We start from the raw sequence: 72,089 nt of genomic DNA, 5'->3' as shown, positions 1-72,089 counted from the left end.
GGAGCTTAATCCAATTCAAGTTTTTGATAAAGGTGGTTTAGTATTATTCACGTTTTACTATTCACGTGCACTATTCACGTTTTTACTATTCACGGTTTTACTATTCACGTGCACAACTCACGTTTTTTACTATTCACGTACACTATTCCCGTTTTTACTATTCACGTGCACTATTCACGTTTTTACTATTCACATGCACAACTCACGTTTTTACTATTCACGTCATTTCACTATTCATGTTTTACCAATCATGCAGTTTTTGCTACTCACATGTATAAAGTTCAAATTCTTTCCAAAAATCATAAAGTGTCGTTCACATGCATGAAAATTCGCGTTTTCTAGCTAAAGGACTCATAAGCAGTTTAAATGTTAGCATGCAAATAACGTTCAAACGGGGTTGCTAAAACCTAGAAGTCTTGACAAATAAAAACAAAGAGGTACTTACCCGATTGATGTTGGTCCGACTTAGATGGGAAGTGGGGTTCTGGAAAGGAACGACGCTAGCCAAATCCTCAAAGACCACCTCCATGCCCTTCGTGCCATCGTATTTGCTCGACGCCATCGCGAAAATGCTCAAACATTAGTGAGAGAGAGAGAAGAGGAGAGAGAAGGTGTGGGGTTAAAATGAACCCCACCACCCTTTTATAAGGATGAAAAGTGGCAATCTTGTAATAAGGGAAAAAGGTACGATGTGACGTAAAGGTAAAAAGTAAATAATTAATTACCAAATGCACAAACCTCAGATTCGCAGTCCGTTTCAGCCTGCATTTTTGTCGAGCAGTGACCATTGTCCAGGGAGACAACTCCAGACGATAGCCAAAGTTTACAGAACAGTGGCACCAGTCAAAATACAGACAAAAGTCACCAGGAAAATACAGTAACTCTAGTGGGAACACAGGGTCGCTAGAAAGAGCACTCGAGTGCGCGGACTGTAGGGTCGCTAGAAAGAGCAATATTACTTGCGGTCGATTTAGAGACTAGGGTCGCTAGAAAGAGCCATATTACCTGCGGTCGATTTAGAGACTAGGGTCGCTAGAAAGAGCCATATTACCTGCGGTCGATTTAGAGACTAGGGTCGCTAGAAAGAGCTATATTACCTGCAGCCGATTTAGAGACTAGGGTCGCTAGAAAGAGCCATATTACCTGCGGTCGATTTAGAGACTAGGGTCGCTAGAAAGAGCAATATTACCTGCGGTCGATTTAGAGACTAGGGTCGCTAGAAAGTGCCATATTACATGCGGTCGATGTAGAGACTAGGGTCGCTAGAAAGAGCTATTTTACCTGCGGTCGATTTAGAGACTAGGGTCGCTAGAAAGAGCCATATTACCTGCAGTCGATTTAGAGACTAGGGTCGCTAGAAAGAGCAATATTACATGCGGTCGATTTAGAGTGCTAGGAAGAGCTAAAGAGAGATGGGTCGAGGAAGAGATTGAAGACCAGGAAGGAGCTTGCGACATGGAGATCAGGTATTTTCCCTCCCACTCTATATGTGTCTTTTACTTTAATATGTTTTCCATTGCATGTGTCGCATTCGCGAAAAAGTTTTTTTCGAAAAAGCACATACGTCACTATCAAAATAGGAAAGTAGGGGCAACTGTAGACACCGAGTCGGAGGACCTGTAACGAAAACCCATAACCGACGGTTAAAGCGGTTGATTCCAATAATAAAAAATAAAAAATAAAAAAAACCACGAAAGAATCCTGAGGGATTGCGGGTCAACAAATAGGCGGCTCGCGGGCGCCCAACGAACATGAGACGTCGTCCAACGCATGCCGAAGGCGTTGGACGCGCGCTTAAGGATCGTTGGGCGAGCGCTCAACGGCGTGGGGAGAGCGCCGAGCAGCGTTGGGCGAGTGCCCAACAGCGTCGGGCGCACGCCCAACAGCCCTGGGCGCACGCCCAACGGCGGTTGGGCGCGCGCCCGACCTGCGCTGGGCGTCCGCCCAGCGCCTGTTGGGCGCGCGCCCAACCTGTGTTGGGCGTCCGCCCAACGCTAGTTGAGCGTCGTCCAACCAAAAGTTGGGCGTCCGCCCAACACCCGTTGGGCGCACGCCCAACTTTGGGATCCGTGCCTATAAAAGGCACGGATCCCCATGCATTTGAGGGAGAGGAATTTTGGAGAGCTTCTCACTCTAGAACATTTTTTAGAGAGAGAAAGTAAATTTTTGGGAGAAAACATTTTTTTTCCTAAAAATTGAAAAATCTCCAAAAAGTTAAATATTTTACAAAAACACAAAAATATCGAGAAATCATAATTCGTGGAATCAACCGACTTCAGCTGTCAATACCGATCTTGAGGTATTATCCGAGGACTAGACTCGTTTAATTTATTTATTTCGTTTATTTATTTTATTTATAGTTTTTTGCTTTATTTATTTATTTATTTATCACGATTATTTATTTTTCCGCATTTATTTAATTCCCGTCTCGTATTAAATAAACGTTTTTTTTGAATAAAAATAAACCTCGTTTTAACGTCCCAACACGAACTGTGATCCGATTTGAGGGTAGTTCGGGACTAAAACGTTGTAAATATAGAATTTAAAAAGTTTTTTTAAATTAACGTTTTAAAATAAAACATCGTTTTGGGGGGCTCTGCTATAGACTATGACCCGATTTGGGTAGTTCGGGGACCAAAATGATAGAATAGAGTAGATCTAAAGCTTTTTAATAAATCTGAAAACTGTTGGGTTGTTTCTGTAATTTGTCGTTTTCTGTCACTAAAAGCGGTTTACCGACGGATTTTCCGTCGGTAAAGCTGCTGGAACTTAAAAAATCCCTTTTTCCAATCTTTTTTTCATCTTTTTGACATTTATTCTTGTATAGGTATATGTCTAAATATGTAATATGTTTATTAAAATTATTTTCAAAGTATATAACTAGTAATAACTTACTATTAAATACATATTTTGTATATTCAGGTATCATTTTCATTAATTTGGTTTTGTAAAGGCTATATGTGTATATATATGTTTTCCTTTTATTGTTTTGGGTGGGTTACTCTCTATATATTTATTATGTATAAAAACTATTTTGGTTTAAATGTAGTTTTCTTATTTATGAACTTTATCCATTACTTTTACATATTTTTAAATTGGAATAAAAGTGTATCATATCTAGTATTATATTTATTACCATTTTTACTTATTAATAACTATAGTATATGTATTATTATTATTTTTCTCATCTTATTTTTAATCCATATCTATTTTTACCATTATTTTACTACAATGTACATATATGTAAGTACGTATATTTACCTTTCTTTTGACGTCTATATGTATATATTTCAATTAGGTCCTATTGGGTGAGTTTTGAGGATTTAAATTGATCATCATTGTGATTGTGTTCAAGTGTGGATTAATTGAGTGAAAATGGGGAAAATAAACCACAAAAAAGAGATTTCAACTTGATTATTTAAACTAAAGGTTTTTAGAGATTCCAAATGTAAATAAAAGATTTTTGGTTCTTTATCATTTTCAAACGACTTCCAAAATATCACGTTTTGAAATCTTAATCCGTTCCAACGACGGATTAAGCAAACCTTGTAATTAAAATCGTTTTCCTTGTAAATAATAGAATTTTGAATTGTTTTCCTAACTAAACGGTTTTGTACAAAATAAATGGACTTGTATGTTTAATCACGTTTTTGAGTTAAAACTTCTTATGCCACGTTTTCAAACGCTCGAGTCGTTCCAACGATGATTCGGGTGTAAATCAACGGGGTTTTGAAACGTGCCTAAATCATTCCAACGACGATTAAGGCACGAACCATGTAAATGAAGCTTCTTTTGGGGATTGAGATTATTGTAGATTTAATACACAATATAAAGCATAACTCACGTTGTAAATAAACCAATTCTTTCTTCTATCTCCCTCTTTCCTCCATATACTCTAAATTCATGTAAATGGGTGATTCTTTACTAAAGTGGCTTTCAATAATATATGCTCAAAACGGCTTTCAAAACGAGAAAGAAAATGTTTCAAATGAATTTTAAACTTAAAGAAATATGCGATTAGTCTGTTAGTGCCTAACATGCTAAGTAGGAGGCCGGTGGTTCAGAACCGGGCGATGTCGGGGTGCCTAGTAGCATTTCTCCGGAAAGGAGCTAGCCTTCTCGGCTCGTACCCAAATTTCCCGAACCCTCACCGGTCTCCCGCAAGGGATCTGTGTTCATTTCCCATTCGTGGGTGGCGACTCTTCCATACTCCGAGCTCCGGCCCTGCCGAGCAGCATGATTCCGCGATTGGTTGCTTTTGGTGCCAATCACAGCATCTGTCGTCAACGGTGTCCACCCCCCGGGTCTTCCGGGCGAGGCCGCGGCACCTACAGCTGGTCATAAGTTTACTTGGAAGCGTAATAGTACTTTTGTTCGTTTAGACAAAGTTTATGCTAACGTTTCAACACAAACTAGGTTTCCTAAAGTGTCTGTGTTAAATCTCCCCTTCTGGCACTCGGATCACTGTCCTATCTTAGTCAGGCTGGTGAGAGGCCATCGGCCTAGAGGGGATAGACCGTTTAGGTATCAGGTGGCTTGGGAATCTCATCCTAAGTTTAAAAACTTTGTTCAAGAGAATTGGAAGCCTCACTCTAATGTCTTACAAGCTGCTGAGGGATTTAGAAAGAATTTTCTGGGGTGGAGTAAAAACGTTTTTGGTCATATCATTAGGAGAAAGAAAAAATTATTGAGTAGAATTGAGGGCATTCATCGTAGTTTGGAGGTTAGATTTGATCATATCTTAGATGGTCTTCTCAGAACCCTTCAGAAGGAGTTGGAAGCTGTGCTTAGACAGGAAGAGTTACTTTGGTTTCAAAAATCTAGGAAAGCCTGGATTAAAGATGGGGATCGGAATACCAGGTATTTTCATCTCTCTACTGTTATTAGAAGACAAAACCATAGGATTGATGTTATTAAAGACTCAAATGGAGAGTGGGTTTATGAGGATGAGGATATTCGTCACTTAGCCCTTAATTTCTATAAAGAGTTATTTAAAGAGGACCCGGTGGATCTGGTTAAGTCTCAGACTGTTTCTACTTTTCCCATTTTGGGAGATGACAAAATTCTGGAAGCTTTCCATCCCATTACCCAGAAAGAAATTGATCAAGCTATTTTTACCATTGGGGCTACTAAAGCTCCTGGAGTTGATGGTCTGCCTGCTGGTTTTTATCATAAGCACTGCGAGGTTGTTAAGGAATGCATTTATTGTTTTATTAAAGGAGTTTTTAATGGCTCTCAGGATATTAGGCTGGTGAACAGAACTCTTCTAGTTCTGATTCCTAAAGTTGAGAAGCCGTCTTCTTTCTTACAAATGAGGCCTATTAGTCTTTGTAATGTACTTTATAAAACTATTACTAAAATTGTGGCCAATAGACTTCGTTGTATTCTTCCTGATATCATTAGCCAGAATCAAGGAAGCTTTGTTCCTGGCAGACAAATGATGGATAATGTTGTCATAGCCCAGGAGATGGTCCATTCCATGAAAATCAAAAAGGGGAAGAAGGGTATTTTGGCTCTGAAGTTTGATCTAGAAAAAGATTATGATCGCATAAACTGGAGTTTCCTTCTTGATAGTCTGAAGAGAGCAGGGATTCCTGAGAACTGGAGGAGTTTAATTGAGGTTTGCATCTCTTCTCCTGTTTTTCAAGTTTTGATCAATGGGGATATATCGGAGGAATTTTCTCCTTCCCGGGGTATCCGTCAAGGGGACCCTATGAGCCCTTTCTTATTTGTTATTGCAATGGAAAGACTGACTCACCTTATCCAAGAAGTTGTTGGTAATCGGAATTTCCACCCGGTATCCATCAATAAATTATGTCCCCAGGTTACCCACTTGTTCTTTGCAGATGATGTTTTGATCTTTGTGGAAGGTAATGAGGAGCAGATAAATGTGATTATGGATATTCTTAACTACTTCTGCTCTGCCTCTGGTCAGAAGCTTAATATCCAAAAGTCCAGGATGATGTGTTCTAAGAATATAAACCAGAGAGCCTGCAAAAGGTTAAGTGATTTATCTGGTATTCCTCTGACTAATTCTCTGGGTAAGTATCTAGGGATTCCTCTCCATAGTGATAGAGTTTCTAAAGCTTCTTTTTAGGATACGTTGGATAAAACCAATAAGAGTGTGCCATTTGGAAAGCTAAGACTCTTTCCCTTGCGGGCCGCCTTACTTTGATTCAGTCTGTCAATTGTGCGGTTCCTAATCATATTATGCAGGCTTGTCGTCTGCTTGAGCCTGTTCTCGAAGATCTTGATAAAATTAATCGTCGGTTCCTATGGGGGGAAGCTGAAGAGGGGAGGAAGATTCACCTTGTTCCTTGGAATGAGGTTTGTCAACCTAAGAATATGGGAGGGCTGGGGATTAGGAAAGCTAGAGATAATAATAAAGTGTTATTAATGAAACTTTTGTGGAGAATGTGGCAACTTCCGTCAGCTCTTTGGGTTCAATTATTATACGGGAAATATAGAAAGGATAAGATTTTTGGGGGCCCTAAGGAGAGAGTGGGTAATTGCTCTTTTCTTTGGAAAGGCCTTAGTGCTGTGTTTTCTGAATTTTGCTCTATGATTGGGTGGAATGTGGGAAATGGTAAATCTATTAGCTTCTGGAATGATATCTGGATTGGTAAAAAGCCTTTATTAGAGGTTTGTGAGTCATTACCGCCTTTAGAAATTCAGAACTGGAGGATTGCAGATGTGGTGGATTCTAAGGGTGATTGGATTTGGGCGAAGTTTGATTCTTACCTCAGTCTGGAATCGCTCCTGAGAATTAGAGGAGTTCAGATTAGTAGCGAGGAGGAAGACAGGGATAGTTACTGTTGGTCTTTGACTAACAACGAGGCTTTTTCTTGTAAATCGGGGTTTAAGGCTTTCAATCAAGGGTTGGAAACTTCGCACCCAGAGTTGTGGAAGACGATTTGGGCCTTAAAAGTGTCTTACCGTATTAGGAGCTTCCTGTGGCTAGGTGGTAAAAATAGGTTGCTTACTAACTCTGATAGGAAAAGGAGGCATTTGGTGGAGTCTGGAGCATGTGGTAGATGCAGAGGTCATGAAGAAACTTTGTGCCACGCTCTCAGAGACTGTGAGAAGAGTAAAGAGGTGTGGAATAAAGTTCTCCCTATAAAGTTGTTGTCTACTTTTTTATCCCACCCTGATCTTGATTGGTTTGTGGATGGGGTTAGTGGGAAACTTTTGGATGATCTAAAGCATGGTGTTCTCTTATTTGTGGTTGTCTGCCATCAGATTTGGAAATGGAGGAATGAGGAGATTTTTGAAGGAGAAACAGTTGTTATTCCTAATGTTTTTTATTTCTTTTCCAAAAAGATTTGCACCTTTGTTGATAGCTTCAAAGAGGATTCCTTAGCTAGGGATATTCACAGGAAAGATGTCCATCTCTTAGGCTGGTGTAGGCCTAGTGAAGGTGTGATTAAGTTAAACATTGATGGCTCCTGTCTAAAGGACGGAAGAATTGTTGCGGGAGGGGTTCTAAGAGATGATGGTGGTGGTTGGGTTTCTGGTTTCTCTCAAAATTTGGGCATGGGGTCTTCTTTCTCTGCGGAACTTTGGGGGATTTTTTCTGGCCTTAGGCTAGCTAAAAATCTGGGGGTGAAGAATCTTCTTGTGGAATCTGATAACCTCGAAGCTGTCAGAATGATCTCGGAAAATAATGCTATTTGCCTGAATAGCTAAAATTTAATTAAAGGGATTAGAAGGATTTGTTCGTCCTTTGATTTTTTTAGCTTCGGCCATATTTATAGGGAGCAAAATCGGGTGGCGGGCCGCCTCGCGGCTGAAGGTCATTCAAGGATGTTGGGTCTCTCAACTTTCTCTTCTCCTCCGGCTTTCATTTCGTCTCTAATCTTGGATGACATGGTGGGAGTCAGCTTTTCAAGACTGATCCCGGGTTAGGCGGCTTTAGACACCGAGTCGGAGGACCTGTGACGAAAACCCATAACAAGATGGTTGAAGCGGTTGGTTCCAATAATTTAAAGCAAAAATAATAATAATAATCACGAGAGGATCTGTAGGGGTTGCGGTCGTCGAATGGACGGCTCGCGGGTGCTCAGCGGCGTTGGGCGAGCGCCTAGCGGCAGCCGGCGCGCGCCCGACGGCAGTTGGACGCGTGCCCGGCAGTGCGGGGCGCACGCCCAGCGGCAGCGGGGTGCGCGCGCCCAACCTACGTTGGGCGTGCGCCCAACATCCGTCGGGCGGACACCCAACGACGTTGGGCGAACGCCCAACCAACGTTGGGCGAACGCCCAACATCTGTTGGGCGCGCGCCCAACAGAAGTTGGGCGTCCGCCCAACCATTTTGGGCGTAAGCCCAAAATTTTTGGGCGTAGCCCGACGCCCTTCGGGCTACGCCCAAAATTTTTTGGGATCCGTGCCTATAAAAGGCACGGATCCCCATGCATTTGGGAGAGGGGGGATTTTTGGGAGCTTCTCACTCTAAAACATTTTTAGAGAGAGAAAGTTATTTTTTTGGGAAAAAACATTTTTTTCCTAAAAAATCTGAATTTACTAAAAGTGAAAATTTTACTAAAAACACCGAAAAACACAAAAATCGTAACTCGTGGAATCAACCGACTTGAGCTGTCAAATACCGATCTTGAGGTATTATCCGAGGACTAGACTCGTTTTATTTATTTATTCATTTTATTTATTTATTCTAAAGTTTTATTTATTTAGTTAATTATTTATTTATCACATTTTATTTATTATTCCGCATTTATTTAATTTTTCGTCTCGTGTTAAACAAACGTTTGGTTTTGTTTTTAAAATAAAAAAAAACATCGTTTTAATATCCCAATACGAACCGTGATCCGACTCAAAGGTAGTTCGGGATTAAAAAACGTTGTAATTATAAGCTTTTGAAAATATTTCTAATTAACGTTTTAAAAATAAAACATCGTTTTAGGAGTCTCCGTTATAGACTATGATCCTATTTGGGTAGTTCGGAGGTCCAAAATGATAGAATAGATCTAATTTAAAGTGTTTGAACAAATCTGGAATGTTAGGTACTGTTTCTGTAATTTTCCATTTTCTGTCACAAAATGCAGTTTACCGACGGAATTTCCGTCGGTAAAGCTGCTGAAATGTAAAAAATGTTGTTTTGGTCCTTCTTTCTCAACTTTTAGACTTTTGGTCCTTGATATATATATGTATAATTATGTAATATATGTATTCAAATTATTTTTAATTTTTTGTATATATTTATTTAACATGTTTAGATATTATTTTTCATTAATTTGATTTGATAAGATTATATGTATATTTATAGATTTTCCATTTAATTCATTTAAACTATACATATTTGTTATTTTGGGGTTATTAGGGGTTATTTTCTATATATACTTATCACAAACCATTTTGGGGGGGTTAAATACTATTTTCTTATTTATGAATCTTATTCATTTTTTACACGTTTTTAATTAGAATAAAAACATATTATACCTAGTAGTATTTTCATCACTATTTTTACTTATTAATGTGTATTATTTTCTCTATTTTGTTTTAGTGGGCATTATTACTCATTTTTTGTACATACGTATATCTATGTATATTTACTCTATTTTCATACTTATATATATACTCTTTCAAATGTATTTGAGTTGGGTGAATTTGAGATTTAATTCATTAATTGTTGTAATTATGTTCAAGTGAAGGTTAATTGAGTGAAAAGGGGAAAATAAAAGACAAAAAGAGATTTCAAGTTGTTTGTTTAAATTAAAAGTTTTTCTAGATATTCCTAAAGTGTAAATAACTTTTTTTGTCATTTTTAAACCGTTTCCAAAACATCATGTGTTGAAACCTTAATCCGTTCCAACGACGGATTAAGCGAACATTGTAAATTGTTTCGTTGTAAATAATGAAGTTTTGAATTGCTTTCCTAACTAAATGGTTTTGTACAAAATAAATTGACTTGTATGCTTAATCACGTTTTTAGATTAAAACTGTTTGCTCAACGTTTTCAAACGCTCAAGTCGTTCCAACGGCGATTCGAGTGATCATCATTAACAGGGCTTTGAAACGTACCTAAATCGTTCCAACAGCGATTAAGGTACGAACCATGTAAATAAACTCGTTTTTGGGAGTGAGATTAGCGTAGATGTAATATACGACATAAAGCCTAAATCACGCTGTGAATAAATCAATTCTTTTTTCTCCCCCTCTCTTTCCTATATACTTTAAATTTATGCAAAATGGGTGATTCTTTACTAAAATGGCTTTTAATGACATGCTCAAAACGGTTTTCAAAACGAGAAAGAAAAGGTTTCAAATGAATTTTAAACTTAAAGAAATATGCGATTAGTCCGTTATCGCCTAACACGCTGAGTAGGAGGCCGGTGGTTCATAACCGGGCGATGTCGGGATGCCTAGTAGCCTTTCTCCGGAAAGGAGCTAGCCTTCTCGGCTCGTACCTAAGTTTTCCGAACCCTCACCGGTCTCCCGCAAGGGATCGGTGTTCATTTTCCCATTCGTGGGTGGCGACTCTTCCATACTCCAGGCTCCAGTCCTGCCGAGCAGCTTGATTCCACGATTGGTTGCTTTCGGCGCCAATCACCGCTTACGTCGCCATGAGGTGTCCACCCCCCGGTCCGCCCGGGCGAGGCCGTTCGGCACCTTGTCTAACAAGTGGCGACTCTGCTGGGGAAGCGAGAAATTTGATTCCCGAAGGCGTGTATTAAGCCCTTAATGGGGACGGATCGTATTATTTCTTCTCGTATGCATTCATACACATTATTGCAAACCTTTTGGGTAATTTCCGTGAAACCTCTAGCGAGAGTCCATTCGTCGCTTGAAAGAGGCTAGTGTAAGTTCCCCCTTACAGTAAGGCGCCAAAGGGTCCCCATCCATTCGTTAGGGGCGAATTTGTGCGGTCCTGTGAGGTCCCGCGGTCAGCCGTGTCAGCATATAGTAGCCTTAGAAGTTGCCATAGGATTACCCGTTACTATTTTTGATGTGATAAATGAATCAGTTCTTGTTTTCAAATTGCCATGATACGTGTCTAATCCTAAAATATGTAAAGAAAATGAAACGACACGTTAATATATACTCTTAAACCGATATACAAACCACCCCAAAACATCGAAACGATTCGAACTAAAGACGACTTAGTCATCTCACATGAATGAACTTGTGCGACCCGCCTGGTCCCTTTCCGTGTCCCGAAGAAGGCACATGTTCAGGAAGTGCGTTATGACGTAAGCACGTATTAGTGTGAATCGGTTTGGTATTAAGGATAGTTATATCTCGATTCAAAAGACTATATTAACAATATCTGTTATTCACATTCTTTAAATAGGTTAGGATAAAACGAGATTATGACAAAACGAAAACAAAGAACATTTCTGTTTCGAACGACCCCGTTGTAACATAAAGAGTTTCATGAACGTGGCCCGTCCCTTTCGAATAAAAAACGAGCTCTTACGTTACGCCTTGTGTTGTTCTTAAGAGAAATGGATGTATCCGCAAAAGTGACTAAAAAATAAAAGGAAATAAAAGATAAAAATGACCAAAATCATTCTGTATCTACGATATATATCCATCCCGAGGGTAGTTAAAGAAAATGAACCAATGCCGTTAAATACGTGCCTCGAGCCGGTATGTACGCCGTTTAAAATCATAAAGCCGAATTAAGCTAAACTGCATAATTGTGCCATATGGACGAGACTGTGGGTTTGACTAATGGCTCGATCATTTCGACCGTTACCAAAACTACAAGAAGTATGGCCCGATCTGCGTGTTTTCTTGACTCGTGTCTAAATGAAAAAAAGAACGGTAATATCCCTGCTTCGAATAAGCATGCGATTCAACGAAACGTTGATCTTCTATAACCACGCTAGGGTGATGTATCCCGTAGATTGGAGGAAATAAAAAATTGTTGTTAGCCGAAAGATTACCGTGCGCTCAAATAAGACTCGCCGTCTTCTCACGTCGCCAAAACGAGCAAACGGATTCTTAACGTTAAAAACAAACGCGTTACGCAATGAGTCTGTTCCCTAAAAGTGATTTCATCACTAAATAAACATGTGGTTACGTCTCTCGATAGATCCAAAAAGATCCCGTTGTAATCCAAAAATCGAGACACGAACCCACACGAATAAAAAGGAACGAGTCATTGTCAATAACGAACGATTGAACCAGAAGAATAACTCGTACCGCGTCCGTTAGATAAGGTGCCGCGGCCTAATCTCCCGGGCGGACCGAGGGGTTGACACCTCATGGCGACGTAAGCGGTGATTGGCGCCGAAAGCAACCAATCGTGGAATCAAGCTGCTCGGCAGGACCGGAGCTCGGAGTATGGAAGAGTCGCCACCCACGAATGGGAAAATGAACACCGATCCCTTGCGGGAGACCGGTGAGGGTTCGGGAAACTTAGGTACGAGCCGAGAAGGCTAGCTCCTTTCCGGAGAAAGGCTACTAGGCACCCCGACATCGCCCGGTTATGAACCACCGGCCTCCTACTCAGCATGTTAGGCGATAACGGACTAATCGTATATTTCTTTAAGTTTAAAATTCATTTGAAACCTTTTCTTTCTCGCTTTGAAAACCGTTTTGAGCATATATTATTGAAAGCCACTTTAGTAAAGAATCACCCATTTACATGAATTAAAAAAATACATAGGAGAGAGGGGGGAGAAGGAAGAATTGATTTATTCATAGTGTGATTTATGCTTCATACTATACACTAATTCTAAACTAATCCCATTCCCCAAAAACAAGTTCATTTACGTGGTTCGTACCTTAATCGCCGTTTGAACGATTTAAGCGTTTGAAAACATTTGAGCAAACATTTTTAATCTAAATACGTGATTAAGCATACAAGTCAATTTATTTTGTACAAAACCATTTAACTAGGAAAACCTATTCAAAACTCTATTATTTATAACAAAACGATTTTAATTACAAGGTTCGCTTAATCCGTCGTTGGAACGGATTAAGGTTTTAAAACATGACATTTGAGAAAGTTATTTAAAAGTGGCAAAGAACCAAAATCTTTTATTTACATTTGAAACCTCTAAAAATTCCCTAATTTAAATAATCAAATTGAAAACTCTTTTTATGGTTTGCTTTTCCCTTTTTCACTTAATTACAACAATAAACAATTCAAACCCAAAATTCACCAAATAAAACCAATTTAAGACACATACATCTAAATGTCAAAAGAATAAGAAAAACAAAAGGGTATATACATATATATATATATATTTTGTCTAAAAATAATGATAAAAAAATGAGTAAGAGAGTAATAAGTAATAAATATATAAGTATAAGAAATGATAGTGAAAATATTAAATAGAGTACCTTTTTTATCCTAATTATAACTATGTGAAAGTAATGAAAACCATAAAAACTAGAAAATAAGTTTGATATAATAAGTATATGAAAATACCCTTCCCTAAATAATAGCTAAACCATAATTTGATAACTCAAGAATATATATACATATATACCAAAACCAAATCAATGAAAACCATAATCCAAAATACAAAATAAGTAAATATGCCGAAGCCCGCCCACATAGGTAGTTATTAAGTAAATACCTCAAAAATAATTTCTACCAACATGTTACATAATTATACATATATATATAAAGGATTAAACTACCAAAAAGTTGAGAAAATGGTTTAAAAGGATGATTTTCAGTTTCCAGCAGATTACCGACGGAAAATCCGTCGCCAATCTGCTTTTAGTGACAGAAAAGGTAGAATTACAGCAGCAGTCCAAAACTTTCCAGATTTATTAAAACACCTTAAATTAGATCTATTCTATCGTTTTGGATCTCCGAGCTACCCAAATTGGATCATAGCCTATAACGGAGAGTCCTAAAACGATGTTTTTATTTTAAAACGTTATTTTGAAATACTTTTAAAACTTATAATTACACCATTTTTAATTCCCGAACTACCTTTAAATCGGATCATGGTTCGTGTTGGGATATTAAAACGAGGTTTTTATTTCAAAACAAAACCGAACGTTTATTTAACATGTGACGAAAATTAAATAAATACGGAATAATAAAACGTGATAAATATATAACTAAATAAAAAAACTATACATAAAAATAAATAAATAAGGAAAAGTAAATTAAATTAAATAAAATAAAACGAGTCTAGTCCTCGGATAATACCTTAAGATCGGTATCTGACAGTTGAAGTCGGTTGATTCCACGAGTTGTGATTTTCCAGTATTTTTTGTGTTTTTGATAAAATATTCAACTTTAGAAAAATTGGATTTTTTAGGAAAAAAAAATATTTTCCCCAAAAAATTGACTTTCTCTCTCTAAAAATGTCTAGAGTGAGAAAGCTCCCAAAAATTCTCCACCCCCTCCAAATGCATGGGGATCCGTGCCTTTTATAGGCACGGATCCCGGAATCTTTGGGCGACGCCCGGCTAAAGTTGGCCGTCGCCCAAAGTAGGTTGGGCGAACGCCCAACAAAAATTGGGCGTTCGCCCAACCACGTTGGGCGCTCGCCCAGAGGCTGCCGGGCGTGCCCGCCCAGCGGCCGTCGGGCGTGCGCCCCGCGCTGTCGGGCACGCGCGCCCAGCGGACGTCAAGCATGCGCCCCGCGCTGCCGGGCGCGCGTCCAACTGTCATCGGACACGCGTCGGCTGCCGCTAGGCGTTCGCACCACGTCGCTGAGCACTCGCGAGCCGTCCACTTGACGACCGCGACTCCCATTAACTTCTTCCCTTTTTATTATATATTTTTGTTTTAAAACTTCCGGAACCAACCGCTTCGACCGTCTTGTTACAGGTTTTCGTCACAGGTCCTCCGACTCGGTGTCTACAGTTGCCCCTACTTTCCTATTTTGACAGTGATGTGTGTGTTTTGAAAACTTTTTTTGCTAACGCAACACATGCAATGTAAATATATTAAAGTAAAAGACACGTATAGAGTAGGAGGAAGAATACCTGATCTCCATGCCGCATGCCCCGGCCTTGTCTTCGATCTTCGCCTTGGTTGTCACGTCCTTGCCTCTAAATCGACTGCAGACGAATGCTCCTTCCGGCGACCCTAGTCTCTAGATCGACCGTAGGTATATAGCTCTATCTAAATCGACCGCAGGTAAAGTTTCTCTTTCTAGCTACCCTAGTTTCCAAATCAACCGCAGGTAAAATTGCTCTCTTTAGCGACCCTAGTCTAAATCGACCGCAGGTAACATTGCTCTCTCTAGCGACCCTAGTCTAAATCGACCCCAGGTAAAGTTGCTCTTTCTAGCTACCCTAGTCTCCAAATCAACCGCATGTAAAATTACTCTTTCCAGCTACCCTAGTTTCTAAATCAACCGCAGGTAAAATTGCTCTTTCCAGCTACCCTAGTCTCTAAATCAACCGCAGGTAAAATTGCTCTTTCCAGCGACCCTAGTCTAAATTGACCGCAGGTAAAGTTGCTCTTTCTAGCTACCCTAGTTTCCAAATCAACCACAGGTAAAATTGCTCTTTCCAGCTACCCTAGTCTCTAAATCAACCGCAGGTAAAATTGCTCTTTCCAGCTACCCTAGTCTCTGAATCAACCGCAGGTAAAGTTGCTCTTTCTAGCTACCCTAGTCTCCAAATCAACCGCAGGTAAGATTGCTCTTGCCAGCTACCCTAGTTTCTAAATCAACCGCAGGTAAAATTCTTTTGTTCGCATATCTCGAAATCAATCGTTCGACCCTAATCTCTATATCGATCGCAGGCATTTTCTTGTATTGTAGATCTCCAAATCGAACATTCGACCCTAATCTATACATTGATCGCAGGCGTCCTTTCGTTTGTATATCTCCAAATCAACTGTTCGACCCTAATCTATACATCGATTGCGGGCGTCCTCTCGTGTTGTAGATCTCCAAATCGAACATTCGACCCTAATCTATACATCGATCGCAGGCGTCCTTTCATTTGCACATCTCCAAATCAACCGTTCGACCCTAATCTTTACATCGATTGCAGGCGTCCTTTGTTGATGATAGCTGGGCTTTATCACTCGTCCGAGAGTTTTTGACCGCAGTCGCTTTGATATTTGGGCTTTATCACTCGTCCGAGAGTTTTTGACCACAGTCGCTTTGATATTTGGGCTTTATCACTCGTCCGAGAGTTTGTCACCGCAGTCGCTTCTTTTTACCAGGATCGTCTGTGTTTGACCGGAGTCGATGAGGCCGTAGACCGGAGTCCATAGCAGGGCCTGTGCCTATCGATGATGCCGTAGACCGCAGTCCGTAGCGGGGCCTGTGCCCATTGATGATGCCGTAGACAGCAGTCCGTAGTGGGGCCTGTGCCCATTGATGATGCCGTAGACCGCAGTCCGTAGAGGGGCCTGTGCCCATTGATGATGCCGTAGACCGCAGTCCGTAGCGGGGCCTGTGCCCATTGATGATGCTATAGACCGTAGTCCGTAGCGGGGCCTGTGCCCATTGATAATGCCGTAGACCACAGTCCATAGCGGGGCCTGTGCCCATTGATCGAATTTTAATTTACCTATCGGAGCCTGCCTAAACTCGCACGGATTTCTTGGAGCTATCCGAGTATTTCTGCATGCGGCTTGACTTGAGTCACGCCCATCACCTGGTGAATATTTTTATGGTATGACCTAGTGTAGTGATATGTATGCACATGATTATGAATGAATATTTTTCTCTCTTTTCCTCTTCTTTTTTTTTACATTGCTTCCCTCCTATTTTCTTTACAGGGAGACCTCCATTCTATTGACCGAAGATTACAGGAGAACGTGGCGGTTGGGCAAGGGGAGTGGCTACTGGATGCTGACGCTCAGATCAGATGTCGTTGTCGGGATAGGGAGGATGAGTGCTCCAACTGGGAGGAGCGAGGCCGAGCAGCCGAGGAGAGGAGCCGTGTGGATATAGAAGCCCGGCGAGCTGCTGAGGGGAGTTTGCGGATTGCGGTGGAGAGCCACCGAGTTGCCGAGGAGCGGGAACCTTACTTCGGAGGCTTTGATTTGTTTGAGGGATTTTGGGACTTTGGGATTCCTTCTCATTGATAGTCCCGTCATTATTTCGGTTTACAACTTTATTAGTACTACCGTGATGTATGGCGGGTATATGTGAAAAAGATATTTGGGTAGGCTTTTTATTTGGTGGTGGGGAAAAGAAATGTATAACTCATGACTTACAATACCATGCATTCAGTCGATCATAATAATTCCAATCATTCTCTTCAAATATATTCATGCCTTTATTTATTTACAAACAACAGAAATACTTAGCCGCTTATACATTATTCTCATAATTGCTCAAAATATAACTACTGTTACCAGGATCCGCCTTTTTCGGTTTTCAGATCCCAGCGATTTTTCATCTCTCCTTTTACTATCCCGGAATTTTCAAATGAGTGCCCCTTCGGGTTTCCACCCATTGGGATGTCCCTTATTGTTGCATAGGTCGCCCTTTGCGGGTTTTCAACCTATCGGGAATTTTCATTTCTTTTTTTTTCTTTTTTTTTTACGAAAAGTATTTCTTAAGCCTATCCAGATTGGTAGGTTCGGAGAACTCCATGCCGTCCATAGTAGTAAGCTTAACCGCCCCTTTGCTTAGGATTTTCTTCACGAGGAATGGCCCTTCCCAGTTTGGCCTGAACTTGCCCCTAGGGTCGGTGTGCGTCACTCGGATCTGTTTCAGCACCATATCTCCTTCTTTGATAGGACTGACCTTAGCCCTTTCGTTGAAAGCCCGGGCCATCCTCCTTTGATATAGCTACACGTGGTAAAGGGCCTCCATCCTTTTCTCGTCGACCAATGCCAACTGTTCATACCGTTTCTTCACCCATTCCGCTTCAGGAATCTCTACTTCTACTACGATTCTCAGTGATCGCTTCTCAACCTCAATAGGCAGAACCGCTTCTGCCCCATATACTAAGGAGAACGGCGTTGCCCCAGTTGACGTTCTAACCATCGTGCGATAAGCCCATAAAGCGAGCGGAAGCTGTTCGTGCCAGTTCCGGTGCGATTCTACTGTCTTTACGAGAATCCTCTTAAGGTTCTTATTGGCCGCTTCTACTGCCTCGTTAGCTTGTGGGCGATATGGAGACGATCTATGATGCTCAATACCGTACTCTTGGAAGAGACTTTTCACTTCCCCTTGAAACTGGATCCCATTATCCGTGATCATGTGGTGAGGCACCCCAAACCTGGTGATTAGATGCTTTTCAATAAACTTTCTCATCTGCTTCGATCCCAGCTTACTAAACGATCCTGCCTCTACCCACTTGGTGAAGTAATCAATGGCAACTGCGATGAACTTGTGTCCATTTGATGCATTAGGCCTCACCTCACCGATGATATCAATGCCCCAAGCTGCAAACGGCCAAGCGGGTGCCAACACGTGCAGTTCCATAGCTGGCAGGTGATTATAATCGCCGTGGATTTGACAATCGTGGCATTTCTTCACACATTCATTGCAATCTCTTTCCATGGTGAGCCAATAGAAACCTTGCCTTACGATTTTCTTTGCTAGCACTGCTCCTCCCTTGTGGGCTCCACAAATTCCCGAGTGCACTGACTCCATTGCTTCACGGCCTTCTCCCTCGTCTAAACATCTCAATTGTAAACCATCGGCGTGCCTTTTGTAAAGCAAATCGTTGTGGATGACGAACTGCTGGGCTAACCTTCTGATCACGGCTTGATCCTTAAGTTCTGATTCTGCCGGATAAGTTCCGCTTTTCATGAAGTTCACGATGTCGAAATACCAAGGCTTTTCATCCACTCCTAACAACATTACATCTTTATAGCATGGTTTGTGGGACCTCCTCAACACCAGAGGCTTTGAGGCAAGGTTCCGAGGATTATCCCATATCGACACCAAAGTGGCTAAAGCATCCGCCGCTTAGTTCTGCGCTCAAGGAATATGATAAAAGCGGCACTCGCTGAACCTCTGTACCAACCCCTCTAGCTGGTCTAGGTAGGGGCGCAACCTTTCTTCCCTTACTTCCCAATTTCCCTGTGCTTGTTCGATAATCAGCTTTGAGTCGCCCCAGATTTCAACATACGATGCTCCGAGTGCTGCTAACGATTCTAAGCCGTAGATGCATGCTTCATACTCGACCATATTATTAGTGAGAGGGAATGACAACTTTTTTGCCATAGGGATCCTTTCCCCTTTCGGTGAGATGAGTAACACTCCTACCCCGGCTCCATTCGAGTTAACTGCTCCATCAGGGAACATTTTCCACGGTATAACTTCTATCGCATTCAGATGTTCTTCGGGGAAGTCATAATCTATCTCCTCTTCTTTTGCACTCAGGGGTTGACTGGCCAGAAATTCGGCTACGGCCCTCCCCTTAATAACCTTCTTCGTCACATATTCGATGTCGAATTCTGACAAGAGCAACAACCATTGGGCCAGCTTCCCTGTTAAGGATGGAGTTCGGTACCGATACTTTACGGGATCCATCCGAGAAATAATGATCACTTTGTAAGACTGAAAATAATGTCGCAGCTTCTTCGTTAGCCATACTACTGCCACGCACTTCTTTTCGATCATGTTATACTTAAGCTCGTATTCTGGGAACTTCTTACTCAGATAATACACCGCATGCTCCACACCGGTGTCCCCTTCCTGGGCCAACATTGCTCCAATGGATCGCTCCTCGATTGCTACATATAGGAGAAGTGGTTTTCCGAGTTTAGGCGGTCTTAAAACCGGTGTATTAGACAAATAGTTCCGGACCGTCTCTAATGCTTGCTGGCACTTATCATTCCAAACCGTTGGTTGATGCAGCTTAAAGATCGGCTCGCAGATCGCAGTGAGTCGTGCTATGAACCGGCTGATATACTGAACCTGCCCCAGAAATCCTCTCACTTCTTTCTCATTTTTGGGTGCTAGCATTTCCTGTATGGCCTTTACCTTGTCGGGATCCACCTCAATCCCCTTGTTACTGATCACATAGCCTAAGATCTTCCCCGATGAAACGCCAAAGAAGCACTTCTTCGGGTTCAACCTTAGCTTGAATTCTGCAATTCGGGCCAAAAACTTCTCAAGTGCCGTGAAATGCCCCTCTCTCGTCTCCGACTTAACCATCATGTCGTCCACATAAACTTCTACCTCTTTGTGTATCATATCATGGAACAGTGCCATAGCCATCCGTTGATAAGTTGCCCCGGCATTTTTCAAACCAAACGGCATTACTCTATAGCAGTAGGTTCCCCACTCAGTTGTGAACGAGGTCTTTGCCTTGTGCTTTTCTGCCATTTGAACTTGCATGTAGCCCATGAAGCCGTCAACATTCGTGTATAAGACGCTCGATGCTGCACTATCGATTAATACGTCGATGTGAGGCAATACGAATTCATCTTTGGGGCAAGCCTTGTTGAGATCTCTATAATCGACGCCCATTCTCACTTTACCGTCCTTCTTCGCGATTGGCACTACATTCGCGACCCAAGGGGGATAGTCGATTACTTCGATGAACCCTGTTTCTAACTGTTTCTTCACTTCCTCTCTGATCTTATCTGCCCATTCCGGCCTCATGCGTCGGAGTTTCTGTTTCACGGGCTTAGCCTCGGGGTATGTTAGAATACGGTGAGTTACGATTGATTGATCGATTCCTAGCATGTCTTCGTATGTCCAAGCAAACACTATTTCGTATTTTTTAATTATTCTCTCAAATTCTTTCCTCTCTTCAATAGTTAATTCTTGAGCAATTTGTATAGGTTTAGGATTTTCATCCGTGCCAAGATTTAAAGTTGACATTTCTATTGTATTGATTTCAAATGTAGGCATATTATATGAATGAGAATGCATGGAATGATCAGAATCAACATCAAGCAAGTAAGCAAAATCAGAATTCATTTCATTGATAGTATTGGTGAGTACATCATCAGATTCAAACAAAGTGGTAATCTAGTTGTCGTCATCGAGGTTCTTTGGGTTCTTATGGGCCTTGGAGGTGCTTGGTTCATCCACGGCTCCCACGATTGCCTCAGTAGTAATGGCTTGCTCCTCAGCATTCAAATCTAACATCATGATCTCCTCGACGAAGCAGCTTGCCTCTCCTTTGCCTCAGTCGGTAACATCATTGAAGATCTCGAAGCCTGGCAGAATCTTTCCCTCAGCGACTCGGCCCGACCTCATCATTATAGCAATTTCCAGCTCATCATCGGAATTTTCCCAGATATTGATCGGAACTCTCAGATTGATACCCTCCTCGTCGGAGGAACTTCCCCAAATATCCACGACCATCAGATCCATTACGTGAGGGACGTTCGGATTTGCGTAGGAAGGGTCCGACGATCCATACCGAGCCCAACCTATCAGTTCTTCATAGTCCCTGAGGAACACTCCATTCATTCTTCTAGCGACGAGTGGAATAGCACCCCTTCAGATACACATGAGTTGCTCCTGATCGCTCAAGGTGACCCGACATGAGGCATACTTGAACCTCCATCTCCTAGCATAATCCACGAATGCTTCCTCGGGAAATTGCTTGATCCTTTCTAAATCTTCCAACGACCCAGTCCACGGGATGTACATCTCATATCTCTGCACGAAAGCCTCCATGAGGGACCCCCAGTCCCCTTTTGCCTTTGCCGAGAGCATTCGGTGCCACATCAAAGCTTCTCCTATGAGTGTCTTTGGAAAATGCTGAACCAACTCACTTCGATAGAGTCCTGCGTCAAACATGTAGGCACGGAAACAGTTTATGTGGTCGATGGGGTTCTCACCTCCTTTGTACTTAGCCATGGTTAACACCGCCTCAGGTGTCTCCTCATCGGGTAACATCGGCACTTCCTCTGGGTATCCCCCTGCGGTGTACTTCTTAATGAATCTCTTAGTCATTTCAGCCCAATTCACTTTAACGTTCATCGGAAGAGACATATACCACACTAGTGACTCTCCCGCCAATGAGTTGCAAAACAAACTCGTGATTTCGTCCTCTTTGAAGCCCAAAGGACCCATAGCGGATAGGTAAAAATGCAAGTGCTCCATGGGGTCCTTGCCTTCATTATACTTGCTGACAGTCGGAAACGGACGTTTGATAGGCCTAATTTGCATCGCGCTATGTTCCCCTGCCTGTGTTTTATCTCTTCGGTACTTCATCAAAAACAAGCTTGACATCAGTGACCAATCATGCTTAGTCGAGTCAGGTAGCGATTGAAACTACTTCAAAGGTTCGCCCACCAGCGAAAGATAGAACCATGGAGCGACCTTTTCCACTTTGTATGACTCCCCAAACATAGCACATACGTATCCATACAAATGAGCTTCGGGGTCTTCTACCCCACTAAACGATTTCAACACAGGCATGATCCTCCGAGATGATACTTCCTCGGTTTCCTCAGTTTTAGTTCTATCGTCCATCACTTCTTCTGTTGGCTCTTCCTCCAAAACAGACACGTATAAACCATTTCCCACATTTCTTTTCTCATTGGAGTCCAACAGCTCCTCCTTAAACTCGCAGAATGACTCCACCACAAAGCTCTCTTCCAACCCAGATCCAATTGCGCTCACCCTAAGGGGAGGGTTTGCTGACGATGGGTCGACTATTTTCTTTTTATCAATCAGATCCTGGATCTCATGCTTTAGCCTCTCACAATTTTCAATGGTGTGCCCGTAGTTACTATGGAACTCGCAATACCCCCTGGTTATCATCCGTGGTGTGGGTCCTGTCTTGTTCTTGGGAGTAAGGGCTTTCAGCAACTCCTTTTTTTGCAATCGTTCGAAAACTTTTGCATAGGTCAGATCAAATTGAGCGAACTGCCTTTTCCCGATAGCGTTAAGTTCAAGCACTTTCACTGCGGTAGGTTCTATATTAGTACTTGGCCCTCCGGCACTATACCCCGACTTCGTCTAGTTAGTACAAGCTCTTTTTGGCTCTCTATCCCCCTCAACTATCAAAGCGTAGCCATACATCTGATTAAAATTGGTGAAAGGCATGCACCGTAACTCATTCTTAACATACGGCAAAGTTTTGCTGATTACCACCCGGATCTGATCCTGCTCCGGCGGCTTTTGTTTCATAACTGCTGCCTTAGCTCTCCACCTACTCACAAAGTCGGACAAAGACTCCCCAGCCTGCTGCTTGGTGCTCTCTAGCTCCCTCAAAGTAACCTCAAACATAGTGTTGAAGCTATATTGGGTGATGAATACCTTCGCTAGTTCTTTCCAATCTCTCTTCGTTCCTAGTGGCAATGCATGAAACCACACGAGGGCACCCCCTCCAGATAAGCACTGAACAGCCCTAAGATCTGTTCCTCAGTCAGAATTGTGTGCTTCATTGCTGCCACATATTGGTTCACATGGGCGGTAGGATCCCTAGTTCCATCAAACTTCTTCATGTCATGAAGCTGGAACTTCAAAGGCAAAGCAGTTGCTGACGAATAGTTCTTCAGATTATAAAAGTCTTGACCTCCAGAGCTTACCCCACGTAGATCATGCACTTCCTGAGTGATGTGCTGCTTCCATTCATCTTCCCTTTGCTTTCTCTTCCCCAAACTGCTTGTTACGCAATCCTGATAGTTATCTCCAAAATGGGGACCCGTGCTCACAATGTTCTCAGCTGGTTTACTGCTACTCTTGTCACTCTTAATTGCAAGCCCATCCAGTTGGACTAAAATTGCGGTTAACTGATCGTTGATGTTGTTTACCACTCTTTCTAACCCTGATATTCTCTCATCTGGCGTAGACATACTGACCAAAGACTGAGCTGATTTGGACAACGATGGTTCGGATGCCACAACTGCTGATTCGGAACTGACGATCTGTAACCGATCAAACTGCCTGACTAGCCGGCTACTCTTGCGGTACAAAGATTTCTTAATGGTGACGTCTGCGTAAGCAACACTTGTTTCAGTATGTATGCATGATTTATATGCATGAGTCGTGGTGTGTGCGTTTATTATTTTCGGATATATAAGATAAGACGAGCAAACGTTAGTCTAAATACACGTATCACAACATCTCTCTTCCACCCTTATTCCTCCACACACTCGATGGTCCAAGCCTCTTTCTTAGGATTTTGGTTTGGGGCTCATATTGCGGTCCAGGGGACGCGTGATGCCGTCGATTATTGCGGAAAAGTAAATCATCCATCAGACAATACAGTTCGTTTTAACGTATCAGCGTTCAGTGACTAAGATATTGACCAAATGGATTGCCCTTTCGAATAACTCGTCTTTCGTTATTTCGCGAGACGCATTAGTTCGGGTTTGACACCCTTTGAGCGCATTTCGGATTTTAGACGTGGTACGAGTTATTCTTTAGGTTCAATCGTTCGTTATTGACAATGACTCGTTCCCTTTTATTCGCGTGGGTTTGTGTCTCGATTTTTGGATTACGACGGGATCTTTTGGATCTATCGAGAGACGTAACCACATGTTTATTTAGTGATGAAATCACTTTTGGATTTTGTTTTAGGGAACGGACTCATCGCGTAACGTGTTTGTTTTTAGCGTTAAGAATCCGTTTGCTCGTTTTGGCTACGTGAGAAGACGGCGAGTCTTATTTGAGCGCACGGTAATCTTTCGGCTAGCAACAACTCTTTATTTCTTCCAATTCACGGGATACACCATCCTAGCGTGGTTATAGAAAATCAACGTTTTGTTGAATCACATGCTTATTCGAAGCAGGGATATTACCGTTCTTTTTCATTTAGGCACGAGTTAAGCAAACACGCAGATCGGGCCATACTTCTTGTAGTTTTGGTAACGGTCGAAATGATCGAGCCATTAGTCAAACCCACAGTCTCGTCCATATGGTGCAATCATGCGGTTTAGCTTAATTCGGCTTTATGATTTTAAACGGCGTACATATCGGCTCGAGGCATGTATTTAACGGCATTGGTTCATTTTCTTTAACTACCCTCAGGATGGATATACATCGTAGATACAGAATGACTTTGGTCGTTTGTTTATTTTTGCTTTTCTTTTATTTTCTTAGTCACTTTTGCGGACACGTCCATTTCTCTTAAGAACAACACAAGGCATAACGTAAGAGCTCGTCTTTTATTCGGAAGGGACAGGCCACGTTTGCGAAACTCTTTACGTTACAATGGGGTCATTCGAAACATAAATGTTCTTTGTTTTCGTTTTGTCATAATCTCGTTTTATCCCAACCTATTTAAAGAATGTGAATAACAGCTACTGTTAATATAGTTTTTTGAATCGAGATATAACTATCCTTAATACCAAACCGATTCATACTAATACGTGCTTACGTCATAACGCATTTCCTGAACATGTGCCTTCTTCGGGACACGGAAAGGGACCAGGCGGGTCGCACAAGTTCATTCATACGAGATGACTAAGTCGTCTTTAGTTCAAATCGTTTCGATGTTTTGGGGTAGTTTGTATATCGGTTTAAGAGTATATATTAACGTATCGTTTCATTTTCTTTACACATTTTAGGATTAGACACGTATCATGGCAATTTGAAAACACGAACTGATTCATTCATCACATCAAAAATGGTAACGGGTAATCCTATGGCAACTTCTAAGGCTACTATATGCTGACACGGCTGATCGCGGGACCTCACAGGACCGCACAAATTCGCCCCTAACGAATGGATGGGGACCCTTTGGCGCCTTACTGTAAGGGGGAACTTACACTAGCCTCTTTCGAGCGACGAATGGACTCTCGCTAGAGATTTCGCGGAAATTACCCAAAAGGTTTGCAATAATGCTTATGAATGCATACGAAAAGAAATAATATGATCCGTCCCCGTTAAGGGCTTAATACACGCCTTCCAGAATCAAATTTCTCGCTTCCCCAGCAGAGTCGCCACTTGTTAGATAAGGTGCCGCGACCTAATCTCCCGGGCGGACCGGGGGGTGGAAACCTCATGGCGACGTAAGCGGTGATTGGCGTCGAAAGCAACCAATCGTGGAATCAAGCTGCTCGGCAGGACCGGAGCTCGGAGTATGGAAGAGTCACCACCCACGAATGGGAAAATGAACACCGATCCCTTGCGGGAGACCGGTGAGGGTTCGGGAAACTTAGGTACGAGCCGAGAAGGCTAGCTCCTTTCCGGAGAAAGGCTACTAGGCACCCCGACATCGCCCGGTTATGAACCACCGGCCTCCTACTCAGCATGTTAGGCGATAACGGACTAATCGCATATTTCTTTAAGTTTAAAATTCATTTGAAACCTTTTCTTTCTCGCTTTGAAAACCGTTTTGAGCATATATTATTGAAAGCCACTTTAGTAAAGAATCACCCATTTACATGAATTAAAAAAATACATAGGAGAGAGAGGAGGAGAAGGAAGAATTGATTTATTCATAGTGTGATTTATGCTTCATACTATACACTAATTCTAAACTAATCCCATTCCCCAAAAACAAGTTCATTTACGTGGTTTGTACCTTAATCGCCGTTGGAACGATTTAGGTACGTTTCAAAACCCCGTTAATTAACATGATATCGACTCGAATCGCCGTTGGAACGATTTAAGCGTTTGAAAACATTTGAGCAAACATTTTTAATCTAAATACGTGATTAAGCATACAAGTCAATTTATTTTGTACAAAACCATTTAACTAGGAAAACCTATTCAAAACTCTATTATTTATAACAAAACGATTTTAATTACAAGGTTCGCTTAATCCGTCGTTGGAACGGATTAAGGTTTTAAAACATGACATTTCAGAAAGTTATTTAAAAGTGGCAAAGAACCAAAATCTTTTATTTACATTTGGAACCTCTAAAAATTCCCTAATTTAAATAATCAAATTGAAAGCTCTTTTTGTGGTTTGCTTTTCCCTTTTTCACTTAATTACAACAATAAACAATTCAAACCCAAAATTCACCAAATAAAACCAATTTAAGACACATACACCTAAATGTCAAAAGAATAAGAAAAACAAAAGGGTATATACATATATATATATTGTCTAAAAATAATGATAAAAAATGAGTAAGAGAGTAATAAGTAATAAATATATAGGTATAAGAAATGATAGTGAAAATATTAAATAGAGTACCTTTTTTTATCCTAATTATAACTATGTGAAAGTAATGAAAACCATAAAAACTAGAAAATAAGTTTGATATAATAAGTATATGAAAATACCCTTCCCTAAATAATAGCTAAACCATAATTTGATAACTCAAGAATATATATACATATATACCAAAACCAAATCAATGAAAATCATAATCCAAAATACAAAATAAGTAAATATATAGGTAGTTATTAAGTAAATACCTCAAAAATAATTTCTACCAACATGTTACATAATTATACATATATATATAAAGGATTAAACTACCAAAAAGTTGAGAAAATGGTTTAAAAGGATGATTTTCGGTTTCCAGCAGATTACCGACGGAAAATCCGTCGCCAATCTGCTTTTAGTGACAGAAAAGGTAGAATTACAGCAGCAATCCAAAACTTTCCAGATTTATTCAAACACCTTAAATTAGATCTATTCTATCGTTTTGGATCTCCGAGCTACCCAAATTGGATCATAGCCTATAACGGAGAGTCCTAAAACGACGTTTTTATTTTAAAACGTTATTTTGAAATACTTTTAAAACTTATAATTACAACGTTTTTAATTCCCGAACTACCTTTAAATCGGATCATGGTTCGTGTTGGGATATTAAAACGAGGTTTTTATTTCAAAACAAACCCGAACGTTTATTTAACATGTGACGAAAATTAAATAAATACGGAATAATAAAACGTGATAAATATATAACTAAATAAAAAAAACTATACATAAAAATAAATAAATAAGGAAAAGTAAATTAAATTAAATTAAATAAAACGAGTCTAGTCCTCGGATAATACCTTAAGATCGGTATCTGACAGTTGAAGTCGGTTGATTCCACGAGTTGTGATTTTCCGGTATTTTTTGTGTTTTTGATAAAATATTCAACTTTAGAAAATTTGGATTTTTTAGGAAAAAAAAATATTTTCCCCAAAAAATTGACTTTCTCTCTCTAAAAATTTCTAGAGTGAGAAAGCTCCTAAAAATTCTCCACCCCCTCCAAATGCATGGGGATCCGTGCCTTTTATAGGCACGGATCCCGGAATCTTTGGGCGACGCCCGGCTAAAGTTGGGCGTCGCCCAAAGTAGGTTGGACGAACGCCCAACTTATGTTGGGCGAACGCCCAACTTCAGTTGGGCAACATCCAACATGCGTTGGGCGTCCGCCCAACAAAAGTTGGGCGTTCACCCAACCAGGTTGGGCGTTCGCCCACCGCAGTTGGGCGTTCGCCCAACCAGGTTGGGCGTTCGCCCACCGCAGTTGGGCGTTCGCCCAACGCCCGTTGGGCGTTCGCCCAACGTCGTTGGGCGCTCGCCCAGAGGCTGCCAGGCGTGTCCGCCCAGCGGCCGTCGGGCGCGCGCCCAGCGGACGTCAAGCGTGCGCCCCGCGCTGCCGGGCGCGCGTCCAACTGTCGTCGAACACGCGTCGGCTGCCGCTAGGCGTTCGCACCACATCGCTGAGCACTCGCGAGCCGTCCACTTGACGACCGCGACTCCCATTAACTTCTTCCCTTTTATTATATATTTTTATTTTAAAACTTCCGGAACCAACCGCTTCGACCGTCTTGTTACAGGTTTTCGTCACAGGTCCTCCGACTCGGTGTCTACAGCGTCTAAATCCGAGATACGCTCAAAAGGGAATCAAAACCCGAACTAATGCATCTCGTGAAATGACAAATGTCGAGTTATTCGAAAGGACAATCCATTTGGTCGATATCTTGGTCACTGAACGTTGATACGTCAAAACGAACTATATTGTCTGATGGATGATTTACTTTTTTCCGCAATAATCGACGGCATCACGCGTCCCCTGGACCGCAATGTGAGCCCTAAACCAAAATCCTAAGAAAGAGACTTGGACCATCGAGTGTGTGGAGGAATAAGGGTGGAAGAGAGATGTTGTGATACGTGTAATTAGACTGACGTTTGTTCTTCTTATCTTATATATCCGTAAATAAATAAACGCACACACCACGAATCATGCATATAAAATCATGCATACATACTAATGGATTCCATTCACGCAGACTTCATCATTAAGCGGTTGTGGTTTCGCGAGAGTAACCGGCTAGTCAGGCAGTTTGATCAGCTACAGATTGACAGTTCCGAATCGGCAGTTGTGGCTTCTGAATCTTCTTCATCCGAGTATACTCAGTCTTCTGCCAGTATGTCGGCGACCGACGAAAAAGTGGCCGAATTAGAAAATTCTGTGAACAACATTAATGATCAGTTGGCCGCAATTTTGGCCCAGCTAGCTGAGCTGGCGTTGAAGGATAACAAGAGTGGTAGTAAGCGCGCTGAGAATGAGGTGAACACTGGTCCCCGCTTCGGGAACGAGGATGACTATCAGGATTACATCCAGAAACAGCTTGAGAAGGAGAAAGCTAAGGAAGAGGAATGGAAGCAACACATTACTCAGGAGGTGCAGGATCTGCGTGGGGGAAGTTCCGGGAGTCAGGACTTTTATAATTTGAAGAACTGCTTGTCGGCAACGGCTTTGCCTTTGAAATTCCGGCTCCCGGACATGAAGAAGTTCGATGGAACTAGGGATCCACTGCTCACATGAATCAGTATGTTGCAGTAATGAAGCACACGATCCTGACTGAGGATCAAGTCCTGGGACTATTTAATACCTATCTGGAGGGAGCTGCCCTCGTATGGTTTCACGCGTTGCCGTTGGTGACGAAGAGAGATTGGAAGGAGTTGGCAAAATCATTTATCGCTCAGTATAGTTTCAACATTATGCTTGAGGTTACTCTAAAGGAGCTGGAAAGCACTAAGCAACAAACTGGTGAGTCTTTTTCCGATTTCGTGAGGAGGTGGAGAGCCAAGGCGGCGGTTATGAAGCAAAAGCCACTTGAGCAGGATCAGATCCGAATGGTAATCGGCAACACATTGCCGTATATTAAGAATGAGCTGCGGTATATGCCTTTTACCAATTTCAATCAGATGTATAGCTGCGCCTTGACAGTAGAGGGGGATGGTGAGCCGAAGAAAGCTTATACCAAGTGGACGAAGTCTGGATATAGTGCCGGAGGGCCAAGCGCGAGTATCGAATCTGCTGCGGTGAAAGTGCTTGAACTTAATGCTATCGAGAAGAGGCAGTTTTTCAAGTTTGATCAGACCTACGCAAAAGTTTTCGAACGATTGCAGAAGAAGGGATTGTTGAAAGCCCTCACTCCTTATAACAAAGCACCGCCTACTCCGCAGATACAAGCTAGGGGATACTGCGAGTTCCACAGTAATCATGGGCACACTATTGAGAACTGCGAGAGACTGAAACACGAGATTCAGGATTTGATTGAGGAAAAGAAGATAGCTGATCCTTCGTCAGCGAACCCTTCCACTAGGCGTAATCCATTGCCTAACCATAGGGTGAGCATGATCAGGTCTGGGCTCGAAAAGAGTTTGGTGGTGGAATCCTTCGGGGCAAGCGAATAGGAGTTGTTGGACTCCGATGAGCAGAGTAATGTGGGAAATGGTTTATATGTATCCTTTCTGGGCAAGGATCGGGAGGATGAACCGATGGATGAAGGACTAGACGGTGGAGCACCGTATGATGAAGATAATGCCGAAGAGACCGGGGAAGGGTCGTCTCGAACTATTGTGCCAGAGTTGAGTTTGTTCAGTGGAGTGGAGAATCCCGATGTGCACTTGCGCGAGTACATGCATGATATGTTTGTTGAATCCTTTGGGGTGGACGAGGTGGCTCAATGGTTCCACCATTTGTTAATAGGCGAGCCTTTGAAGTGGTTCCACTCATTGCCCGAATCCTTCAAGCATGATTAGGAACAGTTGTCCAATTTATTCCTAGAGAAGTACAAGAAAGCTAAGGATAGGACCGTAGAGTGTTTTGCGCTGCAAATTAGGCATATTAAGCATCCGTTGCAAGCTGTCAGTAAATACAACAGCAACAAGGATCCAATGGAACACCTTCACTTCTACTTGTCGGCCATGGGGCCTTTGGGTTTTAACGAAGAAGAGATCACCAGTCTGTTTTGCAATTCACTGATGGGGGAGCAGCTAATGTGGTATATGTCTCTCCCGATGCGTATCAAGTGCAATTGGGCCGCAATGACCAAGAGGTTCATTAAGGAATATACGGTGTGGATGCTTGCGGAGCAAACACCCGACTCGCCCTCTTACGAGATGCCTGAAGCAGTGTTAGCAATGCCCAAGTATGGTGGATACCGGGATCCTGCTGAACATGCAAAGTTATTCCGCAACCATATGTATGACGCTGGGTTCCCGCAATGTGAGTTACATGAACACTTCCTGGAAACTCTCATGGGAGAAGCCTTGTTGAGGCACCAAGGCCTATCAGAGGAAGAAATGGGTCATTGGATACCCCTTCGGGATACGTTTGTGTCGAGGTATGAGATGTATGTTCCATAGACGGGATCCCTGGAAGATCTGGATAGGATCAGACAATTCCCAGAGGAACCGTTTGTGGATTATGCTAGGAGGTGGAGGTATCGCTACGAGCAGTGTCATGAAACGATTAGTGATAAGGTGCAGCTCATGTGCATACAGAGAGGCGCTATTCCGATGGCGGCAAGAAGGATGAACAGAGTGTCCCTCAGGGATTATGAGGAGTTGATAGGCTGGGCCATGTATGGATCGGCGGATCCCTTTTATTTGAACTCAAACATCCCTCACGTAATGGATCTGATGGTTGTGGACATTTGGGAAAGTTCCTCGGAGGAGGAGGATGCCGATCGGAGAATTCCTATCAATGTTTGGGATGAATCTGATGACGAGCCGGAGATTGCCGTTATGATAAGATCAGGTCGAGTGGCCGAGGGGAAGGCACCAATGGTGGAAACTGAGGCGGGAGAAGGATCGGCTCCCAAGCTCGATGATCAAGTCCTCGAGCAGTTGAAGAAAACACAAGCTAAGTCTACTGTGTGGGAGGTCTTGTGCCATTCTAAGTACCACCGCGAGAATTTGATGAAAGAGTTGCAGAATTTGGTCATCTCTACCGATACTGAGCCGACAGCACTAGTAGGGGCAATCATGGCCCGAAAGAGAACTGAAATCACCTTCACCGATGAGGATCTCCCAGAAGAGGGGAAGGCTCAAAACAAGCCTTTATACATCCGAGCTGAAATTAATGGGAAGAAAACCAGCTGTGTAATGGTTGATGATGGACCGGCCATTAATGTTTGCCAGCTGAAACTTTTGTCCAAGTTGGGAGTGGAAAGAGGAGACTTGGCTGCCTCGAAAACCGTGATCAGAGCCTACGATGATAGCCACAGGCACATTGAAGGAGTCTTTAAGGCCAAGCTGAAAGTGGGGCCGCACGAGGAAGAAACAGAGTTCACTGTGCTGGATATACCGGTGACTTTTACTGTGTTGTTGGGACGCCCATGGTTCCATAAGCTAGGAGGGGTGCCCTCCACGCTCCACCAAATGATCAAATTTCCCTTCGGGGAGGAGATAGTGACGATCAGAGCTGAGAAATTGAGTTCAGTGGCGGCGTTGGGAATTGAGCCTCAGCTTTTCTCCGGATTCCAAGTTTCAGGGATATACGAGTCTAGCATGACCGCCGATGTGGTGAAGATGATGAAAGGGGGTTTCATCCCCGGTATGGGCTTGGGAGCACACCATCAAGGGTTGCCAGAATCTCTGGACTTCAAGAGTCAGAAAACCCGGAGGGGTTTGGGATATGAGCTGGGAGGTCCGTCCAACACAGGTGGTGAAGGAAAGGTGGGCCTAAAGAAGTATTTTGTGAATGAGGGACACGGGAAGGTTTATTCTGGGACTCCCGAGTCATGGACTAGCACCGAGGGGAAGATTCTACCGGGCTTCGAGATTTTCAACGATGTCACCAGCTGGGGCAAAGGAGAAGCAAGCTGCTTCGTCGAGGAGATCATGATGTTAGATCTGAATGCCAAGGAGCAGGTCATCACTATTGAGGCAACTATAGGAGCGACGGATGAGCCCAACACCTCCAAGGATTATGAGAAACCCGAGAACCCCGATGATGAAAATTGTATTACTGCTTTATTTGAATCCGATAATGTACTCGCCAACACTATCAATGAAATGAATTCTGATTTTGCTTACTTGCTTGATGTTGATTCTGATCATTCCATGCATTCTCATTCATATAACATGCCTACATTTGAAATCAATACAATAGAAATGTCAACTTTCAATCTTGGCACGGATGAAAATCCTAAACTTATACAAATTGCTCAAGAATTAACTACTGAAGAGAGGAAAGAATTTGAGAGAATAATTAAAAAATACGAAATAATGTTTGCTTGGACATACGAAGACATGCCAGGAATCGATCAATCAATCGTAACTCACCGTATTCCAACATACCCCGATGCTAAGCCCGTGAAACAGAAACTCCGACGCATGAGGCCGGAATGGACAAATAAGATCAGAGAGGAAGTGAAGAAATAGTTAGAAGCAGGGTTCATCGAAGTAATCGACTATCCCCCTTGGGTTGCAAATGTAGTACCGATCGCGGAGAAGGATGGTAAAGTGAGAATGTGCGTCGATTATAGAGATCTCAATAAGGCTTGCCCCAAAGATGAATTTGCATTGCCTCACATCGACGTATTAATCGACAGTGCAGCATCGAGCGTCTTGCACATAAATATTGACGGCTTCATGGGCTACATGCAAGTTCAAATGGCAGAAAAGCACAAGGCAAAGACCTCGTTCACAACTGAGTGGGGAACATGCTGCTATAGGGTAATGTCGTTTGGTTTGAAAAATGTCGGGGCAACTTATCAACAGATGGCTACGGCACTGTTCCATGATATGATACACAAAGAGGTGGAAGTCTATGTGGACGACATGATGGTCAAGTCAGAGACGAGAGAGGGGCATTTCGCTGCACTTGAGAAGTTTTTGGCCCGAATTGCAGAATTCAAGCTAAGGTTGAACCCGAAGAAGTACTTCTTTGGCATTTCATCGGGGAAGATCTTAGGCTATGTGATCAGTAACAAGGGGATTGAGGTGGATCCCGACAAAGTAAAGGCCATACAAGAAATGCTGGCGCCAAAGAATGAGAAAGAAGTGAGAGGATTTCTGGGGCAGGTTCAGTATATCAGTCGGTTCATAGCACGACTCACTGCGATCTGCGAGCCGATCTTTAAGCTGCTACGCAAAGATCAACCCACGGTTTGGAATGATAAGTGCCAGCAAGCATTGGAGAGTGTCCGGAACTATTTGTCTAATCCGCCGGTTTTAAGACCACCTAAACTTGGAAAACTGCTTCTCCTCTATGTAGCAATCGAGGAGCGATCTATTGGGGCAATGCTGGCCCAAGAAGGGGACATCGGTGTGGAGCACGCGGTGTATTATTTGAGTAAAAAGTTCATGGAATACGAGCTTAAGTATAACATGATCGAAAAGACGTGCGTGGAAGTAGTATGGCTAACAAGGAAACTACGGCACTATTTTCAATCTTACAAAGTGATCATTATTTCCCGGATGGATCCCGTAAAGTATCTGTACCAAACTCCGTCTCTAATAGGGAAGATAGCCCGATGGTTGTTACTCTTGTCCGAATTTGACATCGAATATGTAACGAAAAAGGTTATTAAGGGGAGAGCCGTAGCAGAATTTCTGGCCAATCAGCCTCTAAATGCGGAAGAGGAAGAGATAAACTATGATTTCCCCGATGAGCACTTGAACGCAATCGAAGTTATACCGTGGAAAATGTTCTTCGATGGAGCGGTTAACTCAAATGGAGTTGGGGTAGGAGTGCTACTTATCTCACCAGAAGGAGAAAGGGTCCCAATGGCAAAGAAGTTATCCTTCCATCTCACTAATAATATGGCCGAGTATGAAGCGTGCATCTACGGGTTAGAGTCGTTAGCAGCACTGGGAGCATCATATGTTGAAATTTGGGGCGACTCAAAACTGATTATCGAACAAGCACATGGTAACTGGGAAGTAAGGGAAGAAAGGTTGCGTCCATACCTAGACCAGTTGGAGGGACTGGCGCAGAGATTCAGCGAGTGTCGTTTTTATCACATTCCTCGAGCACAGAACCAGGTAGCGGATGCTTTGGCCACTTTAGTGTCAGTATGGGATAACCCTCAGAATCTTGCCTCGAAGCCTTTGATGCTGAGGAGGTCCCACAAACCGTGCTATGAAGACGTAATGCTGTTGGGAGCAGATGAAAAGCCTTGGTATTTCGATATCGTAAACTTTATGAAAAGTGGAACATACCCGGCAGAATCAGAACTTAGGGACCAGGCTGTGATCAGAAGGTTAGCTCAGCAATTTGTCATCCACAATGACTTGCTTTACAAAAGACATGTCGATGGTTTACAATTGAGGTGCTTGGATGAGGGAGAAGCCCGTGAGGCAATGGAGTCAGTACACTCGGGAATTTGTGGAGCCCATATGGGAGGAGCAGTGTTGGCAAAGAAAATCGTAAGGCAAGGCTTCTATTGGCTCACCATGGAAAGAGATTGTAACGAATATGCGAAGAAATTCCATGATTGTCAAATCCACGGAGATTATAATCACTTACCAGCTATGAAACTGCACGTGTTAGCACCCATTTGGCCGTTTGCGGCTTGGGGCATTGATATCATCGGGGAGGTGAGGCCTAATGCGTCGAACGGACACAAATTCATTGCAGTCGCCATTGATTACTTCACCAAGTGGGTAGAGGCAGAATCGTTTAGCAAGTTGGGGTCTAAGCAGATGAGGAAGTTTATTGAAAAGCACTTGATCACCAGGTTCGGAGTGCCTCATCACATGATCACGGATAATGGGGTCCAGTTTCAGGGAGAGGTGAGAAGTCTCTTCCAAGAGTACGGTATTGAGCATCATAGGTCTTCTCCGTATCACCCGCAAGCTAATGGTGCAGTAGAGGCAGCTAATAATAACCTTAAGAGGATCCTCGTGAAGATAGTGGAGTCACATCGAAATTGGCACGAGCAGCTTCCGCTCACTTTATGGGCTTATCGCACGACGGTTAGAACGTCAACTGGGGCAACGCCGTTCTCCTTGGTATATGGTGCAGAAGCCGTTCTCCCAATTGAGATTGAAAAGCGATCGTTAAGAATCGCAGTAGAAGCAGAGATTCCCGAGACGGAATGGGTGAAGAAGCGATGTGAGCAGTTGGCATTGGTAGGTGAGAAAAGGATGGAGGCTCTTTACCACGTGCAGTTATATCAGAGAAGGATGGCCCGAGCCTTCAACAAAAAGGTCAAGGCCAGCCCTATCAAAGAAGGGGACCTGGTGATGAAACAGATCCGAATGACGCACACCGACCCTAGGGGCAAGTTCAGGCCAAATTGGGAAGGACCATTCCTCATGAAGAAAATCCTAAGAAAAGGGGCGGTGAAGCTAACTACTATGGACGACATGGAGTTCTCCGAACCTACCAATCTGGATAGGCTTAAGAAATACTTTTCTTAAAAAAAAAGAAAAAAAAAGAAATGAAAATTCCTGATAGGTTGAAAACCCGCAAAGGGCGACCTATGCAACAATAAGGGACATCCCAATGGGTGAAAACCCGAAAGGGCACTCGTTTGAAAATTCCGGGATAATAAAAGGAGAGTTGAAAAATCGTTGGGATCTGAAAATCGAAAAAGGAGGATCTTGGTAACAGTGGTTATATTTTGAGCAATTATGAAAATAATGTATAAGCGGCTAAGTATTTCTGTTGTTTGTAAATAAATAAAGGCATGAATATATTTGAAGAGAATGATTGGAATCATTATAATCTATTGAATGCATTGTATTATGAATTATGAGTTATACATTCCCTACCTCTTTTACATAAAAAGCCTACGTCCTATCCACCCCTCTCCCTATATACAAGCTATACATCGGGGTAATACTAATGAGAAAACTACAAATAATGAGCCTAATGAGGAGGAAGATCCCAGAAGTCCTCAAAGTCCCTCAGACGAGAAGCCCGCTCCGCAGATAAGGCCTCCTCGGCAACCCGACGACCTTCCTCGGCGGCAAGGCGCCCCGCGGTCTCCACTCGCGTCATCTCCTCTACGGCAAGACGCCCCCCGGTCTCCACTCACATCATCTCCGACCAATGAGCATTTCTCTCTCGATATACCTGCCCGACCCTAGCATCGGCATCCCGCTGCGACTCACTGAGCCGCTGCTCGTTCGCATGAAGATCGCTCTGCAAATAAAAAAAAGAAGAAGAAAAAATGTATCAAAACAGGCAATAATTGAAGTCATACATACATATGTGCATCACACGCATACATTTCACTACACTAATACAGAATAAGAATACTCACCAGGTGGTCGGCACAGCGCAGGTTGAGCTACTCTCTGAAATAACCGGACAATCCCATGTAATCGGTACACGTCCCTCTCGAAGTATGGAGGGCATCAGGGGGATCGAACGACATCCTTGAGGTAAAAACCGAAGGGGCTGTCTCGATGCCGGAGTAGGCCACGCCCGCCTCACCGTAATGGATCACCGGAAAGTCTCTCCCTGGGATCGGGAAGGGTGTGCCAAGGCGAAGCCGCTCTGGTTGGGCAACGCCCGAGGACTCGCCTGCATAATAGGAAGGCTCGCTCGCAGACGTCCGGGCCCGAGCACCATCGAAAAAGTCTGACGTCCGAGCGCTCCTCAAGGAACCCTCCTGCACGTAAAGACACAATAAATACCCATAACCATCTCGTAAATAAAGAATAAATAGGACAAAGCACTCACCGGAATCTTCTCCTGACCGAAGACCGCAGCAACAGCCTCCGTCGAAAATACGTCATCCGCAGGATCCACATCCATCGCGACCTCGGGAGGATCCAACAGGGTCAACAGAGTCGATAAATAGCGGACGTGACCCCCTGCGTGGTCCCACACATCTCGAGGGGCAAATCGACGGGTCAAATCACGACGGATGTCCGATAAGGGCATGACCCTCACCGCAAACATGGACACGGGAATCTCACCTGGCGTCCAATGTGTGGCGCTAACCCCAGTAAAACCCCGGTCGTCCAAATACCATGCTCGCACGCACGGGCCGGTAAGTACACACTGCTGCCCCTGAATGCGGGTAACATAAGCGTAATCGGGACTAAAGTCGAGGTCGTCCCATCTGAAGGAAATCTGAAAAACAAAAGAAAGGTCAGACAAAATCAAACAAAATCCATCATGGTTAGGAGATGTTCACCTGTCCCAAGCTCCGCGTGTCGATCCATGATAGGAGTCGGGCCACCGTCCGGCTCTTCTCAGTACGCAAATCAAAGTCACTCCACCTCGCCATAAGTGGAAGCCTAACCGTACGCGGCCTACTCCTGCGGGTGCACGGAAGAATCCGCCTCTCATAGGCCCAAACCTGCTCGTAGAAACGGATATCAGAAACGGAAATCGCAAAAAGAATAAAGAGACAAGCTAAGGATAGAGGGCGTACCAGGAGGGCAAAAGTGTAACCACTGAAATCCTTGCGCTTCCGGCAAGTCAAGTCCAGGAATTTATATAGGAAAGCCAAGCCGGCTCCTGCCCAATCGTAGGATGACACCGCATCCAAATCACGGAAAGCCTGGATGAGATCCGCATGTATGGTTCCGCTCTTAGTGCGGAAGATCGTCTCGCCTAAAGCGTACAGAAGGAAGATCCGTGTCATCTCGGTCGCAGAAGTCCCTGCGACTTAATAATCCAAAAGTGGTAACAAACTTCACCGGGGTGGCCTTGACACCTGTATAAACTCCGGGTCCGATCAGGGCAGATATCTCAGCTCGGTCAACCCAAGGACGCACCATGTCAAAGAAAAGCGGAACCGGGATGCCGCTACCCCACAATCCGGTCAACAGGGAGAAGTCACGGGGCGAGATCGTCATCTCCCCAAACGAGAAGTGAAAGGTGTGGGTCGAGTCTACCCATCTCTCGCACAGGGCGCGCAGACCGAGCCAGTCACACACTCCGTTGGCACGAGGCAGCGCCAGGATATAAGGCTCGAAGCCCAACTCTCGTACCCGGGCTTTAGCCGCCGGGCTAAGCATGGCATGCCAGATATGAATGTCCTCGGTGGTCCCTGAAATGCCAATGACCTGGAAGGAACGGAACGGGTAAGGCAAAGGGCCAAACTAAAACCTCGCTTCTATGCATAAGTCTAATAAAAGTTTGTTAACCTAGTTATTCTTCCAGTTATGTTTAAATCTAACTTAGAAGTTCCTGTCAGTTAGGATCGTTACTCTGTGAGATTTCATTCGTAGGATCATTTGTATAGGATTTGATTAATTCATTATTCTTTGGTGTTCCACTCTCCCGCGTGCTTGCGAGGAGGTTAATCTAATTCTAACTTGGGTTAAAAGCGTTTAATTTAGTTGTTTACTTTCACTATTCACGTGCATTATTCACGTTTTACTATTCACGTGCATCATTCACGTTTTACTATTCACATGCACTATTCACGTTTTTACTATTCACGTGCACCATTCACGTTTTTTTTGCGGTTGGCATGCATTATTCATGTTTTCTACTATTCACGTGCATTATTCACGTTTTTACTATTCACGTACACTATTCACGTTTTTACTATTCACGTGCACTATTCACGTTTTTAGTATTCACATGCACTATTCACGTTTTTTTTTGCGGTTAGCATGCATTATTCATGTTTTCTACTATTCACGTGCACTATTCACGTTTTTTTACGGTTAGCATGCATTATTCATGTTTTCTACTATTCACGTGCACTATTCACGTCTTTACTATTCACGTGCACTATTCCCGTGTTTACTATTCACGTTTTTACTGTGGCATGCATTGTTCATATTTTTTACTATTCACATGTACATAGTTTATATTCTTTCAACAAACAAAAAGCATAAAGCATTGCTCACGTGCATAAAAATTCGCGTTTTCTAACTAAAAGTCTTCTAAGCAGCTTAAAGGTTAGCATGCAAATGACGTTCAAAATGGGGCTGCTAAGGCCTAGAAGTCTTGTCAAAAGATAAAGATTAAGGGGGTACTTACCGGATTGATGTTGGTCCGGCTCAGATGAGAAGCAGGATGCTGAAAAGGAGCCACTCTATCCAAGTTCTCAAAACCCGCATCCATACCCTTCGTGTCATCGTATTTATCCGAATCCATCACAAGAATGCTCTAAGTTTAGTGCTAGAGAGAGAGAGAAGAGAGAGAAGGTGTGGGGTTGAAATGAAACCCCACCACCTTATATAAGAGAAGGGAATGGCATTCCCGTAAATAGCGAAAAAGGTACGACGTGACATAAATGTAAAAAGTAAATAATTAATTACCAGGTGCACAGACCTCCGATTTGCAGTCCGTTTCAGCCTGCGTTTATGCCTGACAGTGACCAATACCATAAGGATATGACTCCAAACGACAGCCGAAATTTTACAGAACAGTAGCGCCAGTCAAAATACAGACAACAGTCGATGGAAAAAAAATTTTTAGTCTAAAATGTTCCCGACGAAGAGATTAGGATGTTCCTATCAACAACTCAAATACCCGAGACGATAGCTCCAGTAAAAAATACAGACGACAGTGTTTTAAAATTCAGAACTGCTAGAGAGAGCCATTTTTCCTACGGTTGATTTAGAGACCAGGGTTTCTATTGAGCCATTTTACCCGCGGTCGTGGACCGGGGTTGCTTTTGAGCCATTTTGCCTGCGGTCGATTTAGAGACCAGGGTTGCTTTTGAGCCATTTTACCCGCGGTCGTGGACCAGGGTTGCTTTTGAGCCATTTTGCCTGCGGTCGATTTAGAGACCAGGGTTGCTTTTGAGCCATTTTACCCGCGGTCGTGGACCAGGGTCGCTATTGAGCCATTTTGCCTGCGGTCGATTTAGAGACCAGGGTTGCTTTTGAGCCATTTTACCCGCGGTCGTGGACCAGGGTCGCTGTTGAGCCATTTTGCCTGCGGTCGATTTAGAGACCAGGGTTGCTTTTGAGCCATTTTACCCGCGGTCGTGGACCAGGGTTGCTTTTGAGCCATTTTACCCGCGGTCGTGGACCAGGGTTGCTTTTGAGCCATTTTGCCTACGGTCGATTTAGAGACCAGGGTTGCTTTTGAGCCATTTCGCCCGCGGTCGTGGACCAGGGTTGCTATTGACGAGACAAACAAGGCAAAGATCGAAGTATGCTTCCTCCTACTCTATACGTGTCTTTTACTTTAATATATTTACATTGCATGTGTTGCGTTAGCAAAAAACGTTTTCAAAACACACACATCACTGTCAAAATAGGAAAGTAGGGGCAACTGTAGACACCGAGTCGGAGGACCTGTGACGAAAACCCATAACAAGACGGTTGAAGCGGTTGGTTCCAATAATTTAAAGCAATAATAATAATAAAAATCACGAGAGGATCTGTAGGGGTTGCGGTCATCGAATGGATGGCTCGCGGATGCTCAGCGGCAGCCGGCGCGCGCCCGACGGCAGTTGGACGCGCGTCCGACAGTGCGGGGCGCACGCCCAGCAGCAGCGGGGCGTGCGCGCCCAACATCCGTCGGGCGGACACCCAACGACGTTGGGTAAACGCCCAACGACGTTGGGCGAACGCCCAACCAACGTTGGGCGAACGCCCAACATCTGTTGGGTGCACGCCCAACGTTGGTTGGGCGCGCGCCCAACCATTTTGGGCGTAGCCCGACGCCCTTGGGGCTACGCCCAAAATTGTTTGGGATCTGTGCCTATAAAAGGCACGGATCCCCATGCATTTGGGAGAGGGGGGATCTTTGGGAGCTTCTCACTCTAAAACATTTTTTAGAGAGAGAGTTATTTTTTTTCCTAAAAGTGAAAATTTTACTAAAAACACCGAAAAACACAAAAATCGTAACTCGTGGAATCAACCGACTTCAGCTGTCAAATACCGATCTTGAGGTATTATCCGAGGAGTAGACTCGTTTTATTTATTTTATTTATTTATTCATTTTATTTATTTATTCTAAAGTTTTATTTATTTAGTTAATTATTTATTTATCACATTTTATTTATTATTCCGCATTTATTTAATTTTTTGTCTCGTGTTAAACAAACGTTTGGTTTTGTTTTTAAAATAAAAAAAACCTCGTTTTAATATCCCAATACGAACCGTGATCCGACTCAAAGGTAGTTCGGGATTAAAAAACGTTGTAATTATAAGCTTTTGAAAATATTTCTAATTAACGTTTTAAAAATAAAACATCGTTTTAGGAGTCTCTGTTATAGACTATGATCCTATTTGGATAGTTCGGAGGTCCAAAACGATAGAATAGATCTAATTTAAAGTGTTTGAACAAATCTAGAATGTTAGGTACTGTTTCTGTAATTTTCTATTTTCTGTCACAAAAGGCAGTTTACCGACGGAATTTCTGTCGGTAAAGCTGCTGAAATGTAAAAAATGCTGTTTTGGTCCTTCTTTCTCAAGTTTTAGACTTCTGATCCTTTATGTATATATATATGTATAATTATGTAATATATGTATTCAAATTATTTTTAATTTTTTTGTATATATTTATTTAACATGTTTAGATATTATTTTTCATTAATTTGATTTGATAAGATTATATGTATATTTATAGATTTTCCATTTAATTCATTTAAACTATACATATTTGTTATTTTGGGGTTATTAGGGGTGATTTTCTATATATACTTATCACAAACCATTTTGGGGGGGTTAAATACTATTTTCTTATTTATGAATCTTATTCATTTTTTTACATGTTTTTAATTAGAATAAAAACATATTATACCTAGTAGTATTTTCATCACTATTTTTACTTATTAATGTGTATTATTTTCTCTATTTTGTTTTAGTGGGCATTATTACTCATTTTTTGTACATACATATATCTATGTATATTTACTCTATTTTCATACTTATATATATACTCTTTCAAATGTATTTGAATTGGGTGAATTTGAGATTTAATTCATTAATTGTTGTAATTATGTTCAAGTGAAGGTTAATTGAGTGAAAAGGGGAAAATAAAAGACAAAAAGAGATTTCAAGTTGTTTGTTTAAATTAATAGTTTTTCTAGATATTCCTAAAATGTAAATAACTTTTTTTGTCATTTTTAAACCGTTTCCAAAACATCACGTGTTGAAACCTTAATCCGTTCCAACGACGGATTAAGCGAACATTGTAAATTGTTTCGTTGTAAATAATGAAGTTTTGAATTGCTTTCCTAACTAAATGGTTTTGTACAAAATAAATTGACTTGTATGCTTAATCACGTTTTTAGATTAAAACTGTTTGCTCAACGTTTTCAAACGCTCAAGTCGTTCCAACGGCAATTCGAGTGATCATCATTAATAGGGCTTTGAAACGTACCTAAATCGTTCCAACGACGATTAAGGTACGAACCATGTAAATAAACTCGTTTTTGGGAGTGAGATTAGCATAGATGTAATATACGACACAAAGCCTAAATCACGCTGTGAATAAATCAATTCTTTCTTCTCCCCCTCTCTTTCCTATATACTTTAAATTTATGCAAAATGGGTGATTCTTTACTAAAATGGCTTTTAATGACATGCTCAAAACGGTTTTCAAAACGAGAAAGAAAAGGTTTCAAATGAATTTTAAACTTAAAGAAATATGCGATTAGTCCGTTATCGCCTAACACGATGAGTAGGAGGCCGGTGGTTCATAACCGGGCGATGTCGGGGTGCCTAGTAGCCTTTCTCTGGAAAGGAGCTAGCCTTCTCGGCTCGTACCTAAGTTTCCCGAACCCTCACCGGTCTCCCGCAAGGGATCGGTGTTCATTTTCCCATTCGTGGGTGGCGACTCTTCCATACTCCAGGCTCCGGTCCTGCCGAGCAGCTTGATTCCACGATTGGTTGCTTTCGGCGCCAATCACCGCTTACGTCGCCATGAGGTGTCCACCCCCCGGTCCGCCCGGGCGAGGCCGTTCGGCACCTTGTCTAACAGCGGCTTTGTTTGTTTGTTTTTTCTTTCCTTTCCTACCAAAAAAATAAAAATAATAAATACTTTATTTTAAACTAATTAGTTTTTTTAAAGGATAATTAGTTTAAACTTTATCAAAGTATATCACATTCCATGTCATAATTAAATGGAAATAACACATTCTCATTCCCATTCTTTAATGTTTTTTTACCCAATCAAACATCCCCTTAATACTAGGGATGACAACGGGTAGGGTACCCACGGGTAGTGCCAATCTCAAACCCTTACCCTTTTATTTTTTAATTACCCATAGCCGTCTCATTACCCTAACGGGTATACTTTTTGTATCCCATACCCATCCCATTTAATTCACGGGTACCCGCTGGTACCCTTATCCGTTAAGAATCAATAAATAAAACAAAAAAATATTATAAATTTAACAAAGTACAAATTTAATAAATCATAGATCTAAAGATTGAATAAATTAAACCTTAATAAATAAGAATAAAACAACTTAGTTCTATCACTCAATGGTTAAACAACAAAAGGTTGAGGTTCAAATCTGACATTTTACATATAAGAAACAATAATATTTTTTCATATATAAAAGATTTATGATGGGTACCGGGTACCCTGAGGGTATTCCCATACCCGTCCCATTACCCTAACGAGTAATGATTTTGATCCCACACCCGTCTCATATCCTTTTATACAAGGTACGGGTAGTCCCATTAGGGTCGGGTAGTACCGGGTACCTGTTACTATCCCTACTTAATACGTGTTTAAACCGATAACAAAACCCAACCGACAGTTGAACACCTATAATTTATGTTATGTAATTTTGTTGCTTAAAATATAATATAGTATATCCTTAACTTTTGTCTCTCACGTCTTCCAGGAGGGCAACATGGTAGCTAATGCACTCGCAAGTCTTGGTAAAGTTTCTACTAATACCTGCTGGTGGGATACCCATTCCAGACTGTGTGACCTGATGATCAATGACAATAGAATAGGACGTTCGATGTACCAGTTTTCTTAATTGCTACTATTTTGTACTTTCTCATTTTTAATAAATTGAATTTGGTTCGGAGGTTGCCGTCGGGATGCCAACCTGGTTGGTTGGGATGTCCCGGAACACCCATTCTCTCCCTATTTTTAATCAAAAAATAGTATATCCTTAACTTTTGTCGCCGCCTTTAAAAAAAAAAAAAAAAAAAAACTCTTGCTAAGGATGGTCCTTTGCAATGCCACCGCCACCCTCAATCCCACCGTGGCCTTCACCACTCCACAAAACTACGCCACCAGACTCTCTCATCTCCTCAATCTTCAGTCCCTCACTCCTCTTTGGTGTCCCACCATCATTACTCAACCAACTCATCAAACCCTCTCCTCTCTAGCCCTCCACCTCCTCCCTCATTCCTTATCTCCCCTCTCCGCCATCGTCTTCGCTTCCCGCACCGCCATTACCGCCTGCTCCACTGCTATGCTAAACCTCCCAACTCCTTTGTTACCTCCGCTAGGCAATACATTCATTATCGGCGCCCTCGGAAAAGACGCCGAACTAATCGATGATTCATTTTTGCTTAATCTGTGTTCTAGTATCGACCGAATTAGGATTATGATTCCTCCGGAGGCGACTCCAAGCGGATTGGTCGAATCGCTCGGCTCTGGACGCGGTCGGCGTGTGTTATCTCTAGTTCCGAAGGTTGTGGGGTTGGAAGAGCCTCCTGTTGTGCCGAATTTTCTCCGAGAACTGGAGGAGGCGGGATGGGTTTCAGTTAGAATGGATGCTTATGAGACACGGTGGTTAGGACCTAGATGCGCAGAGCAAATAGTGGAGAGGGGTGAAAACGGATTGTATTTGGACGCTATTGTGTTCACGAGTAGTGCGGAAGTGGAAGGGATGCTGAAAAGTATGAGCGAGTTAGGGTGGGATTGGCGGATGGTGAGGCGGAGATGGCCGGATTTATTGGTGGCAGCACATGGGCCTGTGACGGCAGCAGGGGCTGAGAGACTTGGTGTGGATGTTGATATTGAGAGTAGTAGATTTGGCAGCTTTGATGGTGTCGTCCACGCATTACATACTAGGCTGCGAGGTTTGGATTCCAAGTGTTTGTGAATTTGCCTCAATCAATTAAATTAGAGATAATCTAAGAAAATGCATCAGGATTTTTTGGGATACCTAATTTACTGCCAAGTATAATACACTAAAATTTCAATTCTAATTTTAGTTACAAGGTTTTTCAAATGACTTAATTAAAATAAAGATTTCACCCATGAAAATTGACATATCATATTTGCTTTTAGTTCTACGCTTTGAATCTTCATACTCATTAACAAACCTGTTTGAATACATTATTTATTTGTCTTGAACTTGTTTAAAAAACTTACTGTCAGCTTTTAAAGTGTCTAAATAGTACTATCAACTTAGCATAAAATGTTGCAATTTATATAAAATGTAATTAATTAATCACTCGGTTGCAAAAAAAAAAAAAAAAGTAAGTTACATAAAAAAAAGCGTGTTGCACGCGTCTTGAAAAAATAAAACAACTGATGTCTAGGTATGCAGTTCTAATATTAGAGAAGACAAGTTTTACAGTTGAGCAAGTACGATTTCCTTTTTAATAGGTTTTAATCTATTCTCTGAATTATGTAATAACATTCTAAGGGGGCGTGCAACACACTTTTTATGGGTGCGGAACAACACCCATCTACACCCAATTACATTGGTTGCTCGAGTGACTAGAACTAATTCCCAAGTTCCGTTATCAATTAATGCATTATATTCGGACCTCATTGCCTTACGCCATTACGGATCAGTCATGGCTTGTGTATAACATGTCGGTGTAAATGATTTTGGTGCTGAAACTTGTAATGCTTTGGGCTTGAGCCTTCCCGTTTTAGACCGTGTAACTATAGGATGCTTAGGGGTTGAATCTGTATTTATTTGGACTAGGGCTGCAATTTCTGAACGCACATTCAAGGGAGCTGTTTCAGTTTATTGCGGGTGTTGGAGCTGCTATTTTTAAATGTACATTTGAGGGAGCTGTTTCGATTATTGGAGCTGCTGAGTTGAAATTTAAGTATGTGGTAGTAGTGTTGGGTTGATGTGTAGTGGGCATGAGTCCAATTGTGTGAATGTCAACATGAAGAGGAAGAGAAGGTTGGTCGATAGTCGTGGGTGGGTTTTCAATATTTGTTATATTAGGAGCTGGTAAAACAGGTGATAGTGGTAAGGTTGGACAATGATAATTTGAGGATTGAGGGCTTGTAGGAGATATTGGGAAATTGGCAGTAGGACTAGTGGGATTTGGAATAATTGTGGTGCTTGTTGAAGATACAGAAACATTGATACGTTCAGCTGGAATGGCAGTAAATGGTTCACATGTGGACAGAAAGGTAACGGTCAATGGATGATTCGTATGATTGGGAGTCGATAAATAAGCAACTCACGTTCTAACTCTGGAAAAGGAAACACATGTTCATCAAAAAGAACATGACGTGAGATAAAGATTTTATTACTCATGACATCAAAGCAACGATAACCTTTGTGAATTTTACTGTATCCAATGAAAACACATTTACGAGATCGAGGATGCAACTTTGTTGGACTGTACGGACATTACCAAGGATAACACAAGCAACCAAAGATACGTAACATATTATAATCAGGAGAAACACCAAATAATTTTTCAAATGGTGAACAAAAATCCAACATTGGAACAGGCAAGCGATTTATAATATAGACATCACAATTGAAAGCATATGTCCAAAATTTTTGTGGCAGACGTGAATGATGCAAGATAGATAACCCAGTTTCCACCACACGACGGTGTTTTCGTTCAGCACACCCATTTTGTTCGGGTGTATAAGGGCAAGAGACACGTTGATTGATACCATTTGCAATTAAATAAGATGTCAAGGCTTGAAATTCACCTCCCCAATCAGCTTGAAATGATTTAATAGGCCGATCAAAATATTTTTCTACAGGATGCGAAATTTAATAAAGACACTCAAAATTTCAGATTTGAAACGCACAGAATACAACGAAGAAAATTTGTTGTAATGATAAAAAAAAAAGAGAACATAAAAACGACAATTATCAATAGAGTAAGTAGGCGCAGGCCCCCATACATCAGAATAGACTAAATCCAAAGGACCATTAGCAACAAATGTAGACTTTGGAAACGGCAAACGATGAGATTTGCTAACACAACAAGAATCACACAAAGCTGAAATTTTGTTGTCTTTATTAAAAGAAATATTATTCTTAGAAAGAGTAGGTTGAACAATTGAAAAATTAGCATGACCTAGTCTAGCATGCCACAAGGAAAGAGAAACATGATAAGCTTGAGCACTATGAGGAACATTTGGTGGAAGCGACCTTGTGTAAAGACCATTGTTATTCCTTCCTCCAAGTATCTCCTTTTTCGTTTCCAAATCCTTCAAAACAAAATGGTTACCAAAAAATTCAATAAAGATAGGATTGGATTTAGTAAGTGATGAAACAGATAACAAATTATTGACAGTTTGAGGAACTCTTAGAACATTATCAAATTTCAATGATGTATTAGATATAGGAAACTTTGAAGTGCCAACATGAGAGATTGGAATAGAATTTCCATTACCAACAGTAACTTCTTCAGGGCCCTCATATTCAGAGTGAACATGAAGATTTCCTAATTCCGGAGTTAAATGGTGAGTTGCTTCCGAATCGACGAGCCAGTCATTAGTGGTGGGTTGAGAGGATGCAGCAAAATTGGATGAAGGGAGAATGTTGTTTCGTGTGTTATGGTTGAATTTTGGAGAAGGAAGCTGACGAGAGAAAAGGTTAGTTCTAATGAGACTGATTCATCGTTTATCATCTCAAATCAGTGCATGCAGGTTCTGTTGAAACACCTTTCCACAAGATTTTGATTTGACAAAATCATAAGTTTAATCCATGATTAAGAGACAATTAAATTTAAGTGCTTTGATTTAATTGTACTAATTCGGTTGTTCAATATTGAGTATAAACATAAATGCAAAAGGAAATAAAAATTAAGACAGGACAAAGTCAGCATGAGAACACAACACAAGCTGAGTGAAGAGCAACTCAGCACAAGAGAAGATAAGTCATCTTCAAAACAACAGCTTAAGAATGAAGCTGATCAAAGAAGCTGAGTGAAACGAAGCTCAGCATAAAAGAAGTCTGCTTCAGAACTAGATCTTGCAGAACGAAGCTGACCATGGAAGCTGAGTGAAAAAGAACTCAGTATAAGATTTGGTGGCAATCAAAGACAATGACTATCGAAGTAAAGCTGAGTAATCTTCAAGACAGCATGAACAATCTGTTAGTTAAAAGACAAATCCGACAACTGTCTGCACCAATAATTGAAGCCTTGGAATTATGCAAAAGCCAAATTCCGAGATGCATGGGTCAACTGCTCGTTGCTATAAGACAAACTGCCGCAAGAAGACAAAGCCTGTAGGAAGAAGACAAGCCTGACATCTGAAGAAATCAGAAAACAAGATTGGCCTGCACATCTGAAGCTGACCAGAAGTTTGTCCCCCAAAAGAGCCGTTTTGGATTACACGGATAAATCAAATTCAAATCATTTGATCCTAAAAATACAACTATAAAAGGACAAGCAATCCTCTTGGATCATTGCCGAAGAAAATACAGAAAATACAAGTGAGAAAGATACAAATTCAAAGCACTCAAAAACAAGAAAGAGGTCTTACACCAACCTTCTATTCCTTGTGTAAATGCTAGATTGATTGTTTTGTAATCATCTAAAGTGTTCTTTAGCTGAAAAAGAGCAAATTGTATCAATTGTGAATTGAGAGTGTTGTGCTGAGTATTTGGTTGTAAATACTCAGTGGTAGAGAAATCTAGGTACTGGGTTGTAGCACTTAGTAGGAATTGAGTAGACGAATAGAGGAATGTACTCTTGCATATTCAACTGCCTTGTAACCGGTTTGTGCTCTACCTTTAAAGAGCTCAGTATTGGATTCTAAAAGCCCGGAGGAGTCTGGGGACTGGACGTAGGCGGAGAGGCCGAACCAGAATAAGTGATACTGAGTAATTTCTAACTCTCTTAAAATATATATATGTGCATGTGTTGCTTGTTATATTTACTCAGCATATAAACTGTTTAAAGCTAACACTGAGTAAATTAGAGTGCTGAGTTGGAAGCTGACCACAAAAGTGTCAATTCCCAACTCACAAGTGAAACAGTCTTAGTCAACATCTGACTAAAGCTGTCTTACACTAAGATCGGCCAAGCTGACCAAAGCTGAGTTAATAAACTCACCAAAATTATCAAGTCAGCAAGATTAATTAGCGAAAAAGTTACATTAGTTCCTAACCCCCCCCCTTTGGAACTAATCACACGGGACCAACAAGTGGTATCAGAGCCGAAGCTCACTACTCAAAGATATAACTATCTTGAGCTGATCCCGATAAATGGCTGAGAACAGCACTCGCTTCCTTCCCGGGAATCAAACAACACAGATACTCCCTGAGGGATTATCAATTAGTCGGCCTCCTCTATTCTTTGGATCTAATTATACATTCTGGAAGAATAGGATGAAGAACTTCATTCAAGCCACAAACATGAGTGCATGGCCCATACGTGCCATATAAAACTGTTAACAATGAGAAAGTTGTTAAGAGTGAAACTGAGTGGTCAGAAGATGACCTTAGAAAACTTCAAAACAATGCTTCGGCTATCAATATGCTTCACTGTGCTTTAGATGCTGCAGAATACAATAAGATTTCAGGTTGCGAGTCAACACAGGAGATTTGGAAAAAGCTTGAAGTAACCTACGAAGGCACAAGCAAGGTCAAGGAATCAAAAGTAAATCAGCATATGAGATTATACGAGCTGTTCGAGATGAATGATAATGAGGACATCTCGGGAATGAACGCTAGATTTACCAACATTATAAATGAGCTGAAAAGACTTGTAAAGAACTTTACCGAGGAAGAACAGGTGAAGAAGATCTTGAGAAGTCTTTCCAAAAGCTGGCAGGCCAAAAAGACTGCAGTAGAGGAAGCTCGGGACCTGACTACGTATAAGTACGATGAGCTGATCGGATCGTTGCTGACTCATGAGATATCAATGAAAAACTTTAAAGAAAAAGAGAAGTCAGAAGACAAGAAACAAAAATCACTTGTCATGAAAGCTGACTCCACCGAAGCTGACTCATCTGATGATGAGGAAATGGCAATGTTCACCAGGAAGATGAAGAAGCTGTTCAGGAAGAATGATAGGAACAGCAAAAGGCCATTCAGAAGAAATGACAAATACAAAGCTGAGCCCAGCGACAACAAATACAAGAAGGACAGCTCAAAGCCTGTCACCTGTTTCGAGTGCCACCAAACTGGGCACATCAAGTCAAGTTGTCCCATGCTGGAGAAAGACAAGAAGGGCAGCAGAAAGGCTATGGTAGCCACATGGAGTGATAGTGATGAGTCAACCTCATCAGAAGCTGATGCAAATGAAACAGCAAATATATGCTTCATGGCCGATGATGCTGACCCCACTTATTCTGAGCAAGCTGACCTCTCTGATGAAACTGACCAGGAGGAACACAATAATGAGATAACATCCTTACTTTTGCTTAGAAATGAGATGATAAACGCCCTGAGTGATTTATATGCGCTAACTAAAAAGTGCAATAAGAAAGTAAAGGCACTCAGCAGGCGGTGTGATGAGATTGAAGAGGTCAAGCTGAGTGACCTTCGATATCTTCTCCAAGACAACTCAACTCTGCATAGTAACATAGAACTTATGCATAAGTTTGTCTCGGAGGTCCAATCAGATTCAATGAAACTGAAAAAGGATGTCACTACCCTACAGAGCCAAATAAGAGGCTCAAATAAAAATAAATCCCATGCTGAGTACTCAAGTACTAGTCAGCTTAAACAGTTCACGCAGTGTGACTGTTGCGGGAAAAAGGGGCACACAAGAGAAGTGTGTTGGTACAATAAGCGGATTGTCCAATGTGACTTCTGCGGAAAGAAAGGACATACCACTAAGGTATGTTGGCATGCTCAGCACAATAATGCTGACCACACTCAACATCACCCTCAAAGGGTAATTCACTGTGACTTCTGTGGTAAAAGTGGCCACACTATAAAAGTATGTCGTCACAAATTAAAATATGACTTTGCACTTGTTTATGCTAACAAACGAGGACCCAAAAAGAATTGGGTACCTAAAGATGAATAGTCTAAAATGCAGGTGAGCCTGAGATGCGTGGAGAAATCAAAACTGTGGTATATAGACAGCGCATGCTCGAGGCACATGACTGGTGATGAAACTCAATTCATCACACTAGAGCTTAAACGAGGTGGAAGTGTAAGCTTTGGAGACAATAAGAAGGGTAAGATAGTCGGCTCAGGTACTATCGGAGGTAACCCTACTATTGAGTCAGTCTCCTTAGTTAAAGGTCTGAAATACAATCTGCTGAGTGTAGCTCAGCTTTGCAAGAGCGGCAGAAAGGTTGTATTTGATGATACTCAGTGTCAAATACTCGAGGGAAAAACAAACGAATTGATTTTAACTGCCCCTCGTGTAGACAATGTATACATGCTGAGTTTAGAAAAACAGTTTTCTAAAAATATATGCTTAGTGTCTAAAGAGGATAACTCATGGCTATGGCATAGAAGACTTGGTCATGTAAGCATGGACCTTCTTGCCAAATTAGCTAAAAAGCAACTAGTTGAGGGATTGCCCAAACTTAAATTTGAAAAAGATCAATTGTGTAATGCTTGTCAGCAAGGTAAACAAACTAAGAAGTCATTTCAAAGTAAAAATATTGTCTCAACCAAGAGACCATTGGAATTACTACACTTGGATCTTTTCGGACCTGTCCAGCCACTCAGCTTGGGAGGTAAGAAATTTTTCTTAGTCATTGTAGACGATTTCTCTCGGTACACTTGGATCATCTTGCTGAGTAGCAAGGATGAAACATTTGAGACGTTCACAACATTGTTTAAATGTAGCTCATATTAGAAGTGACAATGGTGGAGAATTCAAAAACCAACAGTTTGATGAATTCTGTGAAACCAGTGGCATTGACCACAATTTCTCTGCTCCTAGAACACCTCAAAAAAATGGGGTTGTTGAAAGGAAGAACAGAACAATTGTCGAAATAGCTAGGACAATGTTGAGTGAAAATAGGCTTCCAAAGTATTTCTGGGGTGAAGATGTCCACACAGCATGCTACATTCTCAATAGGGCTTTAGTTAGACCTATTCTTAAGAAAACCCCATATGAACTTTGGAAAGGACGAAAGCCCAACATTGGCTACTTTCGTGCCTTTGGGTGTAAATGTTTTATAATCAATACAAAAGATAATCTTGCAAAATTTGATGCTAAAGCTGACGAAGCGATCTTTTTAGGGTACTCAACTAACAGCAAAGCATATAGGGTGTATAATAAACGAACTCAGGTTGTAGAAGAGTCTGTCCATATTGAGTTCGATGAAGCTGACCCTGCAGGAAAGTCAACTCAGCTCGATGAAGATGAACCAAGCTCAGCTTCCGCTGATCAAAATGGAGCCTCTGAGTCATCAATACAAGGGCTGACCAAAGGTAAGCAAGAAATTGAAATAATCTTTACTGAACAATCTATTCATGCAGAGATTGTAGAAACACATGTTCCAAACAACTCAAAATTTCCCAAAGAAATAAAAATTCCAAGAGGACATTCGGAGAAGTCCATTCTTGATGCTGCTGACAACAAGCTGATGACAAGAGATCAGCTTAGGAGGTATCTCAGCAATGTTGCCTTCGTCTCAATGCATGAGCCAAAGAATTTCGCTGATGCTGAGCACGATGAATATTGGATCAACGCTATGCAAGAAGAGCTTGATCAATTCACAAGAAATGAGGTATGGGATTTAGTACCTAAACCTAGGAATCAAAAGACCATAGGAACTAAGTGGGTCTTTAGAAATAAATTAGATGAGCAAGACAACGTAGTCAGAAATAAAGCCCGACTTGTAGCCCAAGGTTATAGTCAGCAAGAGGGCATTGAGTACAGTGAAACCTTTGCACCCGTTTCTAGGTTAGAAGCTATACGTATACTGTGTGCCTATGCAAGTTTTATGAACTTTAAATTATATCAAATGGATGTTAAGAGTGCATTTCTTAATGGCTTTATAAACGAAGAGGTATATGTTAGTCAGCCTCCAGGGTTTGAAGATCCAAAATTTCCAAACCACGTTTATAAACTCAAAAAGGCCCTATATGGCCTAAAGCAAGCTCTAAGAGCTTGGTATGAGAGGTTGACCAAGTTCCTGCTGACCAGGAATTATGTCAGAGGCAAAGCTGACACAACCTTTTTCATTAAGAAAAATGGTAAAAATACCATATTTGCACAAATTTACGTAGATGACATAATTTTTGGTGCTACTGACGATTCTATGTGCAAAGAGTTTAGTAAACAGATGCAAACTAAGTTCGAAATGTCTATGATGGGCGAACTTAACTTCTTCCTTGGACTTCAAATCAAGCAAGGTAAGAATGGCATCTTCATTAGTCAGTCTAAGTACGCCAGAGAAATGCTAAAGAAATTCGATATGGAAGAATGCAAGCCCATATCAACCCCAATGGGTACTGACACGGTCCTTTGTGCTGACGAGAAAGGTAAGTCAGTAGACAGCAGGCTATATCGAGGTATGATAGGCTCTCTACTTTATCTTACTGCCAGTAGACCTGAAATTCATTACTCAGTATGTTATTGCGCAAGATACCAAGCTGACCCCAGGGAATCTCACTTAATAGCTGTAAAAAGAATTTTCAGATATTTGCAGAGCTCAGTTAATGCAGGTTTATGGTATCCAAATACAAGTGACTTCACACTGATTGGATATACTGATGCTGACTATGGGCGAGATAAGCTAGAACGAAAAAGCACTTCAGGAGGATGTCATTTCCTAGGAAGCTGTCTGGTCTCGTGGTTTAGTAAGAAGCAGTCATCAGTGGCCTTATCTACAACTGAAGCTGAGTACATTACTGCTGGAAGCTGTGTGGCCCAAGTCCTATGGATTAAGCAACAGCTTGAGGATTATGGTGTCAAAACAGAAACAATAGAGGTCAAATGTGACAACAAGAGTGCCATTGACTTATCTAAGAATCCAATCCAACACAGCAGGATGAAGCATGTCAGCATAAGGCATCACTTCATTAGAGATCATGTACTCAAGGGTGAGATCAAGATGACCTACGTATCAACAAATGAACATCTTGCGGATATCTTTACGAAGCCCTTGGCTCGTGAGCAATTTAACATATTAAGGGAAGCTATCGGTATGTCTAATCCTCTTCAATAATTCTATGTGTTTAATTGAATGTTGAGTGATTACCATGCTGAGTGATTTGTGATAAATTAGTAACTGTTGCATGCTTAGTTAAAAATGACATGAAATCACCCTATGCTGAGTAGACATACATGCTGAGTGATTATCCTAAGCTAAGTTACTAGTCCCACAAACAACTATCCTACGTAAAACTGACTACTCAAAGTTCCAAAACGTTTGATATTCCATATGCTGAGTAAAGTTTCGTTGCTTAATTAATGCTAGCACGCGTATTGAATAGCCACCTAGGATGACGTAAGCATAATTATTGGAAAGATACATACGCCGTATGTGTCATAAATGTCAGAATAATTGTCGATTTATCATCTCGAGGAAAAACGGCCAATTCAACGAATCAGATTTCCTCGGTAACAATATAAATAGTGGAAGAGTTCCCATTTTCTACTCTTTACGCTCAAAAATCTCTGACATTCTATTTCCATCTCTCAAAAGTCCCAGATCCTTCAAAAACTCTTAAGAAAATGTCTGACTCCCAAAACCTCTCCGGAGCTGATTACGATCAAAATCACTCCGATGAAAATCCTTTATCTTCTACTCAGGAGGAGTATGAAGAAACATCAACAGAATCCCAAGAAGGTGGTCAGCCTGACCAAACTCAGGTCAGCACCGTTGCCAAAAACCCCAAAGCTGACCAAGCTGGCTCGTCGAAGGAGACTCAGAAGGAGAAAGGAAAGAAACCCAGAACCTACTCACTAGTATACAACCACATTAAGGGGGACAAGATTGATCATTCACGTTGGTTCTCAAAAGGGTTTGTGGAAGCAGAAAAACCCTTATGCGAATGGATATCTAAGAACGACTGGGAAGGACTATTCTCCATACGTGAGGCTACTTATCCTGAACTGGTGAAGGAGTTCTACACCAACCTGAAAGTAGCCAACGATAATAGGGATTACTTGGTCACTGAGGTCCAGGGAAAGAAGATTTTCATCAATCCTCCCTATCTGGCTAAATTGCTGAAACTGAAAAACGAAGGGACAGAACTTCGAACCACAAACGACCATGGTAAGATTAAATTCCCAGATGAATTCTATAGACCTCCCGGTTACGTAGGAGAAGTATCTAGTACTTGCATGGGTCGAGACCAAAAGATGGCCCATTACATCCTAACCAATTTTATCTTTCCAAAAGTCAACTGCGCCTCCTCAGCAACGAATTTCGAGTAGTGCTTCATCTGGCACAAGCTGACCTACCAGCCTCTGAACATGCCAGTCTTTTCTCATTGGTGGATTTCTGTGAAGTTCTGGTACGCTTAGGTTAGGATCCCTCATCACCAAAATCCTCAAGGATTATCAAGTCAGTTTGGTTGAAGAGATCGAAGTTTGGGGAACTGAGATCACTGTTGGTATCCTGTTTGGTTTGGCTTTTCACCAACCAACAAAGTTGAAAAAGGGAAAGAAGGTAGCAGGTGAAGCTGAGGAAGACAAGGGTATGCTGACAAGGAAGGGAAAGCAAGTAAAAAAGGCTGATGCTGACCGAAAAAGGAAAGATCTGCAAACCAGCTCAAAAGATGTTGATGCTGTTCCGAAGAAACTCCGGATTGTCTCAAAGGGGAAGAAAGTTGATGCTGAGCAGGGTAAGTCAGCAGAGAAAAGAAAGAGGCAAGCTGGGCCTGAAGAAGAGAGTCAAGATACTCCTGAGATGCCCCTGAAGAAGAAGAAGTCCTCTGAACCCAAACCGATCGAAGCACTTCCTACTGACTTCATCATACCTAAAGACTCACACTTTGTGAGAAGTCAGGAGGATAATGTTGAAAAATCATCTACTGACCAAGGTGATGACTTTGAAAATCTTAGCGGTCAGTTTAATGATGATGCTGACGCAGAGAAAGAAGTTGATGCTGAGCCAACTAATAAAGTTGATGCTGATCAGGTTGAGGACACTGATCAAGTTGGGGATGCTAATCCTGTAGGTGATGCTGAGCAAGTTAGGAACACTGAGCAGGTTGAAGAGGCTGAGCAAAGTGAGGATATTGAGACAATTGCCGTTGATCCTTCTCCTCTAAAGACCAAAAAGTTGAAAAGGCTTAAGAAGAAGGCCTACAAATCTCCGATCATTGACCTCCTGGATGATTTGCCTCTGATGGATCAAATCACTGACCTCACGGACAGGGCCGGTCCTGACAATTTAGGGGCCCTAGGCAAAACAAGTAGTAAGGGCCCCTTTAATATAAAATTTACTAATTGATTTTGTGTTGGGGTGCAAAAATACCCTTAACGTTTTGGATCAGGAGCAATTTTACTCCTAATGTCTAAAATGGTGCAATTTTACCCCTAACGTTGGAAGCCAATAGCAATTTTACCCTTAAAATTGATAAATTGGGGTAATTTGATAAATATTTCATCAAACTGTCTTCTCGATCATGAATCTTGTCATCTACACTGCACACATGCGTCATTTTATCAGTAACAAATCACAAACATATGTCGGGATGTAAAAAAATAAAAAAAATAAAATATACTGTCTTTTGTACGAATTGGACAAAAAAATTCAAAAAATTCACCAAATTTTTAAATATTAATCTCCAGTTCTATTATTAAATTATAAAACACATGAAATCTTTTTTAGAACGAATTGATATGCAATTGGTGCAAAATGAGAGAAAAATATATGTGTTTTATAATTGTGTCTGAAATTGACCTAAATTATCAACGTTAGGGTAAATTTGCTCTTGGCTACCAATGTTAGGGGTAAATTTGCACCATTTTAGACGTTAGGGGTAAAATTGTTCCTCACCCAAAACGTTATGAGTAATTTTACACCTTAACCCATTGATTTTTATTCATATCATTGTAGAAATTAATTTTTAATTTTCAAATTTAATCAAGGTAATAAAATGAAACTTTTTTTAATTTTTAATTTAATCAAATTAAAAATAGTTATTCTAAAATGAGGTAATAAAATGAACTTGTCTTCTTACTCTTGGCTACCCATAACATTTATATGTTAAAAATACATCAAAAAAATGGCAAAGATGAGAATTGAACCCATGCCCTCTTTAGTGAGAAGAGAATGCATTACCATTATGCTAATTTGAATTTATGTATAATACTTAAAACATATGCAATTTATTTATAAAGCTAAAAAAATTTTTGGGCCCCCTTCCGGCCTTGGGCCCTAGGCCGGCGCACCCCGGGCCTAGGCCTAGGGCCGGCCCTACTCACGGATACTCAATTTAAGTTCTTCTCAAAGCATACTGAGTCCTCTACACAGGAAAAATAAGCCTCTGTTACTCATACTGAGCAACACGCCAAGACTTCAGAAAATCCAAACCAAGCCGAGCAAGAGCTCGAAGTCCTAGCTGATCAAGGAGACAAGCAAGCTAAGGAAAATCCTGCTCCACCTGAGGTGCCTCTTCCTGCACCAACTCAAGTCCATGTTGAGCCGGTAAATATCTCTACAGATCCACCTCCTTCCCATCACATTTCGCAGAATATTGAGCAGTCAGTTCCTGCTGCTAATCAAAATCAAAGTCCGACTGCTGACCATACTGGCACTTCCACTCAAGGACAGCACCAAACACCTCCTCCATCTGGTGCTACTAGAATCTCGGCCACTGAGCTAAATCCCGAGGCACCATTTGCCTATCTTCATGCAACTGAGTCTGGACGTCGCATCATTGACTCGGCTCAAAATCTTCTCCAGGATTTAAACACTTCTCATGCCGATGCTGCTGGGTCTGCCAATGCTGAGTCACACGAATTCTCGTCTGTCACTCAGCTTCTCAATAAGATCAAAAATCTCAAAGATCTAGTAAGTGTCATGACCACGGTCCAAGCACAGCAACCCAACCAAGAATCATTTGTCAAGCTGGCCGAGCTACAGTTGATGATGGTGAATCATATGAATTCACTTCAGGGACAAATCAACGCTCTACCTACAGTCAACATGGGCTATGCTACATCTGCTGAGTTAAGTCACTATTTTACCAAGTTGACTTCTGAGCTGACTGGCACTCGTGAACTTCTCTCCTCAACTTCCTAGTGTTCGATGGATGAAATTAGCGAAGCTGTCCGTCTTCTAAACCTGAGTAAAGAGGAAATGGAAACTGACTTGGTCAAAACCAATACTATCCTACAAACTACTCAAAGCTTATTTCGACATGTGCGTCACACAAACGCTCAGCGTGACATTTACGACAAGGTTGTACTTCGAATGTACCATTAATCTTATACCCGGCTTCGGTTCAGTTCTGGATGATGGAGTCCCAGTGTTAGATGGGTTATTTGAAAGCACGAAACGTCTTAAGGCGTATTCGGTCAAGCCGACTCGTGCTGCTCTCAATGAAACCTTCATCCCTCCTCCGCCTGATGGTGGCAAAACGGGGGAGAAAGCACAAGCTGATGGAACTCAGCCAAAGGCATGCGAAACCTCAGACAGTAAGCAAAAGAGGAAAGACAAAGGCAAAGGGGTAGCTCAAGATTAGCTTTAAGAAATTGACTTGTGTATTTTGTATGCTGACCATTTATATCATCTTAAAGCATCTTTTCATTCACATTGTCTTTCATAAGTGATGCTTACTATTATACTATATGCTGATCTGTCTAAAATTGAACAAACAAATACATTCAAATTAAAAATATACTCAGTACACATTAACTCTGATACATCCGCACATAAAACTATTCATGTATCAAACTGAGTAAACATTGAAATCTTCTGAAAGTTGACCTAGGCTCATCTAAATTAGATCTTAAAAGGTATAGAATTGAACTAAGTCAGTATAAATAGGTCTTCCCTTATTACTCAATTAAATCTTAGAAGGTTTAGAGTTAAGACAATATATGCAACCCTTACGGGGGAGTAATTTCAGAAAAAATAAAAAGTAATTCAATCATGGGAATTTCAAATACTGAGTTCCATAAATTAAATATTTTGCCAACATCAAAATGGGGGAATTTGTTAAAACACCTTTCCACAAGATTTTGATTTGACAAAATCATTTAAGTTTAATCCATGATTAAGAGACAATTAAATTTAAGTGCTTTGATTTAATTGTACTAATTCGGTTGTTCAATATTGAGTATAAACATAAATGCAAAAGGAAATAAAAATTAAGACAGGACAAAGTCAGCATGAGAACACAATATAAGCTGAGTGAAGAGCAACTCAACACAAGAGAAGATAAGTCATCTTCAAAACAACAGTTTAAGAATGAAGCTGATCAAAGAAGCTGAGTGAAATGAAGCTCAGCATAAAAGAAGTCTGCTTCAGAACTAGATCTTGCAAAACGAAGCTGACCATGGAAGCTGAGTGAAAAAGAACTCAGTATGAGATTTGGTGACAATCAAAGACAATGACTATCGAAGTAAAACTGAGTGATCTTCAAGACAATATAAACAATCTGTTAGCTAAAAGACAAATTCGACAACTGTCTGCACCAATAATTGAAGCCTTGGAATTACGCAAAAGCCAAACTCCGAGATGCATGGGTCAACTGCTCGTTGCTATAAGACAAACTGCCGCAAAAAGATAAAGCCTGTAGGAAGAAGACAAGCCTGACATCTGAAGAAATCAGAAAACAAGATTGGCCTGCACATCTGAAGCTGACCAGAAGTTTGTCCCCCAAAAGAGCCGTTTTGGATTCAACGGATAAATCAAATTCAAATCATTTGATCCTAAAAATACAACTATAAAAGGACAAGCAATCCTCTTGGATCATTGCCGAAGAAAATACAGAAAATACAAGTGAGAAAGATACAAATTCAAAGCACTCAAAAACAAGAAAGAGATCTTACACCAACCTTCTATTCCTTGTGTAAATGCTAGAAATCAACCAATTTGTTATCATTAAACACCAATGCTGCAAACACAAAGATAAATCAGAAGAAAAAGGAAGCTACCTGATGGCATATTTCACACATGGTATTACACTTCTCATTGCACCACCTTTGAATACATCTCCGGTGAGCATACTGCAAACACAAAGAATCACCTAAGCTATAAATAACATCAACTTTCAACTTTTCTCATATACCCTATTTTTCATTGCTTCAATTTCCAGTTGGATAACTACTATTGTGTTTAATTATATAGAAAACTTACCTATCCAAACTACCATTTCATTTTCAATAGTAGCACTTCTAGTTCCAACCTTCTTTTCTATCTTTTTGGCAAGCAAAATCACAAATTAATATTTGAAGAAACAAAGTTGATGGAAGTAAATAGAAGCAGCCTTGGTGTCTCTGATAGCCAGCAATTAAGCAAAGAGGGATAAGGAACAACTGCTGCCTTTCTATTAGTGTCATTATATGACAACAGCTAATATAAAAAGAGTGGGTGAAATTCTAACACAGAAATGAAAGATTCTTCTCCGTTAGTGTGACATAATAAAAAAGAGAGCCAGAGAAAGTCTAATAGAAAGTACTTAAAAAGAAATAAGAACAAATGTTGATACTTAAAAAGAATTTTCTAGACAACTTTTAATACAAAGATATAATAGAAACACAAGAAATTTGCACTTCGAAACTAAATTAAACTCACATAACGAACAACACAATCACCCTATCAAAAGGACACTGAAAACGAATAAAAAAATCTTCTACCGCTTCTAATTCTATCACTTTTTGGCAGAAACTATATTGAAATTATTATATCAACATGCCTACATAAAAAAATCAAATAAATACAAGCCAAAATCTTTATATATGTAAATATTAAACCCACCAATATGTTACCAGTTGCAATTGCAATAAGATTAGATGAACACTAATTAGATTAGTGGAAGCTTTTGAGCATAACAAGAGTTGTATATTTCACCCTTGCTTTTTGCTCGTTGAAATGGACCAAATGCATGTATGGGTCATTGAGTTAAGGCAGTTTTATTGGAAGGTTTTATATATGTTATTTTTTTTTAGGGATAAGGTACCAAAATAGGTTTATGGTTTTTTGGAAAGTATCAATTTAGGCTTCACGTATAAAATAGCATCAATATAAGTTTAACTTTTAAAAAAGGTACCAATTTAAGTCTCGTTAAGTTCTGTAAATTGATACCTTTCTTAAACGTTCAACCTATATTTTTATTTTGTATGTGGAGTCTAAATTGATACTTCTCCAAAAACCATTGGCCTATATTGGTACCTTATCTCTTTTTTTTTTATTGAAATTCTTAGGAATTTGTATACAGAAGTCATGATTAATTGTTATAATTACAATCCAATCACACTATAAAATCAACAAGACTCTTGCATTCATTCACCATAAGTACAAGTCTATAAAGGAGATTCTCCAAATCCAAAATTGTATATAATTAGTAGAAAAGAAAGACCAAGCTGTAGTAGAAAAACAAGAAAATAGAAGTAGATACAATATAGCCATAGAAGCAATGGATGAGGTTTAAGTCATTGACCAGCTAAATAGTTACACAAAAGTAAAAATAGTGATGAGTGAAGGTTATGGATGAGAATGAAACAGTCTGATAAAATAGGAATAGTCATGCGATAATTAACAAGTAAAATAAGAAATAAATAATTATCAAAATTATTAATGACATTGACACTAGCAATTATTGAATATAGTCTCCATTGATGCATAACATCAAGTTAACATGATTAATTAGCTGAAATAGAGCCAGGACAGAGCAACTATAGCAGTAAGGGTAAGGGTTGGCTGAGATTAATGCTAATTTGAAATAGAGCCAGGACAGAGCAACCATTGTGAAAATACCATTACAGAAGTTGTATTGCTGAAAAAACAAAGCGGAGATCAAAGCTTACCTCGAGAGAAGAACTGAAGGGCCTGCTAACCGAAAACCTCAACAGCAATGATGGAGTGGCTGTCTCTGCAAAATTTTAGAAACGACAAACCATGGAGAGTAGCATTGAGAGAGAAGAGAGCTTTGAGAGAGACAGTTCTTACGATAGTTATGGTTCCTTACGATAATAATACACAATGAATTGCCAGTAAAATTTACTATCACAGAAGTATAGCAAGGACACACCTTTTCTCTGTCATTCAGCTTCTCTTCCCGAACACGTAACTCTTCCTCTTTTATTACTAATTTCTTTCTTGTGGCATCAAATTTCTGCAGAAACAAAAGAGAAAAGTCAAGAGATATATAAAGAATGTACAATGCAGCAAGAGGAAAAAACATGCCTTCTCTTTTAGAACTAGGTTAGCCTGTCTGCAGCTCATTTCATCTTCTTTCTTTTTCAACATGGAGTTTGCTTCATCAATTTTCCTTTGAGCCTCTTCAAGGTCTTTCTCTTTTTGCTTAAAGATCTTATCATTCTCATTGGAACTTTCCTCTCTTTGGTTAATAATTCTTTGTGCTTTTGACAGCCTCTCTTCTCCCTCTTGTAATTTCTGTTGCCATTCTCTCAAATCCTCCCTTTGTCTAGAGAATGCAGACACATGTGCTTCTCTCCTGAGAAAATTCCAGATTAAATTGTCAAAAAACTTGAACAACAATAATAGAAAGATAATTTAGGAAGCAAATAGAACAAATATAAGCATCAGTTGTAAGGATCAATGAGAATACTCGGCAATGAAAGACAAACGCTCCCTTCGAAGAGAACTCTCTCGAGATTCCACCTCATGTGACTTCCTTCCTAGTTCTGAGCTCTTTCTACTCACTTCAGCAAGATTGGCATCAGCAGCTCGTAATTTTGCCTCCACTTCTAGTGATTTCTCTTCAACACTGGTTATTAATGCATTTGCTTCAGCCAATTTTGAATCAGCAGTGAACTTAAGTTCCGCATTTTCACCACGCATCTCACGCACTACCTTCTCTAACCCATGGCCAATGCTGTTAGCACATGTCCGATCCCAAGTTTAAAGAGAGGTGTTGGCATTTTCCGCTTCACTTTTTGCCACAAAAGGGGAAAAAGCGATCGATTGAGGTTAGAGAAACCGATGAACTAAGAAGTGCTACGACTGTAATAGAGCCTGCAGGGATTTTGAAATGGCCCAAGTGACGGTCCATGGATAGAGCTTGCAGGACGGTTAAACTACCTTGGACTAGTGCTACTTCAACGGCTACTAGTATACTGCTTGACCATATTGGGAATATTTTTATAAATGCTTTGAAATCTTCTACTTGTTGTATTGTGCATAGTCTCCATGGTTTTGAAATTGATCCGTCTGGATTTTTATCTCCTTTTTCCATTGCTGCTTTGTTGAAGAACCTCAAAGTGTCGGTTAATTGGAGAGGTAAATGGTGTTGATATGGGGTAGCATGATTCTGATAGTACAAGTTCTGATTTTGTTGAAGAACCTCAAAGTTGCACTTGATTCTAATTTGATGCCAACAAAATTCATAGCATTAGCAGAACTACTTTCGGACCATGCTCATGCTCGGATACTCAGTGATGGATTATACAGGGTTGTGGATATCTTCCTCAAAGTTAGTATCTTTATTAATCGTATATTATCTATCCTCTCTGCCTATTAATTTAAAAGTATCCAAAATGACAGGTTCATCCAAACATAAAAGATTCAGAAAGGTACAGACTTTGCAAGACAATAGACAGCCAAAAACTATCTCAGGAAGCATGCAGCCACGTAGCCCAAAATGAAAGATTACCAGTCCAAATGGCAGTCCAGGTGCTGTACTTCGAGCAAATAAGGCTGAGAAATGCGATGAACGGAGGAGGACACAACCAGTTTTTCTTGGGACAATTCCCACAACGATCTGGCAGTGGAGCAGGAAGTGGAGCAATATCTCCCAGAGATAATTATGCATCGGTGAGAACAGAGAACAGAGAACTCAAACTAGAAGTAGCAAGAATGAGAATGAGACTAACTGATCTAGAAAAAGATCATGTGTCAATGAAACAAGAACTTGTAAGATCTCATCCTGCAAATAAGCTATTTAAATCCCAAACAACATTCTTGGATACGGAAAAATCCACTTGATTGTGCTGATACCAGTATCTTAGAGATCCTATCCGCACAAAAAGACAATAAAGGATTCCCAGATAAGCCAGAGAATTTGGATAAGACCCTAAAACCCATAGATTCTTTACAAGAAGAAAATAATGGAAACATAACCAGATTCAAAGAAAAAAATCAATATAAATAACATACGAAGTGTCAAATTCTGAATAAAAGAATCCGCTAATCATTTTTAACAAAAATTAAACAGCAGATAAACTCTCAAATTTTGAAATGGCAATCATAAGTAATTAGAGTGAAGTAATTAAAATTAAAAATCAATGGAAATCGTACCTTCAACGGATTCATGGCAGTGCAAATTGACATGAGGATCCCTCTTTCTTTACTTTATAAATGATGGATCCTCCCAAACCTTGTGACCACTTTCAAATGGAGATACGAGTTTTGAAACCAAAGTGGCTATTGAACCATAAACACTACGATAATACCAGAATCAGAAATCAAAGAACAAACGAAAACCAAAACGTATGAATGGTTTTGATATTGTGGAAGCCGCGAGCAAGTAGGTTGATGAAGAGGTCCGGGTTCCTAGAAGCTCCAATGCAGCTGAGACGCTAGAGGGCAAGCCACAGCTTACCGATAAGAGAACAGGCATCGGGGGTCAACTTGGAATTTGGCGGTGATGTATAAAATTGGGAATAAGCAATGAAATTGGGAATGAGTAAGGATGGAGGGGTATGAAAAATTAGGGTAAGGATGGAGGGAACCACAAAAAATTAGGGGAAAGTAAAGCGGGAAAGTTAAATATTTCAGGGAAAACTATTTGGGAAGATTCAATGACGATAAAAAAATCTAATTAATATTAACCTAAAATAATACTATGAGAATAATAAAACCTAAATTTAGTAAATGGGTAAAGGGGAAAAAATATCTTTCACATTTTGGTCATGAGCAATTTTACTTCTAACGTCTAAAATATGCAATTTTACCCCTAACGTTTGTAGCCATGAGCAATTTTACCCCAACGTTGATAATTTCGATCAATTTCAAACACTATTATAAAACACAAGTATTTTTGTAGTGCATGTGTTTTATAATAATATCTAAAATTGACCGAACTTACGAATGTTAGAGATAAAATTGCTCTTGGCTACCAATGTTAGGGGTAAAATTGCACCATTTTAGACGTTAGGGGTAAAATTGCTCTTGTCTGTAAACGTTAGGGGTATTTTTGCACCTTATTTCTTTTTTTCCTCGTATGTAAAACATACTACATAATAAAGTGTTTCAATTTTTTGTATATCTCTTGCAACACTTTATAAATAGTGTTCGAAAATACCATAGTAAAGTTAGTTTAACATATCATTGGCAACACTTTCTAAATAATGTTGCAATAGATCGAATTTAATCCTATAAATTGCAACACTTTAGGAGCAACACGTGTGTTTTAGGTTGCAAAAGACCATCTATGGTGTAGTGATTGATTGTTTTGTAATCATCTAAAGTGTTCTTTAGCTGAAAAAGAGCAAATTGTATCAATTGTGAATTGAGAGTGTTGTGCTGAGTATTTGGTTGTAAATACTCAGTGGTAGAGAAATCTAGGTGCTGGGTTGTAGCACTTAGTAGGAGTTGAGTAGACGAATAAAGGAAGGTACTCTTGCATATTCAACTACCTTGTAACCGGTTTGTGCTCTACCTTTAAAGAGCTCAGTATTGGATTCTAAAAGCCCGGAGGAGTCTGGGGACTAGACGTAGGCGGAGAGGCCGAACCAGGATAGTGATACTGAGTAATTTCTAACTCTCTTAAAATATATATATATGTGCATGTGTTGCTTGTTATATTTACTCAGCATATAAATTGTTTAAAGCTAACACTGAGTAAATTAGAGTGCTGAGTTGGAAGCTGACCACAAAAGTGTCAATTCCCAACTCACAAGTGAAACAGTCTTAGTCAACATCTGACTAAAGCTGTCTTACACTAAGATCGGCCAAGCTGACCAAAGCTGAGTTAATAAACTCACCAAAATTATCAAGTCAGCAAGATTAATTAGCGAAAAAGTTACATTAGTTCCTAACCCCCCCTCCCTCTTTGGAACTAATCACACGGGACCAACAGGTTCAACTCAGTATTAGGTGCAAAATCTGTAATCTTCCACAAGTCAAAGCATTCATACAAAAATGTCAAGAAAAAGAGCTTTTTGATGTTCGTTCTTAGGCTCAAATTCAACTCACAATTCTTTGGGTTTCAATTTTGTGCTTATTAATTCTCCCCAAGCTCAAATTCAATATCACATGCCTTCAATCCTTAAGTTATCTACCTAAGTATTGATTTTAGCATTTCTTCAAAAGTAGGGTCTAAATGCAATCTTTAGCTCATGCGCTTACAGATACAAGGGTTATGTCCCACACCTAAACTAGTTGTCATGCAATTTTAGATTCGGTTCTCAATCCCCAGAAACAAATAATGAAGTTTAGCTTCGAATGAAGTTTTTGGTTTTAGGTTCTAAACATGCAAAAACAGAAAATAAAACCCAAAAATGTTAAACTAAACTAGACACGACGCAATAAAAATTTAAAATTTTGTACAATTTTTGTAAGTTTGTCTACCCCTCTCCTCCTCACACTTAAACCATGAAATAAGTTTCAGCATTGCATATAAAGACAGTAAAACACATGTGAAAAGAGTTAGGATGGAGAAGACAACTTATTTATGGGGTTCCCTTTTTAATTGTCCTGCAGGCGCAGGACTTGTACATCCGAATTATCTTTGCCAAGATAAAGCTTTAGGCGATGTCCGTTTACTTTTTGGGCGATCCCATCTTTTCCCTCGATTTCAACTATACTGGAGGGATGTGCATCAATAACTGAGAATGGCCCATACCATCTACTTTTGAGTTTGCAAGGAAAAAATCTCAATCGGGAGTTGTATAGCAGCACTTGGTCGCCTTTCTGGAAGGTTTTCCTTTGCACTTTCTTATCATGCACCCTTTTGGTTCGTTCTTTGTACAGCTTGGCATTCTCATAAGAGTTGTACCTGAGCTCATCCAATTCGTACAGCTGTGTTAGCCGGAGGTCACCTGAAAGTTTAGGATCAAAGTTTAGATATTTCAGTGCCCAATAGACTTTATGTTCTAATTCAACAGGCAAGTGACAAGATTTCCCAAAAACTAAATGATAGAGGGACATTCCTATGGGAGTTTTTAAAGCTGTTCAGTATGCCCAAAGAGCATCATCCAGCTTAAGACTCCAATCTTTTCTAGCATTCCCTATTGTTTTTTCAAGAATACGCTTCAGCTCTCTATTTGACACTTCTACATGTCCACTCGTTTGAGGGTGGTAAGGTGTTGCAACCCTATGAGCTACGCCATACTTTTGGAGCAACATGTCAAATTACTTATTGCAGAAATGGGATCCCCCAATCACTGATGATAGCTCGAGGGGTGCCAAATCTAGTAAAGATATTCTTTTTCAGGAATTTCATCACTACTCGAGCATCATTCGTGGGTAGAGCTTCAGCTTCCACCCATTTGGAGACATAATCAACTGCTACAAGAATGTATTGGTTGTTGTGTGACATAGGGAAGGGTCCCATAAAGTCTATGCCCCAAACATCAAATAGCTCACAGACGAGTATGCCTTGTTGAAGCATCTCATTTCTCCTAGAGATATTTCCTACTCTCTGACGTGCATCACAATATTTAATATAGCTATTGACATCACCATGCATTTGTGGCCACCAAAATCCACTTTGAAGGATTTTTGCCACTGTCCTATCTGACCCTAAATGGCCAACTGGTTCTCTAGAATGACACATATTAATCACTGACTCTACCTTTTCTTCAGGTATACATCTCCTAATCATGCCATTTGTGCAGAATCGAAATAGATACGGTTCTTCCCAAAAATATTGTTTGCTCTCAAACATAAACTTACGTCTTTTGTTTGCATCTAAATCAAAAGGAAGAATGGTACCGACTTTGTAGTTCGCGATGTCAGCAAACCAGGGGAGAGTTTTTACCGAATACAACGTTTCATCCAGAAATACCTCCTTGATCTCATCATGGTCCAAAGGTTGCTGATTTGACTCTAACCGGGATAGATGATCTACAATCATGTTCTCCACTCCCTTTTTATCTCTGATCTTGATGTCAAATTCCTGGAGTAGCAGAATCCAGTGGATCAGCCTCGGTTTTGCATCTTGCTTACTCATTAAGCATCTCAAGGCTTCATGATCAGTAGAAACAATTACTTTGGATAGCACTAAATATGATCTAAACTTGTCAAAGGCAAAAACTACAGCTAACAGCTCCTTTTCAGTTATTGAATAATTCTGTTGTGCGTCCTTCAAGGTTTTGCTAGCATAAAAGATTGGGCGGAAAAGTTTATCCACCCTCTGCCCAAGACAGGCTCCTACAACCAGGTCGCTGGCATCACACATTAACTCAAAGGGAATGGACCAATCCGGACTTACCATGACAGGAGCTTCAATTAATTTCTTTTTCAACAATTTAAAAGCATGCATACACTCATCATTGAAATTAAAATCAACATCCTTAAGTAATAATTGGGTGAGGGGTTTGGTGATTTTTGAAAAATCTTTTATAAAACGTCTGTAAAACCCCGCATGTCCTAAAAATCTCTTAACCAATTTTACATTGGTGGGTGGAGGCAATTTTTCTATCACCTCAATTTTTGCCGGATCGACCTCAATCCCTTTTCCAGACACCTTGTGTCCTAACACTATACAATTTTGGACCATAAACTGACACTTTTCCCAATTAAGTGTCAAATTTGTGTCTTCACAACGTTCTAAGACACGGTCCAGATTTTTAAGACATTGGTCGAAGGTGGGTCCTACAACATTAAAATCGTCCATGAAGATTTTCATGAACTCTTAGACCATGTCAGAAAAAATAGCTATCATGCAGCATTGGAACGTAGCAGGGGCATTGCAAAGTCCGAAGGGCATCTGTCTATATGCAAAAGTTCCGTAGGGACAAGTGAATGTGGTTTTCTTTTGGGACAAAAGGTCCACAGGAATTTGCATATAACCGAATAGCCCATCTAGAGTGCAGAAAAATTCATGCCCTGCTAAATGTTCCAACATTTTATCAATAAACGGTAAAGGGAAGTGGTCTTTACGAGTGGCGTCGTTCAATTTCCTATAATCTATGCATACACGCCAACCCGTAACCTTTCTAGTTGGGATTAATTCTCCTTTTTCATTTTCCATTACTGTGGTTCCCCCCTTTTGGGGCACACATTGCACCAGACTCACTCATTGGCTATCAGAGATTGGAAAGATAATACCTGAGTCGAGGAGTTTTATAACCTAGGCTTTTACTACCTCCTTCATCTTTGGGTTGAGTCGGCGTTGAGGTTGAGCAGATGGCTTGATCTCATCCTCAAGGAAGATCCTGTGTGTGCATATTTTGGGGTCGATGCCTTTAATGTCGTGGATAGTCCATCCAAAGGCTCCTTTGTGTTTCTTCAGTACCTTTATCAGTCTTTCCTCCTGCTCAGTTGTCAACAAAGCGGAAATAATAATGGGTAAATCTGTGGGAGGTTGAAGAAAAACATATTTCAGATTATTGGGCAAGGGTTTGAGCTCCAGTTTTGGAGGTTCCTCAGCGAGGTTTTAGGCCTAGGTTTGATCTCGCGATCAAGGTCCTCTTTTCTACCCTTTGCCCAGTAACAGATTTCAGGTGGAGGATCCTCTATTGGTTTATCTAAGTCTACATCATCCTCACCACCTGAATCTAATTCCACAGAGGTATCATTCATGCAACAGTTAACTTCCTCAATACATTCTTCCACTAATAGGTCTACAAAATTACAGCTCTTAGAGTGTTCTTGAGGAAATTTCATTGAATCATAAACATTAAATGTTACCTCTTCGTCTTGCACCCTTAGGACTAATTTACCCCCATGGACGTCTATCAGTGTCCTACCGGTTGCAAGGAATGGTCTCCGAAGGAGAATAGGGATGAAGTCATCTTCTTTCATGTCGAGGACCACGAAGTCGACTGGGAAGATCAGTTTATCCACCTTCACCAACACATCCTCGACTATACCTCTAGGTCGAGCAATCGACCTATCTGCCAGCTACAATGTCATGTTTGTTGGTTTAGGCTCTCCAAATCCCAATTTCCTGAAAATAAATAAAGGCATTAAATTAATACTTGCTCCTAAATCGCATAATGCCCTATCTATGTGCATGTTGCCTATCCTACAATGGATGGTGAAGCTTCCCTGATCTTTTAGTTTGGGAGCTAACTTGTGAGTGATTATGGTCGAGCATTGCTCTGTCAAGGCCACTATTTCATTCTCCCCAAACTTCTTTTTCTTAGACAACATGTCTTTAAGAAATTTTGCATAATTTGGCATTTCCTCTAATGCTTCCATTAACAGAATGTTAATTTCTATCCTACTAAGGATTTCTGAAAATCTAGCAAATTTCTTATCTAGGTTAGCCTTTTTATGTTTCTGTGGGAAAGGCAGTTTTGGAACATAAGGCCTAACCAATTTTTCTACAGCTACTTCAGGAGCTGAGTTTTCAGACACAGGACTGGGGTTGCTTACCACTTCCGGTTCTTTACTTACCTGAGGTGGCGGTTGTGCTTGTGACTGGGGTGGCACGGGTGTGTCTACTTCCTTACCACTTCTCAAGGCGATGGCCTGAACCGTTTCCTCTTGTGAGGTGATCGCCTCTAGGTACTCCCTTTTCTCCCGTCTAATTGTGGCGATTTGTTCGCTCAGGGCCCTACAGACCGCCTCGTTGGCTGCAAGTCGGGTAGATACGTCCTACAAGAGAACCATTATTTCCTCTGAATGCCCTATTTGCCTGCCATGAAAATCAGAGTTAGATGGAAAGTAAGGGAGATTATCTGTGGGTGTCGTGTATGGTCCTGACGGATACTGTGTGTTTTCCCAATCATAGTGGTTGTAAGTTGTGGGTTCAGAATTATACCTTTGACGGTTACACAAATAACTTACATTCTCACCTCTAGGCATATAGTGGTTGACATGGCATATCTCACCGTGGTGATTCTGGCCATATCATGTACAAAATGGTATCTTTGTTGGGTTGTTACAGCTAAGAGAGGCCACAAGGAAATCCATCTTTTTATTTAGG

General features: G+C 41.0%; 1 protein-coding gene and 1 long non-coding RNA gene across 9 annotated transcripts; both read right to left on the bottom strand.

Moving 5' to 3' along the window:
* Nucleotides 1-36,705: 36,705 nt before the first annotated feature.
* Nucleotides 36,706-37,825, bottom strand: LOC136202330 (uncharacterized). The gene is made up of 3 exons (XR_010674407.1): nt 37,601-37,825; nt 37,179-37,529; nt 36,706-37,057 (listed from the first exon to the last, which is right to left on the bottom strand). It is a non-coding gene; the product is annotated as an uncharacterized lncRNA (long non-coding RNA).
* Nucleotides 37,826-43,142: 5,317 nt separating this feature from the next.
* LOC136202077 (protein CROWDED NUCLEI 1-like) lies at nt 43,143-65,698 on the bottom strand. Of its 8 annotated transcripts, none has more exons than XR_010674293.1 (8): nt 65,288-65,698; nt 63,600-65,003; nt 63,215-63,485; nt 63,060-63,143; nt 62,836-62,900; nt 61,166-61,226; nt 60,964-61,035; nt 43,143-43,800 (listed from the first exon to the last, which is right to left on the bottom strand). XR_010674293.1 is itself a non-coding variant. In XM_065992531.1 (6 exons), the coding sequence occupies exons 2-5, from the start codon at nt 63,830-63,832 to the stop codon at nt 62,874-62,876; spliced, it is 615 nt and encodes a 204-aa protein (XP_065848603.1). In that variant the 5' UTR covers nt 63,833-65,003; nt 65,288-65,698; the 3' UTR covers nt 58,141-61,035; nt 62,836-62,873. The 8 variants fall into 8 exon arrangements, 1 of the variants encoding a protein (XP_065848603.1); XR_010674292.1 differs by lacking the exon at nt 43,143-43,800 and adding an exon at nt 47,940-48,187; XR_010674290.1 differs by lacking the exon at nt 43,143-43,800 and adding an exon at nt 58,141-59,146.
* Nucleotides 65,699-72,089: the final 6,391 nt, after the last annotated feature.

This window comes from Euphorbia lathyris, chromosome 8 (assembly GCF_963576675.1).
Source record: "Euphorbia lathyris chromosome 8, ddEupLath1.1, whole genome shotgun sequence".
Classification (NCBI taxonomy): domain Eukaryota; kingdom Viridiplantae; phylum Streptophyta; class Magnoliopsida; order Malpighiales; family Euphorbiaceae; genus Euphorbia; species Euphorbia lathyris.
Note: the sequence above shows the minus strand (reverse complement) of the source record. Positions and strands in the feature narration are given on the sequence as shown.

What these genes read in the sequence shown, in the direction of transcription:
- LOC136202077 (XM_065992531.1), bottom strand. Translation starts at nt 63,832, where the DNA reads ATGCGTGGTGAAAATGCGGAACTTAAGTTCACTGCTGATTCAAAATTG. An exon ending in ACCTAGTTCTAAAAGAGAAG is followed by an intron (nt 63,144 to 63,214) that starts GCATGTTTTTTC and finishes TTGTTTCTGCAG; the next exon opens with AAATTTGATGCCACAAGAAA. An exon ending in AGCTGAATGACAGAGAAAAG is followed by an intron (nt 62,901 to 63,059) that starts GTGTGTCCTTGC and finishes AAAATTTTGCAG; the next exon opens with AGACAGCCACTCCATCATTG.